The sequence below is a fragment of the Mirounga angustirostris genome, unplaced genomic scaffold (assembly GCF_029215605.1).
Source record: "Mirounga angustirostris isolate CCGP_5_RB_7025 unplaced genomic scaffold, mMirAng1.0.hap1 SCAF_11, whole genome shotgun sequence".
In the NCBI taxonomy this organism is placed as follows: Eukaryota; Metazoa; Chordata; class Mammalia; order Carnivora; family Phocidae; genus Mirounga; species Mirounga angustirostris.
This window is the reverse complement of record NW_026991719.1, coordinates 50,306,259-50,378,074: the sequence shown is the minus strand read 5'-3', so window position 1 is coordinate 50,378,074 and position 71,816 is coordinate 50,306,259. Positions and strand designations below refer to the sequence as shown.

At 43.3% G+C, this 71,816-nt stretch overlaps 2 protein-coding genes across 5 annotated transcripts; both read left to right on the top strand.

The window, feature by feature from the left end:
- The first annotated feature begins 930 nt into the window (after nucleotides 1-930).
- Nucleotides 931-7,497, top strand: ASB12 (ankyrin repeat and SOCS box containing 12). Of its 4 annotated transcripts, none has more exons than XM_045893678.1 (4): nucleotides 931-1,096; nucleotides 1,302-1,381; nucleotides 5,889-6,738; nucleotides 7,166-7,497. In XM_045893678.1, the coding sequence occupies exons 3-4, from the start codon at nucleotides 5,943-5,945 to the stop codon at nucleotides 7,297-7,299; spliced, it is 930 nt and encodes a 309-aa protein (XP_045749634.1). In that variant the 5' UTR covers nucleotides 931-1,096; nucleotides 1,302-1,381; nucleotides 5,889-5,942; the 3' UTR covers nucleotides 7,300-7,497. The 4 variants fall into 4 exon arrangements, with proteins under 4 accessions (XP_045749634.1, XP_045749548.1, XP_045749735.1 ...); XM_045893592.1 differs by adding an exon at nucleotides 2,161-2,479 and having other exon boundaries at nucleotides 931-1,381; XM_045893779.3 differs by lacking the exon at nucleotides 1,302-1,381.
- Nucleotides 7,498-20,036: 12,539 nt separating this feature from the next.
- Nucleotides 20,037-48,959, top strand: AMER1 (APC membrane recruitment protein 1). Its single transcript, XM_045878898.3, has 2 exons — nucleotides 20,037-20,227; nucleotides 32,584-48,959. Exon 2 carries the CDS (start codon nucleotides 32,683-32,685, stop codon nucleotides 36,076-36,078), a length of 3,396 nt encoding a protein of 1,131 aa, XP_045734854.1. The 5' UTR covers nucleotides 20,037-20,227; nucleotides 32,584-32,682; the 3' UTR covers nucleotides 36,079-48,959.
- Nucleotides 48,960-71,816: the final 22,857 nt, after the last annotated feature.

Genomic DNA, 71,816 nt, shown 5'->3' with positions numbered 1-71,816 from the left:
ATGGAGGATATTAGGAGAAGGAAGGGAAAAATGAAGGGGCAAAATCAGAGGGGGAGATGAACCATGAGAGACTATGGGCTCTGAGAAACAAACTGTGGGTTTTAGAGGGGAGGGGGATGAGGGGATGGGTTAGCCAGGTGATGGGTATTAAGGAGGGCATGTATTGCATGGAGCACTGGGTGTTATACGCAAACAATGAATCATGGAACACTACATCAAAAACTATTGATGTTCTGTATGGTGACTAACATAACATAAAAAAAAAAGAAAGAACTGAGCTTTTGACAAAGTTTCCAGTGCTGGATATATTTGGTTTGATGCCTTAGGTATGAGAAGATTGGCAGAGTTTGTGGGCATTTTCTTCAGGCAGACATGTGGTTATTGCATTGGGGAGGCCTTTATAAATGAACATGGCTTTCTCAAACTTTCTTTTAAAAACTTCTTAAACTTTACTGATACATGTTCCAGTATGGGATTCTCTGCTTCTCACTGTCCTCACTCTTGGGAGTGGAGGCAGGGTGGTGTGAGGGGAGAGCAATGTTTGGCTGGACCTTCAAGAATGGAAAAAGGAAATTCAGAGAGGCTAAGTTTGGGAGGGAAAGAAAAGAGTCCCTGGCCCAGAGGGAGATGTAGTAGAGGAGGCTGGGCCTTCTCAGGCCCCTTGGTGGATAGGTGAGAACACCCACAGTGCAGGAAGCCTGGCTCTTTTGCTTGTTTCAAAGGTGGGGATGGGTAAGCAGGGACACACTAGAAGCCTGAGGCCTTGCCTCACCAAGCACCTGTCTATCTGTCAGTCAGACCTTTCAGGACTTCCCTACAAATGCCCCTCCCCTCCTTTTGCTGGGATGGCTCCCAGAAAGGCACTAGTAAGATAAGACTGCCCTTGAAAGGGGGTGGAGGATAGCCTAAAATTAGCCCCTGGACCTGATGCCTAGCCTTTAGGCAGTGTTGTTAACAGTGGAAACCAAGGACCCTGCCTGCTTAGGCCTCAGGGCAAATAGGGGCTCCCTGTGGAAGGGAAATCAGGGCTCAGTGCTTTGCAGAGGGGCAGCAGCTGGCAGCAACTCCAGGCAGCCTGGCCTCAGGCCGAAGCCCAGTGAGTATCTGGAGCCTAGAACCCAATGATGCTGCCAGGGAGGAATGAACCCTTAGGGTTGCAGGCCTGTGGACCTGTAATCACCACCCTTCATAGGTTTTTCTTACTGGATCTAGTTTCTGGGGGTGCTTGGGAGATTGGTAGGAAATCTGCCCACACAGGGAAGGAGGGTTATGATAATGGCTTCCTGCTATATCTGTCCCAGGAGGGTGTGTGTGCCAAGGCTCTGGGGTCCAAATGGACCTTCAAGAATGAAGGAAATTGTGGTTATACAATATAGGGAAGGTAAGGATTTGTCTTTGTGTCCCTGTGTGTTATTTGTCTGTATTGTGAGGTGCATCTGGCTGGACTCAAAGGCAGAAGGGCAGAGCTCCTCAGGTTGTGGGGAGGAAGATAAAGCTTAAAAATAATCTACTAATGCCTAGAGGACTGTTTTAGGGCCCACTGAAACCAACCACTTCCCTGTAGTTCTTAACACATATTTATAGGCCCACAAGAGGGCCTTAGATAGAATTTAAAGGGTACAAAAACATGGTTGAAACAATTACTTTTTTTTACCTCTAATCTCTAACTGAAATTTACCATATCCTTTCAAGGATGAGCAGACAGCAAATGGCAGTAGTATTACCAGTTCCTATAACTTGGTCACCAGAAGAAATCATATTTCATATCATATTACACTTGTGGACGAGATCTGAAAATGTCATTTATTCTCATCATCACTTAGAAATTATTAATAGATCTTGGTATTTAATGTGTTAATAAAGAACATTTATTACTATATCATACAGTTTAAAAAATAGCTGTATTTAAACAAAATTGGTTTCCTTTAATCTTATATATTTTGTTTTATGTATTGAAAACCATTCTGAGAGGGGATAAGAGACTTAACCAAATTTCCATAGAGGTCAATGTCACACAAAAAGGCTTAAAACCCCTGCCCTTTGGGGATCAGGAAGGGGATCCTTGCATAGAATGGTCACATAATAACTCTTAGCTTAATAACCACAGCAAGGTGAAGTTAGACAATAGACTAATTAGATTTTCTTATCCTATCTAATAAGGCACAGTTCACTCAAGTTCCCAAGTCAGTGGGTCCATGACTTGATCACCCTATGGAGGCTTATTAGATGGGTCCTACTGTGGACTCCTGGTATGATCTTTGGGAGAGCTTCAGCATTTCCTTCCATACTCCCTGCCCTCTTCATCTCCCTGGAACCAGCCTCCCCTTCCACCAAATAGTAAGGGAATCCCTATTGGCTGTCAGAAGAAATGATCTGTAAAGAAATCTTCCATGACTGAAGTCCCTGGAATTCAGCATGATCCTCAAAACTGAGGATTCTGGGAACTGCTGTGTAACTCTACTTAAGGCAAGGGAAAGAGGTATGTGTTTGTTTTTCAAGTTGCAATAGAAAGAACAGGATGGACAGTAGGGAAACATGTATCTATTTCTGGCTCTGCTATTTCCTTGATGTAAGGTGCCTGGCAAATCCCTTCCCTCTCAGACTTTGGTTTTCTTCATCCACAAAATGGGGATGATATTACCTGTCCCACTATGTGAAATAGCTTTGAAAAGCACAAGATTATAGGTGTGTTCTGGGATCTCGCTTATGAGACAATTGACAATAATAGCCATGTGACCTTAGAAAAAAGTCCCTGCTCACCTCTGAGCCTTGGGTTTTCTATCTCTAAATTAAGGGAATTAAATGATTTGATGCATTCCAGCTCTGAGGTTATAGGACTTTAAGTAAGGGAGCAATAGTAGAAAAGGGAGGCCTAGGTAATAATAATCACTTGGTATTACAATTACTGAGTTACTGACTACTATATTCAGGTGATATTCTAACACTTAACTCATTTAATTATTAATTTAATTATTAACTTACTTAATCCTAACAATAACCCACTGAAGCAGGTACTACTATCATCTTCTCTTTACAGATGAAGAAGTAGGCACAGAGAGATTAAGTGATCTGCTCTAGGTTACACAGCTACTAAGTAGTGTAGCTGGGATTGAAGCAGAATTCCAGACAATGCCTTACCACTACTTTATATGGCCTCTCATTCTGCAGTGGGTGTAAAACAGACCCATATAAAGGAGTTACAATACAGTGTCATGACTGCTATAGTTATATAAGAGTACAGACTCTGGAAGAACTAACCCATCAGAAGGAACTGCATGTGACAGAAAGAAGCATGACGTATATGGAGAGCCATCATTTCTTTTCCCTTATTACTGGATCATGGGGTATAAGTAGAGGAGTAGCAAGAAGTGAGCCTGGAGATGTTGACCAAGATTTGCTCATGAAGGAACTGTGAGCCAGGTTAAAGTATCTGGGCTATACTCTGAAAGAAAGTGGAACCACTAAGGGATTTAAAACGGGATTGACACAGACAAGATTTGTATTTTTAAATGATCACTTTAGTTATAATGTGGAGAAAATATTGAGACGGAAAAACAGCTAAGAGACTACTACAACAGTTGACACAAAGAATGATAGGGGCTTAGGTAAAGCACTGGCAATGGGGATAAGTCTGAAGGGGGTGGTCTATAGAGGTCTCTAGGAAGTAAAATCCATAAGATTTGATGAGTAATTGGATGAAGTTCGGACAAAGAGATAAGAAGACTGAGATGAGTCTTGGGTTTCTGGTTTGGTTGACCAGATGGATAGTGAGAAACAGCTATGGATCAAGTTTGGTGATGATGGTGATGGTAGTGGTGGTGTGATACTACTGACTTTGAAGCACCTGAAGAAACTCAGTGAATACATACTTTTTGCTGAAAAGAGACCTGGGGGGCTTAGAGTGATAAATTTGAAATCATCAGAATTAACATGAGAGCTGCAGCTCTAGGACTGGAAAGAAGAGGATCAAGGAAAGAACAAAGGGGAGCATAATTATTTCAGGGTAGAACATAGGGGAGAAAAATCAGGAGAGTGTGCTGGTCAGGAAGCCAAGGGAGGAGTATGTAGGAGAAAGTGGTCAGTGGGAACAGATGTACCAGGAAGGTCACAGACAGAAAGATCTGAGAAGCAGCCAGAAGATTTAACCACAAGGATGACTTTTAAAGAACACTCTCAGTGTGTGATTGAGGAAGGGTGACTGCAGAGGGTGAAGAAATGAATGGGAGATAGGGAAGTAAATGGTAGACAACTTTTTGGATATGTCCAGTGAAAAGAGAGAGATGAAGAGAAAAGTAGCTAGAGTAAAGATGAAGAGTGAGATGATAAAAGTGTTTGTTTCCTAAGATGGTTGAGGGGAAGGAGCCACTGAGGAGGTTGAAGGGGCAGAGAGAGGAAACTCACCTTTAAAGACCTAATATATGGTAGCTTTTTCCCTCTGAACAGCCCCATGAAGCAGGGACTATCATTTCTGTCTTGTAGATGAGGAAACTGAGCCCCAAAGAAGGGAAGAGATTTGCCCAAGTCTTCTTAGCTAGGAACTAGGGGTGCTCAGTTGCAAACTTAAGTCTGTCTGATTTCTAAAACCCTTTATTTATTTGCATACCTCAAATGCATAAATAATAAGATCATATATGGAGTTGATGCTAGTGGGTGAGAAGGGGCCTAAAATTGAGGGAGACCCCACCCACCCACCTCACAGTTTTTTTCTATGAGGTATGTACCTGAGGTCCCAGGCTAACAAAGAGGGGTGGAGATAGACAGTGAATAAAAGGAGGTATGTGGCCCTGAGACCATGGCTGCAGGGTATGGGAGAGTAGGGAGACTTGAGCTCTGAAAAACCTACCAGCTTACCCTGATGACATTACAAACTGAGGTGGGTGACTGGCTTTGGAGCACTAGGAACAGGACAGGTAAGGTCAAGCGGTTAAGTCAGTTATTGGGCCATGGATAATTTTATAAAGCCTGGGGATAATGGTGAGAGAAGAGTTGAGGGTTGAGGCAAGGGTTCTAAACTGGGTGGGGCAGAGATGACGGGAAAAGGTTTAACCTAAAGGGATAGGGAATCCATGGGTTCCAAGGAGGTGCTGGGAATCAAAGGGACTTCTGTATTGAAGTGGTCCTGGGGAATAAACCAGTTGTCCACCAAAGAGGACTTGCCCTGGAAATGACTATTTCCTGCCATCTCTTTGATTTCATTTTACTTGAAATGTTCTTTGTAATGTCACCTCTTTATTTAATCAGTAGATGTCATTCAACATCCATTTCCTGTGTAACTCTGTTGCCTAAGCATAAGGCGTGAGTCTGAGGGGAGATCACGTATAAAGGACTGTGAGGAGGTTGAACTTCATCTAAAAGGCTGACAGGTAGAATTGAGGGCCTGCCCCATGAGACTAATGTCAGAATGCTTAGGGATGATAACTTGACACCACAAAACAACATTCTGCTGACCTAGCAACTGCCAGACCAGAGCCACCTCATTAGTCCACACATTCTGAACTAAGGAAGTTGCCTCTACCAAATTCCCAGTCGTGATATAGGTGGAGTTTATACATTGAAGCACAGATAAATGCAAATGTGGTGTGAAAGTTCATAACTAAAGTCTAGTTGTGATCCTTTGGAATCCCTGAGCAAGAGGAGGAGATTAGGGAAGGCTTCCCAGAAAGTAGAATTTTGAAGGTCAAGCAGAACAGCATATGCAAAGTCACCAAGCTGTGAAATGGCCTGATGTTTTGGAAACCATCTCTGAGCCCTAAAATGAGATGGAGTAGGAATTGGAAGAATGGGGCCCATCAGTAAAGAGCCTGATGGTAAGGGGTGGGGGGCAAGGGCTGGCATCCAGGCTTTTTGATGTGGGCCCTCAATCTTCCCCCAATATTTGTCACCCACAGACCTGGCATATCCTCCTGCTCATAATTAGAATAGTTCTGCTCCAATCAATCAAGATGAACCTCATGGACATCACCAAGATTTTCTCCCTCCTGCAGCCTGACAAGGAGGAGGAGGACACCGACATGGGGGAGAAGCAGGCTCTCAATCAAGCAGTGTATGACAACGACTCCTATACCTTGGGCCAGCTTTTGTGCCAGGAGCGTTATAAACGTTTCATCAACAGTAGAAGTGGCTGGGGTGTTCCTGGGACACCCTTGCGCTTGGCTGCTTCTTATGGCCACCTCAGGTGTTTGCAGGTCCTCCTGGCACATGGTGCTGATGTTGACAGTTTGGATGTCAAGGCACAGACGCCACTTTTCACTGCTGTCAGTCATGGCCATCTGGACTGTGTGCGTGTGCTTTTGGAAGCTGGTGCCTGTCCTGGTGGTAGCATCTACAACAACTGTTCTCCCGTACTCACAGCTGCCCGTGATGGTGCTGCTGCCATCCTTCAGGAACTCCTGGGCCATGGTGCAGAGGCCAATGTCAAAGCTAAACTACCAGTCTGGGCATCAAACATAGCTTCATGTTCTGGCCCCCTCTATTTGGCTGCAGTCTATGGGCACCTTGACTGTTTTCGCCTGCTTTTGCTCCATGGGGCAGACCCCAACTACAACTGTACTGACCAGCTCCTATTGGCTCGTGTCCCACGGCCCCGCACCCTCCTCGAAATCTGTCTCCACCATAATTGTGAACCAGAGTACATCCAGCTGTTAATTGATTTTGGTGCTAACATCTACCTTCCATCTCTCTCCCTGGACCTGAACTTGCAAGATGATAAAGGCACCGCATTGTTGCTACAGGCCCGAGGTGAGTTTCAAACAGCTCAGCTCTATGGACCTTCTGGCTTTGAGGTCCAAGGGCCACAAATCACCCCCCAAGCCAATCCTCCTAGGATGATTTGGAGAAACTACCATCTTCCTCCCTCTCCTAGGACCCCAGTGGAGAAAAGTTACAGATTCCTTATTAGGAAAGGGATCACTAAAATAAGGTGGGGGATAGCACTAGCAGAATTTCTGGTTCTGGCTCTGCCAATGACTGTTTTGTGGCCTTGAGCATGCCCTATTTAGGCCTCAGTGTGTTCCCATTGGCACCATGCATTGAGGACAGAGTGGGGGGAGGATTTCTTAGAAGGGAGAAAGCAATTAGGGCTGCAGGAGCCAGGGCAGGGTGGATGCAGGCTTGGATGGGAGAATTACACTGAGAATTGCTTCTTATGACCTGTTTCTCCTTGTAGCCACTCCACGGTCACTACTATCACAGGCCCGTTTAGTCATCCGCAGAGCTCTGCGCCAGGCCAGCCAACCACAAGCCATCAACCAGCTGGATATTCCCCCTGTGTTGATTAGCTACCTCAAACACCAACTGTAACCTTGCAGCCTTACCAGAAACCCACAATGCCTACAAAAACCACCTGGGGATCCAGGTAGCTGGAGGACACTACAGCTCCATCTATTCACCTGGAGCTGCTGTCCTGTATTATCTTCCACAATAAGATACTCATCAAAATAAATCCTGGTGGCTGCTCTCCTGTATTATCCTCCACAATAAAATCCTCATCAAAATAAATCCTGGTGGCTGCTATGACTGCTATGTGTGTGGGGGAGGGAGATTCACTGGGGAAAGGGGTCTGGTTGGCCAAGGGTAAAGATGGTAATTATCTGGCATTTGACAGGCATAGGAGTCCTGGCCACTGAAAGAGAAAAAAAAAAAAAAGTAACCCAATGGCTTATACTTCCTTCAAGATTCTCAAGGAAATTTAGAACTGTGTTGTCCTTAGAAACAAGGTCCTGAAGAATTCAAGTGGATGGAAGGGTAGCATCTGCTTGCTAAGCCTTGTACCTCCATTCACTTCTTTGGCTGCTACAAGGAACCCTTTCTGGGGCTGTCACCAAACCCCCTATTCCTCCGAGTCAAGTAACTAACAATCCTCCCATTCATTCACCTTTAATCATAGACTGCATTCCCACTAGTCCAGTTTATAGTCAAGATCTAACTGGGAAAACAAACTACCAAATATTTATAGCAGATAATTTAAAGCAGATAAAAAATATGTTACATAGTGGATAGGTTGAGAAGCCAAACAGGACAGGAATGTAACCCAGAGATTAGTTACAGCAGGATGCCAACACCATCCCTCCTCTGAAGGGGTGAAGGAGGAGGTACGGTCCGAGTTCAGGGACAGAGGTCACCTGATGGAAAGCAGAATCGTAGGCTTGTCCATGGGTGCTAGAACCATAGAAGAAATACACTGTTCAAATCAGAAGAAAGGAAGAAATACCCTCCCCTTTTCCTCATTGCTGCCCTTCAGTCTGTCTCCAATGTCACTCTCATTGGGGGAAACTAGAAGTCAACTAATATGAGAGCCTGGGAAATACAGCCTAGAGGGGTCAGTACCCTTGATGCATAAGGCAGAACAAGGAAGGTGAAGAATAGAGGGGCAGTGGGAAAGAGTGGTATGATCTGAGCCATGAGCTGGGATCACACAGAGGAATTGGAAGTATATTGACATTGGGAGCCACAGAAGAGCCACTGCAGAGACACCACAGAGGCACAAAAGATAGAGGCTAAATACCATGGTTTCTCCATTTTTTCTAATCTCTCACCCAGTGCCTCATTGAACCCAGCCAGATGATTGATGGAGGGGCCTGGGAAATGCATCCTATAATGGTCAGTCCCCCCATGATGTGGAGAAGAACAGGAGAAGGAGGCAGACATGCCCTGGACCAGCACAGATAACCACCAAAATTCAGATCTAGGCATCTACAGTACTGTTTCTCTTGCACAACTGTGGGTGGAGATGTGGACAAATAGTGCAAGAGACACAAGATGAAGGAGTGGAGGAGGAGAACCCAGATAATCTTTAGATGTTTAGAGCTCTTCCTAGGAGCTGCCTTGACAGTCCCTCTACATCATGATCTCCTATTATGAGGAAATGGAGGCAGGGAATAAGGTCTTAAGCTGATTTGCCTCTCCCCTCCTTACCTCCCCCACTCTCCCTAGTTCCTAGTGCCTGAGAGACTTTAGGAAGGAAGGTAAGAAAATTGAACATCTATCTCCACAATCCTGTTCCACTCAGATTCCAGACTTTCATTCTTGTTTTGGGGAGTAATGCAACTGTTTATCTATAAGGAGCAAAAGAACTGAAGGACTTAGCTGTAAGCACAGACAGAGGGCTTCAGGGAAGACAGCCCTAGCTCTTTTCTACCTTTCTTTCAATCTGGGCTCCTGAGGAATGAACTGTCCAGGACCCCATGCTTGGCTCTGTCCCCCACCCCCTTAGGGCCCTTGGGGATTAGGAGTCAACTTCAGCAGCTCCATCTTCTACAGGCCCCTGGGAAAGTACATCCTTCCAAATGGGGCCTGGCCAGGGTGGCCTCTCCTGTGGCATCTGGGACATGGATTCTCTGGCTGACCCATGAAAGCATGTAGATACTCTGGGCATTTCAAAAAGAATTGCATTTGAGAAGGATGTAAAAGCATACCAAATTCTAGGCAGAAAAGAAGGGCTGGAACTCAGATGAGCAGACTGAGAACCTGACAAAGTCAAGGTCCCATATTGTCCCAGCTCTCCAGACTGCCCCTAGCTGTTATTTTTCCAGTTGCCTGTGTTGCAGGTGAGCAGAGACAACTTCAAAGACAACCCATACCCTCCCCAGGCCTGACCATTCCCATTTGGACAACAGGCTAGGGGTTGGAATGGGTCATCTCAAATTCTGATGATAAATCTTCTGAGGTAACTTTCACTAGGAGGTATGAGGAGGAGGAGGCAGCAGAGATAATGTGTCTGTTCCTGGAGTGAAATCCCCCCTTGGCCTTTAGTTTCTTGTTGGAATTGGCCCCAGGTGATAACCTAGTCTCCTTACCGCCACCACACTCCCACTTCCCCTGACAACAACCACCAGCTTCCAAGAAGCCATATCTTAACCCTTTCAGGAGATTTAGGCCACTTCCCTCCCTTCTTCCCTCCCTCTTTACCTCTTTATCTTCTTTCCTTCCTGACATTGTCATGAATCTGGGGCTGGCTCAGCTCTGCACTTGCAGTTTGTGTTCTCTCCTGCAATGTGAAAATTCTTTTGCTTTATTCAGAAAGGTGGACCTCAAAGACTAGATCCAAAGTAGAAAATGGCCCACTGGACTTCAGACACCAGAGAGGTCCCCTTCAGTTGCTAACAGGGAAAGTCTGATGGAAGAGGTTGTACTTGATCTTGGCCTTGAATGGTGGAAAGAGTTTTAATCAGTAGAGAGGAAAGAAAGGTATGAGTGGAGGGAACTCTGTGAGCAAAGATATAGAAATAGGAAAAAGCAGGCCATTGTTTGGCTAACCAGTTTAGTTTGGTTTGAGTTCAATGTATTTGAACAAGGGTTAGGCTGGGAACTAGACTGGAGAGGGCCCTGAATACTCTGGTATTTTGGACTTAAAGATTTCAATTCTTAGAACAGGGTATGCACAGTCATAGGAATGACTTGTTGCATGAATGGAGAACATGTTCCCTGATTTCCCAGGGAAAATCTGGCATCATTATATTTTTAAATTGAGATATAATTGACACATAACATTTTATTAGTTTCAGATGTACAACATTGCTTCAATATTTGTATATATTATGAAATGATCACCACAACGTCTAGTTAACATCCATAACCATACATAGTTACAAAATCTTTTTTTATGATGAGAACTTCTAAGATCTACTCTCTTAGCAACTTCCAAACATGCAATACAGTATAATTAACTATAGTCACTATGGTGTACATTATATTTCCCCATGAATTATTTATTTTATAAATGGAAGTTTGTACTTTTGGATCTCTTCACCCTTTTCAACCAACTCCCACCTCCCACTTCTGGAAACAACCAATCTTTCCTCTGTACCCTATAAGTTCATTAAAAAAATTAGTTTCTACATATAAGGGAGATCATATGATATTTGTCTTTTTGTGTCTGACTTATTTTACTTAACATAATGCCTTCAAGGTTGCTTCAAATAGCAATATTTCATTCTTCTTTATAGCTGAATTCAGCTATATGTGTTTGTGTGTGTGTGTATAATCACATTTTCTTTATTCATCCATCAATGGACATTTAGGTTTCTTCCATGTTTTGACTATTGTAAATAATGCTGCAGTGAACATGGGGGTGCATATATCTTTTCAAGTTTGTGTTTTCTTTTTCTTTGGATGCTCAGAATTGCAATTTCTGGATCATATGTAGTTGTATTTTTAGTTTTTTGTGGAAACTCCATACCATTTTCCATAGTGGCCACAGCATTTACTCACCAACAGTGCATAAGAGTTCCCTTTTCTCTACATCTTTACCAACACTTGTTATTTCTTGCCTTTTTTATAATAGCCATTCTAACAAGGTGTGAGGTGATATCTCATTTTTTTAATTTAAATTCAATTAGTCAAGGTATAGTTTGGTTTTGATTTTCATTTCCCTGATGATTGATGTTGAGCACCTTTTCATGTACCTCTTGGCCATCTGTATGTTTTCTTTTTTTTAATTTAATTTAATTTTTTCCCCTGTGTATTTTTTTTTTATTATGTTCAATTAGCTGTCATTAGTTTTTGACGTAGTGTTCAATGATTCATTAGTTGCATATAACACCCAGTGCTCATCACATCACGTGTCCTCCTTAATGCCCATCACCAAGTTACCCCATCCCCCCACCCACCTCCCTTTCTGCAACTCTCAGTTTGTTTCCTGGAGTCGAGAGTCTCATATCGGAAGGGAAGGAAAACTGAAGGGGAAGAAATAAGAGAGGGAGACAAACCATATGAGACTCTGACCATTTTTTAATGATTTTTTTGTGTGGGGTTTTTGTTGTTGTTGTTGTTGTTGTTTCCTATTGAGTTGTATGAGTCCTTTATATATTTTGGCTATTAACCCTTTATCAGTTATACGACTTACAGGTATTTTCTCCCATCTACTAAGTTGACTTTTCATTTTGTTGATGGCTTCCTTTGCTGTGCAGAAGCTTTTTAGTTTGATGTAGTCCCACTTATTTATTTTTGTTTTTGTTGACTTTGCTTTTGGTGTCAAATCCAAAAGAGTCACTGCCAAGACTTATGTCAAGGAGCTTACTGCCCATGTTTTCTTCTAGGATTTTTATGGTTTTAGGTCTTATATTCAAGTCTTTAATCCATATTGTGCTAATTTTTGTGTATAGTGTAAGATAGTGGTCTAGTTTCACTCTTTTGTTAGTGGCTGTCCAGTTTTCCCAACACCATTTATTAAAGAAACTGTCCTTTCCCCATTTTATAACTTGGCTCTTTTGTCATAAATTAATTGACCATATATTCCTGGATTTATTCTGGCAGCATTAATTTAGCCATCCTCTTGTAAGCGCAGAGCATTTGACTGCTTACACATTATTTGTGTACTCATCACTTCATTTACTTCTAGAATACTTCCTGAGCTACCTGGGGAAATCCTGGTCTTCCATAGTCAAGCAATCATTCAAGAAGAATGACCATTGGCTTCATCCTGGCACCTTCTAAGCTCTATCCATCAGTAGTCACAGAAGACATTAGCTTCCAGACACTAGTCTATTTGATAGCTCCTACTTTGCCAGTTTCCTCCTAGCACAGACTGCCTTCTCCCAATAGAAAAGCAGAGACTGGGCTAATGGCAGGGTCTGGTCCAGTGGCCAGTTCATCTGCAGTTCCTTTACCTCCTTGACTCTTACAACACCATATAACCTCCATTTTACCCCTACTCCCCTGGCCTCACCTGGAAATGCAGGTCCTCCTTTCCAGTCAGAACTGTCTGCTTTTCCAGAAGTGACATTCCTGGAACCCTATGGTTTGACCCCACAAACTCTCCCATTCTTTCACTCAATAAAGATTTATTGAGATCTCATATGTGCCAGGCTCTGAGTTTCAGGTACCACATGATTTCCTACTTTCTCTCCATTTGCCCCTCTCCCTTGTCTTCATGTCCTTCCCTGTCCATCTTTGATTCTGTGTTCATTCAATCACTTCAATCTCTCACCCAGTACCAAACTAACTTTGGATCAAGCCATCATGCTGTTCTAAGCCTGGGCTGGTGAACGCCATAGAAGAAATAAAAGTTAAGTAATCATCATAGAAATCCAAAGAGTTAATATACATTTAACACTTACTATGTGCCAAGCAGTGTGCTCAGTAATTGCTAAGCATGGATTAACTTATTTAATTCAATGACCTTATTTTACTCATGTCCACTTTGTAGATGAAGAAACTGAGGCATAGTAAAGTAACTTGCTCAAGGTTACAGCAGGATCTCATGAAACTGAGTGAGATCACAGTACATTCCTGGATGACAAACCAGCTAGGCCTTTATCAACTTGCCCATTCTCTGTTGTCACTATTTCAAACCTTGTCCAATATTAACAAGCTTCCTTGAACCTACTGCTTTTCCTCTCACTTTGAGGACTATATCTCCCACTTCTCAGAGCACCTAGAGGCATGACATCTTCAACTTGTCATTACAATAGACTCTACTGCATCCACACATCCTTCCCTCTTATCTTGGTCCCTCTTCCTCATCAAGGCCAACTCATCTCTAGGGGCTCTGGATCCCATCCCCCACCTGTATCCAGGGCCTCCTACCTATCAATTATCCTGTCTTCCGTATCTCCAACTTGATTGGTTTTTCCCCTAATCATATAAGTAAACTCACATCCTTCCATCTTGTAAAAACAAATCTGGACTCCAGTGTCCCCTTTAGCCACCATCTCAATAGAAGCCAAACTTCTGGAACAAGAAGGCTACATACATTCTCCCTTTCCTTGCAGACCATTCTCTTGACACTCCACTATAGTCTGGTGTACACCCTCAACCCTGCTCCACAATGGCCTTGCCCACATCATCAGTGACTTCCCAGATAAACACACAAGGTCATCTTTTCTACCTTTGTCTTGCTGGACTTCTGTGCAGCATCTGACACATGCACTCTTAGTAATACCATTTTCCATAAAATCCCCATGTCTTCCTTGGCTTCCGAGAGACCCAGCTCTCCTGGCTCTGGTCTCATCTTGTCAATTCCTTCCTCTCAGGGCTTTGTGAGCTCCTGTTCCTTACTCCTCTCTTTCTCTTACACCCTTCATCTAAGGTGCCATCACCAAGTCTGGCCAGTTCTATCTTCCAAATGCATCCAAAGTTTAACTACTTATCATTTCACTGCCTCCACCCTGGTCTGGGCCACCATTGCCTCTCACCTACATCACTGTAAGAGTTTCTTCACCTCACTGCTTCCTTCCTTGCTATTACAGCTCCCTGGACATTTCACTAAGACCATGCCACTCCTCAGCTCAAAATCCTGCAAAGTCTAAAGTCTTTAAAATGACTCATAAATCCATAGCCATCTGTTTCCCATGTCCTTTCTGACCCCCTCTCCTACCAATTTCCCCCCACACTTACTCTGCTGTAGCTGCACTGGTTGCCTTGTTCCTCTAACATTACAGTATGTTCCCACTTCAGGGTCTTTTTAGTTGCTGTTCCTTTTGCCTAGAATTCTCTTTCTCTAGATATTCTCATAGTTTGCTCCCTCAGTTTCCTCAGATCTTTGCTTGAATGTCACCTTTTTGGTAAGGCCTATCCCAACTGCCTTTTTTAAAATAGCATCCTCCCACCAATGCTTCCTGTACTCCTTTCTTGCTCTATTTTTCTCCATAACATTTATTGCCATCTGATATACTACATATTTTACTTAAATATTTTGTTCGTTGTCAGCCTTCATAGAGATTTCATTATCATGATGGGAAACAGACAATTAAAAGTTGACAATAAATTTCATTCCTTTTATTCTTTTTTATAGTTAATTTTGTATTAAAGTATAATTAGCATGCAGCATTATATTAGTTTCAAGTGTACAATATAATGATTAAACAATTCTATATAATACTAAGTGCTCATCACAATAAGTGTACTCTTAAAACATGGATGGACCTACAGAGTATTATGCTAAGTAAAATAAGTCAGACAAAGACAAATACCATATGATTTCACTTATATATAAAATCTAAAAAAAACCCCCACATGAATAAACAAAATAAAACAGAAACAGACTCATAAATATAGAGAAAAAACTGGTAGTTGCCAGAGGGTGGAGGGTTAGGGGATAAGTGAAATAGGTGAAGGGGATTAAGAGGTACAAACTTCCATTTATAAAATAAATAAGTCATGGGGATGACTTACAGCATAAGGAATATAGTCAATAATATTGTAATAACTTTGATGACAGACAGTAACTAGATTTATCGTCATGATCATTTATTGTGATGATCATGTATATAAATTCAAAATACTATGTTGTGCACCTGAAATTAATATAACACTGTATGTCAACTATATTTCAATTAGAAAAAAGAAAAAAAATGAATTTCTTATTAATAAACTGCTTCAGAGCTTTGGGAAAAATAAAAAATAAAAACTGACAAAAATAAATAACAATAAAAACTCATATGCTAGGAGGTGATATATGTTATGGGTAAGAAAAAAAGGCCAATTAAGGGATTGGAGAGTGAAGGGGGTAGAAATGGAGATTGCTATTTTATATCTTAAGTGTCCAGGGAAAGTCTCATTAATAAGGTGTCATTTGAGCAGACATCTGAAGGAAATGAGAAACAAACCGGGTCAGTATTCAGAGGACAAACACTGTAGACAGAGGGAACAGCAAGTACAAAGCCCTGGAGGTAGGATTTCAGACAAGTCAAACTTAGACTGTCCTAAACAGAATCATTACATTTTCTGACTGACTTATTTCACTTAGCATAATACACTCTAGTCCCATCCATGTTGTTGCATTTTCCTTAATCCCATTCCTATATTTCTCAGTTCAGTGGATGGCAACACTAACCAGCGCCTTGCCTAAGTCAGAAACTGCAGGGCATTGGTCTGATGGGTTATGTGCCTCCTGCATTACACTGGCTGATCTAAGGCCAGAATCTGTGTCTAGTTCACCGTTATGGATGTGGCACCAAATACAGAACCTGACACAGCAGTGTTCAGAGAGTAGAAACATCACTCTGATGGATGCTGGCAATTAAGCTTAATATTAGACCTGAAGATGCCTCATTTGACTATGTTAAACAAATATATGGTGAACATTAAGTTTGTGCTAAATCCTCTGTTGGGTGCTAAGGATACAAAGATGGCCAGAGATCCTCTGCCCTGGGAAACTTGGTCTGGCTCTGTACAATCAAAAGAAACTTCTGGGGGTGCTTACATGGCTCAGTCAGGCGTCTGCTTTTGGCTCAGGTCATGATCTTGGGGTCCTGGGATTGGGCCCTGTGTTGGGCTCCCTGCTCAGCAGGGAGTCTGCTTCTCCCTCTCCTTCTGCCCCTCCCTCCCCTGCTCACAAGCTCACTCTCTCTCTCAAATAAATAAAATTTTTAAAAAAGAAACTTGTGTATAAGAAATCATAGACTCGGGGTGCCTGGGTGGCTCAGTCGTTAAGTGTCTGCCTTCGGCTCAGGTCATGATCCCAGGGTCCTGGGATCGAGCCCCACTTCAGGCTCCCTGCTCAGCGGGAAGCCTGCCTCTCCCTCTCCCACTTCCCCTGCTTGTGTTCCCTCTCTCGCTGTCTCTGTCTGTCAAATAAATAAATCAAATATTAAAAAAAAAAGAAATCATAGACTCATGTGTGTTTATATCAAAAAATGGTTTCAAAGTCATGTAAGTTCTATAACTCTGAAGATCTGTACATTGGATCAGGAGACTAACAATAATAATAACAGCAACAGTAGCTAACATTTATTGAAGGCTTTGGATGTATCGGGTTCTGTGCTAAATACTTAAATTAAATACTTAATTCTTACCCCAGTTCTGTGACATGGGTACTATTATTATTCCCATTTTGCAGAAGAGAAAACTGAGATGCAGAGAGATAGAATAACTTGCTCAGGTCACACCACTCCTAAGTGATGGGGCCAGCATCCCAGCTCAGGCAGTCTAGTAGCAAAGTCACTACACTATTCTGCTTGCTTCACTGAGAAGGACAAACTTAGCTAGCTGAGCCTCAGTCTTTTAGCCAGACAGTCATGGTCTTATACACTTTGGCCCCAGACCTATCTTTTTTAGCCCTAGTTTTCAGTTCTTTCTCTCCCCCTATATCAATATGCACCAGGCCCAGGTGTCCAGAATCCTAGCTCTTGCCCTCTCACATTGATGGGCTTTGAACTGGGCAGAAATCCTTTCCTCACTTTTCCGACTTGATACAATCATCAAGGTCATCCCTCCATAGAACTTTTCTCTGATGCCCCTCCCCACCCTGGGGGGAAGGAAGCTCTTCATTTACAATGCTCCAGATCACTTTTGCCAGACTTCTAGTCTAGCTTTCAGCTCCTCTCAGAACTCCATCCACTGAGTGCCCATTCTCCCAGAGTATTACCACTGTACCCCCTCTTCCCAATGCCTATCACCAGGCCTGGCATAGAGGAGGTAGCCATGGAACATTTAGTAAAGAAAGAAAGAAGCACTGTATTCATGTGGACCAGTCTGTCTACCTGAGTTTATGGAATTGCCTCCATACAGCCTGCACATCTGTTCTCATAAGCTTTTCACTGCAGCCACATGACACCAAGCAGCAGAGGTATTATCTCCATTATGTAGGTGAAGAAACTTAAGACAAGAAAATATTCTTGCTCTCCCATGACTAGGCCCTATAGTGACCAAACAAGTTGACCATGTGTCAGTCAGCATGTGGAAGTGGGGCCTGGAGGACTCCCTCTTTGAGAAGGCATTTTGAGGTAAAAGTTTATGACCACACTTATTCTTCCTATACATTGTCCCTGAAGAAGAGTGGACCATACAAATCAGGATCTGTGCCACCCCACCACCACCCTTTCCTCCTTAATGCACATGTGCATAATCTCATACTGAGACTTAGAAATATCAGGACCAAGAAGAAGGGCACACAGCTGGGAGACATCTTTAGCATGTCAAAGACTACTTTTGTTTTTCTAAAACCCTATATCTTTTGGACCCAGGCCAATGTTCAATATCTGTCCATCCCAAGGCTAACTCGGATGATGGAATGTTTGGCAGCTGGAAAGAGGACATGGAGGACTAGCTCCTGTGACAGGAGTAGCACAGCAGTACCTCCTTGCCTCACGATTATTTCAAGCCCACCACTTGACTGCTTTGCACAGTTCCTCTCTCCCTATTCCCACAGTGGAGACTGCCCTGGCCCTGTTTTTCCCTGGGCTCCAGATTTGGAAACTGTCTTCTTCAAATTGTAATATTTGGCCTACTTCAGAGAATCAGGGTTCTAGGTGAAACATGAACAAATGGCAGGCAACCAGAGGCACAAGGCAGTTGCAGAAGCATATGGAGGAGGTGCTAGAAAAAAGACACCTCCAAATCAGGTCCAACAAATGAGAATCAGGATTTTGCAAAGCAGGAAAGCACAGCTCCAAGGAAATATTATAGTTCAGACATCCAGATGGGGAAACTAAAGCTAGGGAGGAGAAGGTACTTGCCCAACAAAGTCACACAATGAGCCAGTGGCTCCCGACTACCTGCCATTTACCTAGACCCAGGACCAGAATAGGAGGTCTGATGTTCAAGTTGCTCATTTTGGTTGGAGATGTATAGAATGTCATGGAAGATCATAGAACATCATGGAATATTAGAGAAAGAATTGAGTTCAACTATCAGAGTTGGAAGAGATCAAGGAGCTTGATCAATCTTATACCCTGCTTGTGGAGATGAGGTGATAGACTGTCCCAGAGAGGAAAATGGACTAGTCAAGGTCATACGACAAATCTGAGGTAGAGCTGGAGCCAGATCCCAGCCCTAGCAAGCCATGTCATTTCCTGTGCTCCACACATGGCAGAGGCAACTGTCCTCCTCTTTCCACTCTAGCAGCTGGATCTTTTCAAGGCAGACAGGAATACTCCTTTTGCAATGCAAAAATAGCAGGCATTGTTCTCTAATCTCTTCCCTCTCCTCAACTTTAATCCCCCCACCCTTTTCAGACATTCACAGAGTTTTAGGGTAGGGCCTTCTGGATATTCTTGAGCTAGTGGTAGAACTGGATTCTTTATTGCCTCAGCTCACTAGTTAGTCCTTGGCAGCCACTTACTGCCCTCAGGCTAGTTAAGACCCAAGCTCAGGCTGGCAACCTGCCACATCCCAAACACAGAAGCCAGCAAGGCTGGTACAGGCCTCCTCATTCCACCTTGACCTCCAGTCTGGGCCCAGACAAGATTTTTCTCTCAATTTCTAGACTTTTCAGGGACAGGAAACTGCACAAAGCCTGGCTTACCATGAAAAGGTTGAGGGGCCCTCTAGAGGCCTTGGAGATCCCCTCTGGTTCCATGAAAGTGGGAAATTTGGGTGAGGGTCAAACTACAGGAACAGGTCTCTCCAGAGAAAAATAAAAGCAGCCTAGGACAGGAACCTGGGGTTCTGAATTCCAAATCTGCCCCTGTCGCTGGCAGGCTAGGTGACCTGAGGGAAGTGCCTTCCCTTCTCTGAGCAACAGCAGGCCCTTGGGTAACGGGTGCAAACTGACCTCGATGGTCCCGAAGGGCTCTGGTGTGCCTGAGAGGCCAAAGCTGGGGCATGGACGCTGCAGTTGGCTTTCCTGGCAGGTGAGTCCCCCCTCTGCTTGGCCTGGGGGCGCGCGCCGCGGGGCCCTATCTCTACACCTAAGGTTGGGCCCAGCGAGGCGCCAAGGGGCTTTGCAGTCCCCCAGGTTCCCCAGCCTCTCCGCCCCGCCTCTCCTCGCCCTCCTCTTGCTCTGGAATAAACTGCCGGGTGGCGGCCTGGGCGCCTCAGCACGATTGCATAGCGTCCACGGAAATGGGAGTGTATGCAAAACCGAAACCGAACTCCAGGGCTCCAGCGAGCCCCAGCCGGGCGGGACCGGCCCAGCGAGCTCACTGGGTCTCCCAGCCACGATCCGCCCAGTGTGGGGGCGGGAATGGGGAGTCCCAGCAAGGGGTTCTTCACGCTCTCCGCCTCCTGCAAACACCACGCCCGCGCTTATTTGCATTTAAAGGGCAATGCACCAAGGAAAACAGTGGGCGGGGCAGGACACGCCTTCCCACCGTGGCGATTGGGCCACACTTCTGCCAATCAGGGCGCGGACGCCCCACCCTGTGGCTGTGGAGTCCGTGGGGAGGGGGTATGGGGAAGCTGCCCCAAGCCTGGGGAAGGGGACGCAGTGCAGGAGGTGACTAGAGCCGTGGAGGCGGCGGCGGCGGGAGCAGCGGTGGCGGCGATCTCAGCCACAGCAGCCTAGGCTCGAGCCCCGGCCCGGGCGGCGCAGCAGACAATAACCGGGCTGGAAACCCGACCCGGCCGGGTAAGCGTTGCGCGCAGCCGGGAGCCTCCGCCTGCCCGCCGTCCGGTGCAGTCCCCTGTGCTCCGCTCCGGCCGCCTGAAGAGGGGCTCCAAGGGCTGGGCCAGTGGGCGTCCGGGCCGCTCTCCGTTCCCCCTGGGAACCCGCTTTGAGGACTTGGCTGGTGAGGGGCAAAGCAGAGTCCTCTGGGCGCCGGCGACCGCGGCTAGAGGGGGTTACAGAGGGCGGGCAGGCAAGCAGGCTAGCCTGGGCCATGCCTCCGGGCTCTCGGGAGAGGCGGGGATGAGGCCCCGCACGTGCTACCGCACGGATCCCGGAGGGGAGCCGCCAGCCAGCACCCCCAGCGGTGCATTTGTAGGCCGGGAGCTCTGCAGCTTTGTTGTAGCACATTATTAGCTGGAACAGCTGTGTTACGTGGGTATTGCTCACCCCAGCGGCCCAGCTGCCTCCCCTTCCCTCCCCTGCGCATCCCCTGCCTCCTTCTCCCCTCTGCGGATGGAGGCAGCGCGCTGGCCTGGGCCCAATGGATACTGGCTTTGGCGTGGATTGGGCTGTCCACACTGTCTGCCTCCTCTCCCAGGGAGCTGAGTTGGGCCTGTGTGCTGCCCACTTAGGAACCTCGGCCTTGCGGGCCCCAACCAGCCTCACCCCCTGCTCCTGGGCCTCCAAGCACATCTGGCGCCCGCCCCCGTGGGCAGGCGGGCTGGCAACGGAGTTCTTGCTGGACCTTAGGTTAGAGCTGCAGCTCAAGCTAGTCCTTGGGTTAGATCTGCAAGGCCGCTTTGTCCCCACTCGCCTCACCTCCTCCACTCGGAGAGCACTGGCCGCTTTTTTCTTTCCTGCCTCCCGTTTAAAAATAGCGATAAGCCTCCTGTTGGTGGGGGGGATTTCTGTGCCAGAGGCCAAGGGAGCAATTATTGTAGTAAAGAACTCACCCTTTGGGTCTGTGAGAGAGCTAGAGAGACAGCCAAACCCTCCAACTTCACAGTTACTTAAAATACACAGCCTGCTGAGCTGCTGTCATTGTCTACTGCAGACACCTCTGACACTGGTGACCACCTGACTGCAGGACTTTGCCCAGGTTCCCTGGTGAAGAGGGGCTGTGCCCTCCATGCGCTCCCCAGTCCAGGTGCCCAGGTAGCAGCTGGACTGGCCCTGCAGAGCTGGCCTCGGTTTGGTCAGACTCATCTTGTCATGGCCCACAGGGTCAAGGGGAGCCTCCTCCTACACACAAATATTTCCCTCTGTGGCTCTGTCGGCCTGCTGCATAGGCATGGATATGGGCTAGGTGGAGGGCACTGTGCTATTGGATTCCCTGCCCTACCCGAGGGCATTTTAGCAGAGCCCTCTACCCCCAGTGCAGCTCCCCTCATTCGGCCCCACCCACCGCTCAGTCACTGCACCATGGTTTGCGTCTGGCAATAAACTCTAGGCCTTTCCAAAGAACAGGAGAGAGGGAGTGACCAAGGGGCCTGGCAGGCTCTTCTTGGACCTTTGACAGCTTCTGAGGGTGGAGAACCCTGTGGGCTGCAAAACCTGGGTATTTGAGAGGAGTAAATCCCTCACTTGGGGGAAGGCTAGCTGGGGACCTTTGTGACACCAGCCAGGACTGCAGATAATACACTATAGTCACTTCTTGCCACTTTGACCAGGCACCAAAGGAAACCAACTTTTTGCAGCTGGGTATCTCCACCTCAGGGCTGGACCTGCTGTCTGCCCTGCCTCAGACCAACAGTCTCCTAATATATCTTCCCTATATAACTCCCCTTCTCACACACAAATCCATTCACCCTGCACTGTGCAAATTGTTTTCCCTCTCAGGCCCCAGCTCTGAGCCCACCTTCTCCTGGGTGTCTTTTCTGTCTGTCTCTTGCAACCCATAATGACCTCTTCTTGCTCAGAACTCCTACAAGCTTGCCTGCATCCCTTGGCCATTTGGGGGCTTAAATTTTAATAGGAGGCAAACTATAATTAAGTTTCCCTGCCTCTAATTTGTCTCCTTGATACCATGGATGTCTGGATTCTCTCAGAACCCCTCAGAGGGGTAAATGAAACCTTGAACTCAGCCACAACCCCCTTCAAAGCCTAGCAATGTATAGCAGTTCATGAATGGTCTAGAAAGACTTGCTGTCTTTGTGGAGCTTTCAAGAAGACCTTTACCTCTCCAAGTTGCACTTGTCCCGATCCATATGAAAGTGATTAGAGAAATGATACTCAAGGCTCAGATATTTATTGAGTATGCCTAATGAGAATGGAGAAGGGCGATGGGTTGCAACTACAAGAAAAAAAATTAATCATGATACCTCCCTTCAGCAACAAGCACAAGATCTGTACTGCCCATACCCCAGACTACACATATCTTTGGTTGCTAATTCATGAGCCTAGAGACAACTACTGTGGAGAGAGGAGAAATCTGTATTTGCAGGGTGATCACCCTGGAAGCTTCCAGAAAGTAGAGGGGTTTGGCTAGGCAAAGTAGTGGTATAAGCAAAATTAGGAATTGGAAGGGGTTGTTGGCAGCCAGGCTGAGAAATATGACTTAGTCTTTTCTGGTTGAGATTGTTGGATTTAAGGTAGAGAGGAGGTTAGTGCCCAGTGGTGGGCATTCCCAAATGCTAGGCTATGGAATGGGGGTCTGATCTTGGGAGAATGGGAGAAGGGGCCATTGAAGAATGGAAAATTGGGAGGTTTTGATACTTCTATGTGTGGGTGCAAATATGCGATAATAATATGGAATTTTAGAAAGGGGTCTTAGAGATTGGAAGCATGCTGTAAGTTGGAACTGTAAGAGGTCACCTTTGGATCTGGACATAGAACTGAGGGACAGCTATTTCTGGAGGGAAGTTGTACCATGTTGGCTTCCTTTAAGCCTTGCAGGGGGTGAAGTTGAAGGAGGGTGCCTAGAGTCTACATACCAATGTGGTGGAGGCTAAGCATCCCCCAGGCCTCTGTTGATCCCCATCCTTCCAACTGGACAGGGCTTCAGGGAGCATCAGTTTGGACTCCTGTGCTTACAAGGTGGAAAAACTGAGTCCTGGAAAGCAACAAGGATTTCCTTAAGATCACACAGCATTTAGGGATAGGCTGCTGCCTCCTGTGCAAGGGCTCTTACACTGTGTCCCACTGTCTCCAGTGGCCTCTGTTCAATACAAATCTTATTAACCAACCTCTAACCTTCCTCACCTCTTCCATTCCTCAGGAGTGAGAAGGTGCTGGGTTTAGCTTGGGGGCCCCATCTGGAGAACTCTACCTCCCCTTTCATGTCTATTTTGCTTTTTGGCCTTGGTCTGCAGCCTGTTGGGGGTGAAAGTTTCAGAAGGAGGGGAGGTATCTGGAAGAAGTTGAAAGTCCAATGATTCTCTCTTAGTATAGTGGAAGTGTTAAAAATTCCTCAAGAACTGTTACATTTACACTCTCTGAAAGTGTGTGTATGAGGCATGGGGGCAGCCCTGCTCCCCTGGTCCAGGGGAATAAGGAAATAAATAACAGTAAGCCTGGCAGGTCACTGACTTGCTTGTAGAACCAAAGAGGGAAAAAGGGCTTCCAGTCCCCTCACTTACAGATAGGCTACTTGAGGCTAGAAGAGGGCATGCCCAGTGTTATTCCATCACTTGAATCAGTTATCCAACTTGAATCAATCCAGGCAGATAAACTAGGTGATAAAGGTAAAGCCTCCAGATGAGACATTTCCTCCCTGTGTCACTCATTCCTTGGTCACACATCTCACACTGCCAGGAAGTTCTTTCTCAGGGCTAATCTGAGCCTCTCATGCTATACATAAACCTGTGTGCATGCACATGTGCGTGCATGCATGAGTGCATGTGTGTGTGTGTGTGTGTGTGTGTGTGTAAGTGTTGGGGGGGGGTGAGGTTGAGGGCAGCTGGCTATCATTGCTCCCGCTTAACAAACCACTGGAGATTTCATGGGCATTAAATCGTCTCTCCCCACTCCCAACTTCTGTTCTCTGAATTAAATAATCTCAGAGCTTGTCATCTCCTCTCCTTGGTCATATTTTTCAAACCTGTGCATGTGTAAGTGTATCTCCAGGAAGAAAGTTAGGGAAACCAAAACCACTGAGGAGGTGCAGGTGCCATCTGAGTGAGGGTGCATTGCTTCTCCACACCTCCCCTTTTGGGATTAGGGGATAATTATGGACAATGAAAATAATATGAGGGGGCTTGGTGGCAGCAGAGGCAGGCATACTGGTGCTGCAGGGGCATCTGGGACCTTTTGATCTGCAGTTCTTGTTGCAGAGCCTTCAGTGCTTTCATCTCCTACAGTTTTTTTTTTTTTTTTTCCCCTGCTGTGCTTCCAAACAGATACTAACCCAACCCAGCACTCCTCAGCCCTCCCTGCTGGGGGCTACTCAGGGGAGAGAGGGCTGGACCAGACCAGTTCTGGTCCCCCTCCCCTCTGGACATATAGGAAATATTTACTGGCCAGGCCTAGTGCATTTTGAAAAAGTAAAGTGTTGGGCAGGATTCTGTGGAGGGAGGCATGAGAAGTGAGGCTGGGCTGTAGTGCAGTGGTGGACTGAGCCCAACCAGTTAGGCATGCAGGCCTCCCACTGAAGCCTAGGACCCCCAAAATCACATGCCTCCTCTTTCTTTTTTTTTTTTTTTTAGATTTTTTTTTTTTTTTTTTTGACAGAGAGACAGCGAGAGAGGGAACACAAGCGGGGGGAATGGGAGAGGGAGAAGCAGACTGCCCGCTGAGCAGGGAGCCCGATGTGGGGCTCTATCCCAGGGCCCTGGGATCATGACCTGAGCCGAAGGCAGACGCTTAACAACTGAGCCACCCAGGCGCCCCACATGCCTCCTCTTTCTGCAGCCACTAGAAAACTGGGCACAGGACTACCCTTCTCCCAGCTTCTCACACAGCCTGGGGCAAGCAGACCCCCTAGTACAATTTCCCATTTCTAGATAGGGAAACTGAGGCCCTGAACAGGGAGGGGATTTGCTCAAGGTTACACAGGAGCATAAAGTTCTTGCCCCTCAGTTCAAGGTTTCTTCCTCTAAGTACACTGATACACTGATTCTGATCCCCTCCCAAGCTTCAGTTTCCTTACCTGGCCTCTCACATAGGGTATGGTATATATAGGGAAGTGGATACATGGTAAAGTTCAGGATCTCCATTGTTCATTTGGTCCAGCTGTTCCTCTTCAGGCTTTCCTTAGCTGCCTTGTCACATCTGTTTCCCTGAAGTTAGCTCCTCTTATTCATCTGAACTGGGTGGGGGAGGTGGTGCCTGTCTTTGATGTCACCCTTGCTGGGTTAGTATTGACATAGTAGAAGCCTTACTAGGCAGGCATGGCACCCACCTCAGATATATTCTTCTCTAAGGAAGTTTGGGAGCCTGAGAGGGGTGTAGCAAATAGATGGCTTGGCTCCCAGAGCCCCCATCATTCCAGGCAAGCTGGGCAGGGAACTTCAGCAGCCTCAGGAGAAAGTGGGGCATCAAAAAGGCTTACCAGGAAAGCCAATTTCTAGGAAGAAGTGATGTCTGAGTGACCATACCTCCTAGACTGGAGAAGTCCCTATGTATTGGGGGCTAAAGGGTAGAGAAGTGAGGCTAGGAAACCTGCAAGGGGCATGCAGGGAGAGTGAGTCTTGAAGGTCAGGGAAAGGGGTTAGACTCTGACCCTGTAGGTGGTGTGGAGTAATTTGGTAAGTAGAGGAGTGATGCACTGAAATCAGGGTTATAAAAATGAATCTGGCAAGGGTATGGAGGAGATGGAAGAAGGAGAGGGAAGGAGTGGGATTTCAGTGTTGTAGCAGGGAAGGACCAGAGGGAGCTCAGCTAAGAGGCTTGTGTCATCTTCAGAGGACATGGGCGGGCAGCTGAGGAGCTAGAGTAGAGAAGGTGGCTGCAAGAGGCCCCATCACAAGGGTCTTTTATTGAACATCTGCTCAGTAACTAGAGAGCAATTTACCCTTTCCATTTATCATCTCTAATTCTTACAGTGATCCTGCATGATAACATTTTTTTCATTTTCTAGATAAGGTGTTTGAGTCTCAGGGAGATTAGGCCGATTTCTCAAACCCCACCATTTGTAAGGGATGAAGCTGGCATTTTAGTTCTGGGCTGACAAACTCCAGCTGAATTAGATTTCAATTGAACCAATGTTGTTTGAGCTCCTGCTCTGTGCTATATGTAGTGACTATAACATGAAGGAGGGTCCATTTGAGAGAGATGAACAGAAAGACCGAGGCCTGCCAGAATGAATTACCCTAGGATGAGTATGTTAACTCATTTGAGAGGCTGGTGGTGGGCAAATGGGAGCCAAGGCAAGAAGGCCCAATTTAGAGTCTGTGCTGCATCTAGAGGTTATGGGATACCCCCTTGAGAGGAGGTGTTCCTTAATGGTAAGGCTGCAAGTTAGGGGAGATGTGGTTGTAGGAGTAGCTTGGGTAAAGCTCTGCCAGCAGTCTGTATAGCCTCACAAAAGGATGCCAAGCCAGGCGGCCCTTCCTTCAGGCCCTGAACAAATGGTTTTGGGAGTGGACCTTGGCTGTGGGCTTTAGAAATGGGTGATTCCAGTTCCAGATAATCTCATAGGTCATTTCCTTTATTTATTTTTTTAAAGATTTTATTTATTTATTTATTTATTTATTTATTTATTTATTTATCAGAGAGAGAGAGAGCACAAGCAGGGAGAGTGGCAGGCAGAAGGAGAAGCAGGCTCCCCGCTGAGCAAGAAGCCCAATGCAGGACTTGATCCCAGGACACTGGGTTCATGACCTGAACCAAAGGCAGACACTTAACTGACTGAGCCACCCAGGTGTCCCATAGGTCATTTCCTTTAAATAATAGCTCAAATTCTGCATCTTTGTCCCCAATGGCAAGTTTCTGTTTGAACCTTTTTTGGCCTCTCAAAATTATCTCCCAAGGAAAGGGAGAGTAAAGGAGTGTGTTCCACAATTTGGGAGTGGTGGTGGTGGAGTTGCTGATGAGGAGAGCAGCCACATTCTGGGTTGGCAGCCCTTGTATTCTGAAGTCAGCATGCTTTCTGGAATGTGCTAGATGGGACCAAAACAGTGGCAGCCAAGTGAGGACTGGAAGTGCTTCAGAGAAAGCTCAGCTGGGCTGGGACAGGGGTGCAAGGGGAGGGGGAGATGATGGCTTTCAGGTGTGAGGGGAACCTGTACAGTCCTTGCTCTCAGTCTTCCTCCTTCAATTGGGAGCTATCCCTGTGCAACAAAATGGCATTGGAATGGGGACTCCAGCGGCCTGGGGGCTGGTGTAGCTCTGTCACCATCCCACTGTGTGAACTTAGGTAAAGCCTTTTCCCAAGTCTAGATGGTTTCCTTTTCTGTGACAAGGTGACAAGGAGTTAGCATCTCCCACCAGGACTGATTAATGGATTGCTGGGAATGGCAAATGGGAGGTGAGGGAGTGGGGAGTGTTTTGTAAACTGGTAAGTGCCCCATTGGGTGAAGGGTGTCTATTGACTTGCATTTCCTTTGATGTTGGTACATTTAGGTAAATTTGAATTGTTGACCTTTCTGGCCTAGACTACAGAACATGGCTAGTTGAAATTACCCAGTTAATCCAGAGCTGCTAGCCACTAGCTGACTGGAGGCAACATTTTAGGTCCCTGAATATGAAAGGTGGCTAAAAGAGCAGCTAAAGCCTCCTGTGAGATACCAACATAGTCACCGTCATTTACCATTTGGGGCAACTGAGGCCCAAGGAGTTTTGGTGACTTACACAAACCAAGGAGTTTTGTTGCTGGAAATTGTCCAACTATAGTTTGAAGAAAATATTTTTAAAAATTAGTTGCTATGTTTTTGAGCCTCTGCTATATACTGAATTTTATTTGGTATACATATATACATTGGTTTTGTTCCTTACAATAGTTTTAAGAGGTAGGTACTCTCAATACGCTTATTTTCCAGTTGAGGAAACTGAAAGAACTTGCTAGATTTCCCCCAGGTAGGCAGAACTGATTATAGTGCAGAACTGAGTGCCTCTTGTTGGGGGGAGGGCTCTCTGTCCTCACTGGTGCTTCCTTAGTTACCATGCCCTCATACACAAGGGCAAGATGGGCCCAGAGTAGGCTTGTCCCCAGGAAGACTGCTTGGTGGAGGTCTAGGGAACTATGCCTGGTTGAGGTGATGCCTCTGGAGCTACTGCATAAATCCGCACACTTCTTCCCTGAACTCTAAGTTGGCTGAACTGGCCCCAGGAAGCTGAGCTGGGAGCAAAATATGTAAGGCTCAGGCTGCAGCTGTTTCCTCCTCACTAAGAAGGGTTCCTGGGGCAAGTTTGTGGCTCGTCTCCTGCTTGTGTTTTGAGAGGAAGGGAGGAAAACAAAAGCTCTGCCCTAGTAGCCAGCCTTCCACTGGTCCCAGCATGGCCTGAGGCTGGTCCTGGGAGCAGAGATGGCCACATCCCACTCCCTGCCATGATAGCAGCAGCTGCAACAAACTGCCCCTGCCAGGGACCCCAGAGTAGCTTTAGAGTGTTCCCTTACCCACCAGGCCACCAGAAACTTAGCCACACGTTAAGAAACCCAAGCGTTGAGGGGCCCTGCATTTGGCAGGACCACTTTCTTGGCAGGAACCATGAGGGGACTCAGCTCCAACCTGAAAATGTTGCAGAGTCTGTCCCTTGCAGTCCCCTTTGCCTTCTGCCCCACTTCACTCTCCTGGCCAGTCAATTCTGTGTTCCCAAATGAAGGCACATAGCCCATTGGGGAAGGATAGCACTGGGACCAGGTAGGGTAGCAAGGAGCATGGAGAAGGGATCTGGGCCAGAGGTAGCTAGGTAGGGCTGGGCTAGAGGGATACCAGCTGTGGGTGACCCTGCCACCTCCTGTTCTACTGTCTTGGGAGACATAATAGACATTATGGGTGGCTGTGGGGAGGTACATGGCCCTGGGAAGGACAAGGTAGGGAAATGGGAGACAGCACAGTTTAAAGGCTGGTCTTTGCCAGCAAAGGTGACCCTGGTCCTAGTTAGGAGGAGGGCCTGAAGTTGTGGGAAGAGAATGCCAGTCCCAGAGATACCCCTGCCTAGTTCACCCACTCTCACCACACACACACTTTTAAAACTGCCCTTAAGCAGAAGACTTTGTATAAATTCACACTCTTGCTTTTTTTTTTTTTTTAAATATTTTATTTATTTATTTGAGAGAGAGAGAATGAGAGAGAGCACATGAGAGGGGGGAGAGTCAGAGGGAGAAGCAGACTCCCTGCCAAGCAGGGAGCCCGATGCGGGACTCAATCCAGGGACTCCAGGATCATGACCTGAGCTGAAGGCAGTCGCTTAACCAACTGAGCCACCCAGGCGCCCCACACTCTTGCTTTTAAAATCCCCTCACACCTGGCTTTTCCTCAGCATGGCCAAGGCAGCTGGTCCCTTGGGCTCCCCACAGTGAATGCCTTTCCCAAATAAGTGGCCTTTTACACATGGTCTGCTACTGCCTAAGAAACTGGGATTTGACTTGGAAGGTGCTAAGAATAACAGTAATGTTAATCTTTCTCATTTGCACTGCACTTTACAGTTTACAAAGTGTGTTTGGTGTCCATTATCTCATCTAATTCTCACACCACTCTAGTGATCTCCATTTCATAAGTGCTCAAGCCTAAGAAGGGTGCCTTGGCTTGTTCAGGGTCCCCTAGCATGGCCTAGAACCCAACCCTGCAGCTCACGGCTCCTTCCACAACACACTTCAGATTCCTGTGGCAGGGAGGGGGACAATGTAGAAAGTAGTGGGCTGGCTTTTACCCCAGTGGAGCACAGGAGCAAGGGAAAGAGAAGGCCCATAGGAACTGCCTTCCAGCCAGGGTATCAAGGTTCTGGAAAGCAACCCTAAGATTCAATTTGCCTAATCCCTCTGTTCATAGGAACTCCATCCCCAAACCCAGCAGGGGAATTCAGCCTTCTATCCACAAGGATGTTTAGGCCCATGAGGTTTTTCACTTGGCCCTTGGTCTTCCTGATGCCCAGCCATACTTACTAGTCTCACTCATCCCTTCCCCTAAATCATTGCCATTTCTACTAACTCCTGTCTGACAAGGCCCAGATTGAATGCCTTCTCCTCAAGGCAGCTTTTCTGAACCTAGGGGGTGTCTTTCTGCTTTTCAGATTTATCCTGGGATATGATAACAAGGTATGAAGAATGATACTCCACCATGCATCTTAAGATGGGGGCTCCTCTTTAAGACTTGTATTATGATGTGTCCTATATATAGGATCCTCTCCCTATTAGGCTAGGCACTCCCCCAAAAGCACTAGCTGGGGTTCCCCCTTCTTGGCCTACCTTGTAGAACTGAGTTTAATGTCCATCACTTACCAAATGTTCAGGAGAGGTTTGTTTCATAAATTCCACAGAGGGGAATATAATTTCATAAACAACTCCACTACTGCTATCCCATCTCTCCCATGTCTAGCACCATAAATGACAACACTGTCAATATTTTCAGGGTTGAAATGAAAACATCTCTGTTTTGAAAAGTGGGGAATTCAGATAGATGATAGGGCCCCTATTCCCATCTGATCCCGAGGAGAGGACTCTGAGTGGTTATGTGTGTGTGCATGATTGTGTATTTCAGGGTGGTGGTGGCACTGTTTACTGTAGGGATAACTCTTGTGGGGGAGGGGGAGCTGAGTTGGAAAAATATCATGTAAAAATATGTCATCCAGAAAAAAAAGAAAAACCTAGCCTGAGCAAATGACATTACATATCTCTGCAGAGAAGGGATCAGATGATATCTTTTCTCTTTTATTTTCTGGATAACCAGCCATTATCTTGCTCCAAGTTTAATATTCAGTTATGCAGAGTGCTCCTGATGGAAGCCTGGTCACACTGATGATTCAAGTGTCAAGCCAAGCAAGGCACAAGGCACAAAATTAATGTTTGCAGAGCAGGATCAGGGGCTCCAGGAAGGTTCCTCCAATTAGGTCAGGGGCTAGTTAGCTGCCAGTCTCTCTCCACCCCCAGTACTGGTCCATAATCTTCCACTGCGAGTGAATATGTGTCTTATTACTATTGTAACCAATTATAGGGTTGATGTGCTGGCAAACTACTCCAGGGACACCAGCAGGGTTTGTCTGTCTCTTTCTGGCTCCCAGCAGTTGTTTTTCCTCCTTTCTGTACCCTAGCTCCCTGTCTGCTGGTGGCTACCCTACAGAGAGGGGCCACAGTGGTGAGGAACTTTCCAGGGATAGGTCATCAGGTTTTAGCAGGCTGGTCACTGATCCATCTGTCAACCAACTGGAGTCACTAGAATGAATATATCAGACTTGGGGTGGAGGACATGTGTTGGGGTGGGTGATGGATAGTCATTTTTATTCCATCTCTGTAGCATTTGGATGTTTGGAGGATTGGAAGCCTAAACCAGAAGGGTGTGCTTTGTACCAGGTTTATAATTTAATAGCTGTTGAGAGCCTAACTTCTAGGCCAGGAACATGAATCATGTGGAGTTATGCCTTCAGGGAGCTCTCTTTCTAGATAGGGAGCTAGATGGGGGCCAAAATAATGAGAAGAAATAGTTTGCCTCACAGTTCTAAAGTGGAACATGGGGGTTCCAGTTGCCAAGAGCCACATTAAAAAATTTTCCCAGCAAAACAGTCAAGAGTCTGACCTAGACCTACCCCTCACATAACCACTAGAGGGGGAAGTATTGCTAGGCCTCTTGGACCAAGGATACTGAAGTCTAGAGAGTGCCTTGCCCCAAGGCCACCATGTGCTTTTAGCAGATCCTGGATTGCAGCTTTGCAATGTGGATCTGTGAGGCTCCTATTCTGGGCTTCTGAAGGTCTGAGCATGTGCAGATAGGCAATCTAGGGAGCCTGTGGGGAAGAGATGAAACTTCGGATCTACTTTTCTTTCTAGCCCCAGGAAAAATGTCAGTGAGAACCCAGACTAATTTGAAATTGAGGCTTGGATCTTGCAGAGCCCAGTGAGGACTCAGTGGGCTGTTTTGCCAGATGATTTTCAGAAATTCTGTGTCATCGGAGCTGACCTCCCTGCTGCCTTTCTTGCCTCCCCCTACCTTAACCACTTTGATAATTCCTCCTGTAGTCAGTAGCACAACTGGGCATTTCCCACATCTGCAGTTCCCCCTGCCCAGTGTTCTGACCTAGGGTGTGCTACTGAAGGGAGTGAACCCAATGAGGGGCTGGGGTGATGGCTGTCTATTGTTCAATGTAGGGTTTTGTTGCCTTGGGGCCCAGAGGAGACTGGCCCAGCAAGCCAACCATATGGAATGCATTAAGGTTTTCCCTACATTTTCTTTTACTTTCTTTCTGGTTCCACTCAAGCCTGAAATAACAGACACCTGTGAAAACAAACCCAGCCTGGCTTCTTGCTTATCAGTATGCTCTATCTTTGTTTCTCTCATCTCCTCTAGACCCAACTGGGATGCTTCCTGACTGATGATGTTATAACAGTGCTTGGAAGCCAGAAGGCTGCTTTTTCAGCTGAACATACCTGAGTTGTCCCCATCACTATGGAGAGTGGAAAGGATGAAGCTTCTCAGGCCAAGGGAGCAGTAGCCTCTATGGACACCCAGGACCAAGGGGCAGAGAAAGGAGCCAAGAACAAGGCAGCTGAGATAACAGAAGGGCCAGTGTCAGAGCCACCCTCATCTGGCCCAGGTAGGCTGAGGAAAACTGCCATGAAACTTTTTGGTGGCAAGAAGGGCATCTGTACCCTGCCTAGTTTCTTTGGAGGGGGCCGAAGCAAAAGTTCTGGGAAAAGCATCTCCAAGAAGGGTCTTAGCAAGAGCAAGACCCACGATGGCCTGACTGAAGCAGCCTGTGGCCCTGAAGACATTGTCAGTGAAGGAACCAGCTTTGCCTTACTCTTGCCTGAATCACCCTGCCAACTTCCCAGTTCCCAGAGTGCCCATGGGGTTTTGGAGACCGGCTCCAGATGCAAGACATCTGCGTCTGGAGCCACAGAGAAAGCTGGGGCTGAGAAGGCTCCCTCTGTGCCCAAGCCAAAGAAAGGCCTGAAAGGTTTTTTCAGCAGTATCCGCCGTCACCGGAAAAGCAAGGTCTCTGGGGTTGAACAAAGTGAGCTAGGGCCCAAGGGACCTGAAGGGACCAGAGCCAGGCCTCATGAATATGTGAGCTCAGCCATTCTGCCCCATACTGAGGATATCCTCCAAGCCCCCAGAAAAGAAAATGCCAAACCCCAAGATGCTCCTAGGCCAAAAGTTTCTTTAGTACCAGAGCCTTCTCCAGTAGTCACTGAGAAGACAGCCTGTAAAGATCCAGAAAAACCCAAGGAGGCCTATGCCTCAGCAATTCTGCAGCCCAAGCCTGCCTCTGAAGCCAGTGGCCCAGAGGACCCCCACAGTCCAGAAACAGGGGAGAAGGTGGTGGCAGAAGAGGTAAATCCACCAAATGGCCCTGTTGGGGACCAGCTAAGCCTCTTGTTTGGGGATGTCACATCCCTGAAAAGTTTTGACTCACTGACAGGTTGTGGTGACATTATAGCAGAGCAGGACATGGACAGTATGACAGACAGCATGGCCTCTGGAGGCCAGAGGGCCAATCGAGATGGGACCAAGCGAAGTTCCTGCCTGGTGACCTACCAAGGAGGTGGGGAGGAGATGGCTTTGCCAGATGATGATGATGAGGAAGAGGAGGAGGAGGAGGTGGAATTAGAGGAGGAAGAAGAGGATGTCAAGGAGGAAGAAGAATATGACTTAGAATATCTGTGGGCAAGTGCCCAGATGTACCCAAGGTCCAATCTGAATTTGGGCTACCATCCCATCACATCTCCAGGCCACCATGGCTACATGCTTCTTGACTCAGTTCGATCTTATCCTGGCTTAGCCCCTGGGGACCTTTTGACTCCTCAGAGTGACCAGCAAGAGTCTGCCCCCAATAGTGATGAGGGTTATTATGATTCTACAACACCTGGATTTGAGGATGATTCAGGTGAAGCCTTGGGGCTTGTCCGCAGGGAGTGCCTGCCCCGAGACAGCTACAGTGGAGATGCCCTGTATGAGTTCTATGAGCCAGATGATAGTCTTGAGACCTCCCCACCTGTAGATGACTGTCTTTATGACCTCCATGGTCACAACTCTGAGATATTTGATCCCTTCTTGAACTTTGACCCCTTTTCTTCCTCTCGGCCACCTGGGGCAATGGAGACAGAGGAAGAACGGCTAGTGACCATCCAGAAACAGTTGTTGTATTGGGAACTTCGGCGAGAGCAGCTTGAGGCCCGAGAGGCGCAGGAGGCACGTGCCCGAGAAACTCACACCAGGGAGGCCTATACCCAAGAAACTCATGCCAGGGAGACCCATGCCCGAGAAGTTCATGTCAGAGAGGCCCAAGTCCGAGAGGCCTATGCCAGGGAAGCCCAGGCCCGAGAGGACCATGCTCAAGAGGCTCAAGTCCGAGAGGTTCAGACCTGGCAAGAGAAGCCCATCATGGAATATCAGATGAGGCCCTTAGGCCCATCAGTGATGGGCCTGGTAGCAGGGGTATCAGGGGCCTCTCAGACTTCCCACCGGGGAACCACCTCAGCTTTCCCTGCCACTGCAAGCAGTGAGCCAGACTGGAGGGACTTCCGTCCTCTGGAGAAGCGTTTTGAGGGAATCTGCTCCAAGAAGGATCAAAGTACCTGTCTGATGCAGCTCTTCCAAAGTGATGCTATGTTTGAGCCAGACATGCAAGAAGCAAACTTTGGAGGATCTCCCAGGAGGGCCTACCCTACTTATTCACCACCTGAGGAGCCAGAGGAAGAGGAGGTTGAGAAGGAAGGGAATGCCACTGTGAGTTTCTCACAGGCCCTTGTGGAGTTCACCAGCAGTGGGAACCTCTTCTCCAGCATGTCCTGCAGCTCTGACTCTGACTCATCCTTCACTCAAAACCTCCCTGAACTGCCCCCTATGGTGACTTTTGATATCGCTGATGTGGAACGGGATGGGGAAGGCAAGTGTGAAGAGAATCCTGAGTTCCACAATGATGAAGACCTTGCAGCCTCCTTGGAAGCTTTTGAGCTGGGCTACTACCAGAAACACACATTCAACAACTACCACAGTCGATTCTACCAAGGTCTGCCCTGGGGTGTGAGCAGTCTCCCTCGCTACTTGGGACTGCCTGGCATGCACCCTCGGCCTCCACCTGCTGCTATGGCCCTCAACAGGAGGAGTCGCTCCCTGGACACTGCGGAAACCTTGGAACTGGAGCTCTCCAATTCCCACCTTGCCCAGGAATACACAGTGTCTGATGAGCTTCAGGCTCAGCAGGAAGATTCAAATGAAGAAGAGGAGGAGGAAGAATGGGGCCGAGACAGTCCTTTGTCCCTTTATACTGAACCACCAGGGGCCTATGACTGGCCTGCCTGGGCTCCCTGTCCTCTTTCAGTGGGGCCAGGCCCTGCCTGGATAAGTCCCAGCCAGTTGGATTGGTCTTCTGGCCAGTCTCCATATGGGCAGACAGCCTGTTGCATACCTCCTGTGGCCATGTCAATGTTGCTGTCAGTACCAGGTCCAGAGCCAAGGGTACCTGGGATATCCAGGCCTCAGTTATCTCGGCCTTCACACCTACCCCTGCCCATGGTCCCTTGTTATAACTTGCAGCCACAGGCTTCTCAGAGTGTGAGGGCCAGGCCTCAAGATATGCTGCTGCCTGTTGATGAGCCCAGTTGCTCCTCCAGTTCTGGAGGCTTCAGCCCCAGTCCTCTGTCCCAGGCCAAGCCTGTGGGCATCACTCATGGCATCCCTCAGCTGCCCAGGGTCCAGCCTGATCCCCAGCAGCCTCAACCCATTCACTACAGGGCTTCCAGCCTTGACCTGTCAAAGGAGATGGCTGAGCAAGGTGCCTCTCTCCCCCTCCCCACCAGCTACTCCTCCACTGCTGTGAATGGAAAGCTAGCTGAGTAGTCATCTATGCTGGAGTAGGGGCATGGGGCCTGAGCATGTGAATGGGGATCAGGGGTTGGGCAGAGGGGTGGGGGGATGGGGGTTGCTATTTAACTTGAAAATCCTTTTGGCCAAGGAAAGATCCTATGAGTTTTTGCCTTTGTTTTCCCACTTCCCTCTTCTGCTAATCTGTGGTCACATTCGGCTTGAGTACATCTGCCCCAGGAGGCTGCTGCTGCTCTGTTGCTCCAGCTTTTACTTTTGGGTTTTCTTGTTACCCACACAGGGTTTGGGATGCTGTACTTTTGTGCCTATTCCAGTTCCCCAGTTAGTGATTATATATATAGCATGCCTCCTTGACACAGGCTGAACCCTTAGTACCCCTGCCACACCCCTACACACAGTGAATAATGAACCACTGATGAACAGCCAGGTCTGCACTGCTTCCCACTTGAGGACAGGGGGCTTGTTTGCTGTTAACAATGTGAAATAATGGTACAGATCCTCCCCATCCCCACTCCCTTCAGTCTTGGCATAGCTGTCACCATTACATCAGATGATTATAATCCATTCACCCCAGCTAACTGTCCTTAGGATCAAGTAGCTTGTGTCTCACTGCCTATTGCTGTGGACTTTGGCATTGTAACCAGATGGGGGCCCTTTAACCTGGTCTGCCATAGCTTGGGTTAAAGACAAAAATGCTGTCCCCTTAATGGCATGATCAAATTCATTCAGTTGCAAACAGAAGACAAAATAGAGTTCTATTGTAGATACTGCCATAAGGCTTGAGTTGTGGAATGATAGAGTTTTTTCCTTCTTCCTCTCTTAAGCTTGTGACGTCTGAGTTACAGACACTTTTGAATTTTTCTTTTACTCCAAAGGAAACTTTCACAATCTCATCACAAGGAACATATTCTTTTAATTGAGATACAGGAAGAGAAGCAGCCTAAATTAGGCTTGGCTATAGGGGATCAGGGTTTTTGCGGGTTGCAGGGGAAGGATAGGAGAGAGTTCCATTTGTCCCTGATGGCAGGAGAGAATTTTAGACATTGCATAGCTCAAAGTAACCCAGCTTCTTAGAAGAGAAAATTGTTTCTTCCCCAAAAGCAAAAAGTTCCTAATCCTTGCCCACCCCTCCATTTGGATGCTGTAAAGAGCCTCCAGAGACACCAGGCTAGCACTCCCAAGAGACAGGATACCAAAGGCATCTAGGCTGCTGTTCTGGTTCTCTAAAGAGCTTTCATCTTCTCATTAGCCAAGTCCTTAGCATCCTCAAAGGACCAGCCTTCTTGAGAGGACAGTCTGTGACCTGCCCTCACTCTGCCAAGCTGCAGGATTCTGATTGCATGGCAGTTGCAGCCCTTTATGGAGTGAATGGTACACTCACTTCTCCAACCACAGTTTTCATGTTAAACTAGCTTGGAAATACTGGTGAAGAACAGTTGCTGTCAGGAAGACATTGCAACAGGCTAATCTAACCTGGCTCAACCTCTCATGAATCACCAATAAGAGAGGGTTCCTTTTAATTTCTTTATTGGAAATAGAATATGGAACATTTTTTGCCTGGGTGTGTTGACCCAAATTATAAACTTTGCCTTCCTGCCCCTGTCCCTTACCCCACTTATCTCCATGCCTGTCAAGAGAAGAGGTCAACAGGGCTCTTGGGAACAGAGGCTGTTGGCTCTCTGAGTCAAGGGGGCAAACTTTATGGCAAACTTCCTCTTGGCCAGAGTATGTATCTGTGCTGGTTTTTATCACCATTTCTCAGATTGGGGTTGGCAGTGATCCTTCCCACAAAGAGCAAACCTGTCTGATAAAAGCTTCACCCCTGGAAGTACCACATGAGTTTGTGTGACACTAACACCACTGTTCAAGGGACCCAGACCAACTCTCCAGGCTAATTCTGTCTGCATTGTGAAGAAATACATAAGTCATGGAGTTGGAGAAAGAAAGAGCATGAGGAAGGCCCTCCTCACCCCAAGCACAGCATTCCAGGAGAGAAGTGCCCAAATTCCGACCATCTGGCCTCTTACCAAAGCTGCCCTGGGAGGGTGGGACTGAAATAGGCCTGGCTGTTTGGCAGGAAGTAAACACCAAATGCCTTTACAACAGGGGAAACCCCACTACTTGCCTCCTCTCTCTCTGCTTGTCCTTCAGGGCAGTTCAAGCTCCTATCTGTATATGGACTGTGCCAGCCACAGCAGGTAGTAGAGCCATCACCAGCCTCCAGAGCCTGCTGGGCCTCCAGCCTATCTGAGAAGAGAAAAACTAGATGGTCAGCCTTTGGCCAAGGGCAGAGGGCTGCTCTCAGTGAAAAGAAGGCAATAAGAGAGGTGCTGCCCCTGAGGGGAAGTCATCAATCATCCTAATACACTTTGCTGGGCTTTGGAAGGTCAAATACAGAGTAAGGCCTAGAACTGAGCAACATCTCATGGTTTGGGCAACATTGCTGCCTGCAAGTTCTTTCAATGTCCTTGCCAGCCCAAGGACAGGATCTTCACCACCAGAAGTGGGACAGTCAGGGTGAATGGCTACAGAAGCCGGGCTCCTTTGAGTCTCACTCTATATCCAAGCAGTTGATGGCCGAATCCCACCAGCAGCCTGGAAGAGGAAGGAAGATCTAGCTGGGGACATGTGTTGATGGCAGCACAGGCTGACACTGGAGAGCCAACTAATCTCCAGGCCTCTCCCCAAAGATAGCCAGTGCTTGCTTGGCTGGCACCAGATATGCCCCGGACTACTAAAGGTATTGATGTCAAGCCCACATATCTTAGGCTGTGACCAGATGAGCACCATGTCTGCATTGCAGGGTGTTGGAATAATGCTTGTGGATGTGATTTCAAGGGAAGATATGACTTGAAAGGGGGTGTCTGCTGTCATCTTGCTACCCAGCAGGCTTATTCAGTGCCAGACAGCTCTGATCCTGAGAATTCTCAGATGAGACCGGTCTGTGGGGAACCAGTGACTGGATAGAGAAGGCCAACTAGCGGGCTTCTTTCAGGGCTACCAGTTTCTCAGTGCTTTAGCACCTTCAAGGAAGCCCTGCCTTGGGGCACTCAGCTTGGGCACCTGTTCATAAGCCTCCTGGGCCAAAGGCTTTGGTCAACACTATTCTCTCTTCCACCTCAATGCTGTACCAAGCAGGGAATTAGCTTCCTACACCCAGGGTGTATTCCTCTCATCCTGTTGCCAGCAACTTTCCCACCCTTGCCAGTGCCACCGCCCCACCCACCCTCGGCCCCTGGGCCCAGTTGCTAGAGGGAGGCATGGGGGATTTAGCAGGGAGACTTCAAGTTTACCCATGTGTATGTTACATCCAAGTTGTTTTTAATATATATATATATATATATATCAAAAGTCAATTATCTATTTTTGTATTGTTTGCATTTTATATTCATGGAAAACAATGTTTATCAATTGTTCTTTTCTGATATATTTTATTTTTAAGTGGTGCTGTTTATAGTTTTAAACAAAACAAAGATGACACAAAAATTGCTGCTGCTTGTGCAGAGGGCTGGCATCTCAACCACCTAGGGTCCTCACTCTTTCCCCTCTCCTCACCCCAATGTATCTTACTGTCCATCCCCTCCCTCCATGATAGGGACAGCAAAAGATGCCCAGGTACTATGACAAATGCCAGGTGACTCAGGCATGGAGAACCTGGTAGATAGCATGTTGTTTATGGCTTTATTTTTTCTTTTGGACCCTGCCCCTTCCCCATGTGTAGACCTTCTGGAAGTACCCATCTCTCCTCTCTCCCTCCCCCCCTCCTTTTCATGTTTTGTGCTTTCATTTTGAAATGAGTCCCCATGTTGTGCTATTTGTCATTCTGAGTTTCTCCAAAGGAGCATTTTGGGGACATTCTCCACCCAGTGGGGAGGACATGGAGTTTCTATCATGCCCCTTTTCCCTAAGAAGCTGAAGAGACAGATAGTGATGCTTCAGCCACCATGAATTGGCCATCTCATTGGGGAAACCCTTGCATGGGACTTTCCAAGAACTCAGTTGACATTTGCCCAGAAGAGATGTTGGAGAACTCCTTGACCCCTCTTGCTGCTTTGGGGGTATCTCTCCCCCTACCGCCCTTTCCCCTGCCTTGTCCTGCTCCCGTTCACATACGAATGGTATTATGGGGGAACAGTGACTATCAGGGTAATGTCTTGCTGGTCTGATTCCCACTTTTCTATCCTGCAGTCACTCCTAAGAAGAAAATCCACATGGCATGTATATGTGTGAGGGTTGGGCCTACTGAGAGGCGGGGCTTTAATTATTATTCTTGTTACTATTGGTGCTTGTTTTCCCTGCTGTATATGGGGGCGGGGTGGAGAAGAAACGAAGAATGTATATTTAGCTCATTAAATAAAATGGCTGGAGGACAGAGGGAAGAAATCGGTAACTGCAGTACATACCCACCCCAGGTGTAAGAGTTTTCTCTCTCCCAGTGTAAAATGGGGAGCGTGGTCCCTGGATGTGCCCTAGCTTCCCCTTCCTTATCCCTGAGACATCACATAATTGTCCAATCCTAGCTCTCACCGGATATCTTGATGCATTGCCTATTTGTTACAACATATATTTCTTTTGCTGAATGCTAATAAACTGGGTTCAAGAAGGACCCCTCCCCCCGTCACAAAAGTGTACTCTTGTGGTTTGTTCCACAGCAGCATGCCTGTGACCCATGGTTGTTGGGTTTGCCCTTGAAGGAAAATGGAGAAAGCAAGGAGGTTGGCAGGGGCTGGGGATCACCCGCTGGGGAAACAGAAGCCAGAGCTGAAAGTAAAGTAGAGGAAACTTCAGTTCTTCATCCAAGTCATGCCCTGCATCTGTCTGATGCAGTGTTGGTAAACTCTCCATCACACTTTTCACATTTTGAGAACTGCCAGGGGCTGGTTAGCACTTCTAAACTTAGCCTCAGTTCATTCAAGTGTGCTGACATCCCCACCAGCCAGGAGGCAGAGGTGTGGACCTCCTACTGATGGCTCCATCTAAAGGATAGTACTGATAGTGGGACTCTCCAGCCAAGCTGCAGGAATGGCATTCTTCACCCAGGTTTATGGGCAGAGATGCTTCCTGGGCAGCTTACTGCTCCACCTATTCAGCTGTGGGGTTGAGTGGGAAACATGTGTTTTACCCTTGGCTCCTGATAAGCAAGGGCTTCTAACACCTGCTAGTGGGCTCCCTTGAGTTCTTCCCAATTGCCATGCCCAAGCCAGAAGGCCTGAAATAGTAGCTGCTTGAAACTGCTATAGACTGTAGACAGTACTGCCACAGACACATAGGTAAACTCCCTGGGGTTCCTTCCCAGATTAGCAAAGAAGTTTGGTGGCCCCCAACACCGCATGAATCAAGCAAAGCCAAAATAAAAGCAATTTAATGAGAGAGAAAAGAGAGAAGCTCCTGGGAGGGGAGTTAATTCATAGATGTTGAATTGTCTGCCAGGGACTGCTCATGGAAGGAAGAGGGTCATGGTTACTCAGAGAGCTTTTGGAGCAAGACCTTCTAGGAAGGTCTTATTACATCCATTGGGAATTCAAGGGGTTGTATAGTATGGGAGGCCTAGATTTCTACCCTAATTTTCATCCCTCATTAATCAGTTGGGCTTGGGAAAATCCCTTCTTCTGAGTTTCAGTTTCTGCATCAATAATATATGGGTGGCATGGGCATAGATTTGACTAGACTAGTTTCCATATGCAAGTCAGAAGACTGGGCTACCACAGAGTAACCCTTGGAACTTTTTCAGCTGCCTAAATCCAGCACTCCCCACCCCTTTCTGACTCAGTTGGCCTGGGGTGGAGTTCTTTTCTGTGGTGTGGATCCCACATGACTGGTGCATTGTACCTGCTGGATAAGATGAGTGGTAAGAGCTCTTCCTATTCTGCTGTGACTGATGGCTGCCTTCACTGTGACCCTCTGGGGAGTCCTTTGCAATACTGGAAGGGGATGTTAGTAGAGGGAACCTCCTAAGACTTTCCTTAGATCACCAAGGAAACCACTTTGGTTAGCTCCAGTCCTGTTCTCTGGTCTGCTTAAGGACTGGGGTTGTGCCTGGTGAACAGGCTGCCTTTGTTCCCAGTGTCTGTTTAGAGCAGAAGTAAACACGACAGATAAGATACCTTTGTACAGATCTTTTGGAGGATGCTGTGGGTAAGCTGCTAGCTCCCCACTGCCCCCACCCTCACTGGGCTCTGGGCCTTACCAACCATGTTCTTTCTCTGGATAATTCCTACACTTTAGCTGGGCTGCATGGCTTCTGGGATCCCTACCTGGCCAATAAAAGCAAGTGACGTGAGGGTAGCACTCTCTAGTCTGCAACCTCCTTCCATCTCCACTATCTTTTAAAAGGCCTCTGAAGCAGGTGGGTAGAGCAGATGATCTTATCCCCACTTTACAGAGGTGGGAAAGGAGCCATGGAAAAGTGAAACGACTTGCTCATGGTAATACAGAACATTGACTGTAAGTCAAAGTGAGAAAGAGAGTGGGCAGGTAGGGGTGGAAGATGTGGTGGAAGAGAAAGAGTACTGCTAATAATTCCTCAAGCCCTGAATGAAAAATATCATTGATATGTGCAGGCACTAGACACTTTAACCACATTATCTTGTGTAATCCTTACCTTAACTCTACGAGGTTAACGTTGTTATGCACATTTTAAGATGAGAAAACCGAGCCTCAGAAAGGTTAAGACCCTTGCCAAAGTTCACACAGACAGATAAGTGGACTCCAAATCTCCTGCATTTTTCTATCATACTAGTAGTGAAGCTTCTGGTTAGTTGCACATTAGGGATGCTAACAGTAAATCCCAGCAATGACCCCAGCAGCAGGCCCAAAATGAGAGCATCCTAAAACTAAAAAGGAACTGTGGCCGCCTCCTTATTCCACTGGGCCCAGCCCACTCTCCCAGCCCCAAGCCCAGATCAGAGGCCCTTGTCAGCCCAGGGAAGGACTTCCTTCCCCCACTTCCACCCCCAGCCTTGGATCTCTGGGAATTGTTCCCAGCCAGGTAGGCCCACTTAATCCTGCTAATAAGTGGCCTGGGAAACATGATGAATAGCAGAGTGAGTCAATAAACATGAGCACTTATATGCCTGGAGAACAGGCCTCCCACCACTCAGACCATCAACTGGAGCACCGCCTCATGAAGAGGTACTTAATTGTAAATCACTTAATAGCCACAGTGGGAAACAGTCTCATTCTCTGGGAGAATAACTGCTGTCTGATGGGCTCTTGAAGGCTGCTTTCCTCTGCTCCTTCAGTTTCTTTCCTGCTTTTCCACTTTCTCTGGATGCCTGAGCATATTTTCCACATTGTTCTCCCAGGACATAGAGCATCTGATGAGGTTTTCCCAGAGCTCCTGTGCAGCACCCATTGCTAACAGGAAGTGGATGCTCTGCCTGGCCACAAATGCTATGATTAAAATTAATGTTATGTTCTTCAAGAAAACAAAAATGGAATGGGCATCTATCTCTGTCCACAAATTCAGATGTGGGTATGTAATAAATAGTCCTTTTTTGTTTTGTTTTGTAACTAAATTCTGACTTCAAGCCCCCCATCCTAACACAGAAGCAAAAATTCCATGTCAGTCATGACTGGGGGCCCCCTTCAAGGGGGGCACTGGAATTCAGGGGACACTATGGTACACAGAAATTAGGGCAAGGGCAACTAATCTCTAACCTATTCCAGTCACCACTAACACCCTCATTTTCCATGCCAGCAGTGGGAGAGGGAAAGCTGAGAGCCTAGGGACTTAAATTCTACCTCCCTCTAGGTATCTTAGAGCCGTCTCCTCCCCATCCTTAAGGATCTGCCCTCAAGCAGTGCTTGAGTTCCTACTGCCCCAGACTCAGGAACTCTTCCTTTCTAGGTGGGGCTGGGAGAGATAAGGATCTCTCTTATTTTTTTTCTCTTTGGGCTTTCCAGTGCCTCTTCCTTTTCCTTTATGACAGTATGTAATAAATGGGATTTTCAGGCTTTTATAAGAGAATGATAGATTTGGTCACTTCAGGCTGCTTCTGCTTTCTGCACTGTGAAATCCCTCTTGCAAGAGGTCTGTCAAGGGCTTGGTTACCTCCAAGAAGCAGGGGAATGGGGAAGGACCTAGAAGGACAACAAACACAAACAAATGTGAATATTTCTAGAAATCACCCTGCCACAAAAATACAGCCTTATTGAAAAAAAAATCACTGTCCTAAAATGCAGGACACCATGATATTAGTCCCTGCTCTGCCTGCAACTGATGGAAATTTGGGTGATTTCTCAGAGCCTCAGTTTATTCATCTGTAAATGAGGAGGCTGGAGAACAGAATCTCAAGCTGCAGTCCTTTTCTTAACCTTCCGCTTTTGATGCTTTAATTCTTCCTACACCATCTGTCCTTTTCCTACTCACCTCCACGGGCATAGATTCCTGGTAGTTTTAATGCCCAAGATGTGCCTTCTTTTTTGAATTAATTTTTCTTTATTTGATTATAGTTGACCCACAATGTTAGTTTCAGGTATAAACATAGCAATTCAACATCTTTATATGTTATGCTATGCTCGCCACAAGTGTAACTACCATTTGTTGCCATACAACACTATCACAATATCATTGACTATATTCCCTATGCTATAACTTTTATTCCCATGCCTCATTTATTCCAAACTGGAAGCCTTATCTCCCACTCCTCTTCACCCATTTTACCCATTCTCCTACCCATTTTCCCTCTTGCAGCCATCAGTTTGTTCTGTATATTTACTGGTCTGATTCTGTTTTTTGTTTTTTAACTAATTTGTTTTTGTTTTTTTTAGATTCCACATATAAGTAAAATTGTATGGTATTTGTCTTAGTCTGACTTATTTCACTTAACATAATACCCTCGAGGTCCATCCACGTTGTCACAAATGGCAAGAACTCATCCTTTTTTTGTGGTTGCATAATATCCCATTGTATATATATACAATGCATCTTTATCCATTTATCTATCAGTGACATATAAGTTACTTCCTTATCTTGGCTATTGTAAATAATACTGCAATAAACATGGAGGTGCATAAAACTTCTCAAATTAGAGTTTTCATTTTCTTTTGCTAAATATCTAGTACTACAATTACTGGATCATATGATTTCTCTTTTTTTAATTTTTGAGGAACCTCTATACTGTTTCCACAGTGGCTGTACCAATTTATATTCCCACCAACAGTGCACAAGAGCTCCTTTTTCTCTATATCCTCTCCAACACTTGTTATTTCTTGTGTTGTTGATTTAAGCCATTATGACAGGTGTGAGGTGATATCTCATTGTGGTTTTGTTTGCAATTCCCTGATGATGAGTGATGTCGAACATCTTTTCATGTGTCTGTTAGCCATCTGTATGTCTTCTTTGGGGAAAAAAAAAGTCTATTCATTCTTCTGCCCATTTTTTAATTGGATTGCTTGTTTTCTGGTGTTGAGTTGTGAAAGTTCTTTATATTTTGGGGATATTAACCCCTTATTGGATATATCATTTGTAAATATCCTCTCCCATTCAGTATACTGATTGCCTTTTGTTTTGTTGATGGTTTCTTTCTCTGTGCAAAAGTTTTTTTCTTTATTATTTTGACACAGTCCCAATAGTTTAGTTTTGCTTTTGTTTCCCTTGCCTTAAGAGATATATCTAGAGAAAGGTTGCTATGGCCAGTGTTAGAAATTACTGCCTATGCTCTCTTCTAGGATTTTTGTGGTTTCAGGTCTCACATTTAGGTATTTAATCCATTTTGAGTTTATTTTTATGTATGGTGTTAAAAAGTGGTCCAGTTTCATTCTTTTTTATGTAATCATCCACTAAGATGTTCTTTAAGCTGCTATTGACCTATCTTAGTTCCTTGAAACCACATGGATCATTTCTGCTCTCTACTCTCTGTCCTATAACAACCCTTCCAGATCTGAAGGCAAAGATGGTGTTCTTTGGTTCAGCAAACACTGAGTATCTACTATATTCCAGGTTCTGTTCTAGGTGCTGAGTGTGCATCAGTGAGCAAGAAAGTGAGGCATAGCCATTTTGCAGGAGGGTGGGCAGACAAAAAACCAAATAAATAAACAAAACATATAGTATGTCAGATGGTGATAGGTACACTAGAGAGAAATAGAGGGGGAGAGACAGGAGGTTGCAATTTAAAATAAAGTGGTCAAGAGAGGACTCACTGAACGGGTCACATTTGAGAGAGGAGATAATAAAGTCCTGAGGCAAGAGCAGATAACGTATACCAGGAGCAGCCAGGAGTCCAGTGTGGATAAAATGGAATTAGTCAGGAGAATATCATGGGAGATGAGGTCACAGAGGTAATGTTGGGGTTGGGGAGATGGGAAAGGGCCTTGTAGACTATCATAAAGACTTTGGCTCTTATCCTGAGTTAGATGGGAGCGGAGAATGACATGACCTGTCTTATGTCACCCGAAGTCCACTCATTCCAGGCTAAACAGTTCCAGGTCCTTCCAACTTTCCTCTGTGTTCTGGGTCTCAGCCCCCTCCCCAGCCTTCTCACTCCCTCCTGGTCACACTCCAGTGTTTGTGGCCCTCTTCAAGTGTGGGTCCCAGAACAAGACACAATCACTCAAGGGTGGCCTAACCTGGGCAGAGGGGTGTGGAGCCATTGCCTTCCTTGATGTCCTCTAATATTCTCTTAACACTGACAATATTTTAGGAATAAAATCTTTAACAGAGATTAAAAAGTTATCACCATAGATCAGGTAATTCCATTCATTTTAACTTGCCAAGTATGAACACTTTGGACAAATTAACAGGCCCTTTGTCATTACTCTTGGAAATCTGTTAGAGGCTGAGTGGTATTATGAGTTTTGAAGTCAAACAGATCTGGGTCCTATTCTTAGCTCCAGACCTACCAGCTATGTGACCTTGGATAAGTGAGATGTTCTAAGCTTCAGTATCTTCATCTGTAAAATGGGAAAAAGTAATTTGTACCTTGTGGGAATTAGCAATGATATGTATAAAGCCTCTCTGTCCAGTGTCTGGCCCATGCAGATGATGGACAATCTTAGCTGTCATTGTGCCTTGATAGTATCCCTGGCACATAGGCAGCCTCACTTTGGATTCTTAGTAGGTGTGGACCCTGTAGTGGGAGAAAATCCAGTCAACCTGGTATCCCTGTGTAGAGGACCTCAGCAACTGGGGAAGCCCCGTCATGATTTTCTCACTGAGCTATGTGATTGCCTGTTAGTGGCTGCACACAAGAATTCCAGGAGAGCCAAAGCTGTCAGCATCCAGGCTTGCGGTCCAATGTTTCACCCCAGGAAGAAGTGGGAATGGAGACTTCAAAGAGAATGGGTGGCAAGTGTTTCTTTTATCAGAAATTGGAAACATCTGGAAACAGGATACCTGTATCAGTCTGTACCTGGACAAGCAGGTTAAGGTCTAAGATGCATAATCAGGAGTAAAACCATCATCTAAGTAAGGAGCCTAAAGTGCTATGAGAAGCCCAGGTGCAAAGTGACGAGGAAAGTGAGGAACAGTGGGATCAAACAAATGAGTGGAAAAGAGATAACAGTGGCTCATCCTTGGTGTCTGGCTGGGCTTTTATGAGTTTTCAGCAACTTTTTGTGTTGGTAAGTGAGATTTATCTGCCTACAAGTTGCAAAAAGAGGACTCATCAAATTCTTTCCTCAGGGTCCCCACCTTGAGGGATGCTTTCAGGGTAGCCCAGCCTTAAAGCCAAGCATTTTTAGGGTATTTATAATGTCATTTCTGGGGCAAGGCTTAGTGGTAGGCTAGGCTGAAAAGGAACTCTACTCACCTGGAAGTTGAAAAAATGGCTTGGGGCAGGCCTGTGCTGGGAGCAGCCAATGTGTAACAGGCAAGTTTTTATAACCTGGATTGGTCTGTCCCCAGCCCTGAGCATATTTGCTCACCCGCTAATTGGGACCAGTAATACCTACTCAGCCTCCCTCCCACCAATCCTGTGCTCCAATGGAGACCATCTTCATTTTTCCTACTAGAAAATTCAGTAAATACTAGATGTGAGAGTACTTTTTAAAAATCATAAAAGGCTATAGAAATGCAAGGTGGTAGTATTACTCAAATGCTTTAGCACTGGTTGTCTGCCAAGTCCCTGTCAAAAGCCATTTTTATTTGCCAACAGCAAGACTCTACACTGTGACAACCCAGCTATTAGACACAGTGACTTTAGAGTTTTATTTTTGATGTGTGTATGTGTTTTAGGATTTTTAAAAATTGCCATACTTAAAGGAATTCACTCTTTTAATCCTCCCAGCTCATCAATCTCAGTTTCTCTCTCTCAATCTCTCAATCTTTTGATCTCTTTCTCTCTGTTGGCCTTTCTCTCTCTTTCTCTTTCTCTCTCTCTCTCTTTCTTTCTTAATACCAAGGCTGAGCATGTTCCTGGCCTTGGCAGAGGACCATACAGAGTACAGATGGCTTCATGTGGCTTCCTCCTTATCTGGTTATGGTCATGGCAGCAACAATAATTCAGAGTAATTGTGGCCGGCTGATAGAAATGGTCTGTAGTCTTCCATCCCCTGGCTCAAGAATCAGGGAGTATTTTCTCTATAGCTCAAAGTGGACCTGAGCTTCAGCGAGTAGAGTCCAGCAGTAGTCCAGTCCAGGGTGTCTGCCTGCCCTCCTGGGAGTTATATCAGAGACCTGCCTTTCTGGTTTTTGGCCTGCTGATGACTGTGTGACCTTGGGCATTCCCCTCAATTCTCAGCCTTAGCTTCTTCATCCATCAGGTAAGAATATGAATTTCTGCCCTGTATCACTTCTGTGAAATGGATATAAAAATATTTGGAAAACTGTAAAGGTAGGTGGCAAAATGGTTGCCATTATTACTGCCATTCTCTGTGCAGCTTGGACTCTTTAGAAGTAGGTTGTACCTTCAAATTGACAAAGAATTACCGCCCTCATGCTAGTCTGAGATTCTGCATTTAGTGCTGTAGGGGAAGTAGAGATAAGCAGTGGTTTGCTAGAGCCAGCGTTTGCTAGAGCCAGCTTGTACCAGCTTTCAAGAGCCAGTTGTGCACATCTCTTTTCAACTCCACATTCAGTGACATCACATTGGTAGACAAAACTGGCAATGGTGAGAGTAATTCCCACCATGGAAAATCAGCAAACACTGCAAATCTGCCTTTTCTTTCTCAGATATTCAGAACTGTTTCAGCCGTAAAGGAGCTGCCAATCTACCAGCGGGGTGTGTATGTGTGTGTGTGTGTGCATGTGTGTGTGTGCATGCACATGCATACATGCTATGGAAACGTGTTAAGTAAGCAAACACATGATTATAATAGATAAAAGTACTAAGTTGAACCATGTGATATTGCTATTTGTGCCAGTCAAAATAGCCAAGTATTAACAATTTCATAAGGTTGAACCTAATGGAATGTTATCTGTAGCAGGAAAGAGTACCTGGAATGGAAAAGGATTTCCCAAATCCCCTTAGATGATATAAGACTGAGATAGAGTTAGGCCCCAAAACTACTAGGTCCTTGTCTTAACCCTAAAGGCTCCAAAACCACTTTATTGCCTCTGATTCCTTATCAAAACAGAGAAAACTCTGACATGAGAACCATAGTATAGATGGGGTAAGATAGCCACAGGTCTTTCATCTTATTGTCTTCTCTCAGTTAAAGGTTAAAGTTCAGGCCATATCCTTATGCTGTGGCCTCACTGTCTGAGCATACTTTCTCTTTCCTTCACTCTGGCTCTCTTTCTCTCCAATCCTGTGGGAATTCATAATGCCTGGCTAGATAAGATTTAATAAATATATGCCTCCCTGGGTGAGACTAATTGAAAAGCAAAGAAGACATGTCTGGAAAACTGGGCCTCCTTTGCAGTTTCTGGGTTGAAAACAGCTGGATCCTTGTTGCAGCTCAGTGCACTCATCTGGGGAGTAGATGCTTAGGAGAAACATTTATCTTTGGTGGTCACGTACTCCCTGCCTGCACTTGAGTCACAAGCATAGCTTGTTCTAATCACAGTATACCCTCTATGTTACTGTCCTGATTATTAAAACTTCACACTCCTTTTTGTTTTTCTCATTCCTTTGATGAATTGATAATGTTCACAATAAAAGTGGAGGCAGAGCTTGGCTCTGGACCTTTCTCCACTAGAGCATCTGGTCCCCACACCCTCTCCTTTCTCCTACTAAGGTGTCTGGAGTAATCTTTTCATTCACCACCTTGGGGTTTGCTGACCAAACCCAACAACTCCGCCCTCACCACTCTGTATCTTGCATTCTGAAAGTGACAGAAATTAGAACATGTCCAGAAGAGAGCAAAAGAAAATGATTGTAACAGTTGGAAATAAAATCAATGAGGAAAGGTGGAAGGAATTTTGCCGTGAGAAAATAAATTTGCCTGTCAAAAGAATAATAGTATTCATGTCTCAAGAGATTGATATGCAGAGGATGCTATACTGCCTTTTTCCATTTCCTGAAGCCAGAAGAATTCAACCTTTTAGTTAATGGCATTACCAGCCAGCCAGGCTCCTAAATGGAGTTGTCATTGACTCTTTACTCTTGCTCAGAATCTACATCTAATCAGTTGCCGAATTCTATTGATTCTATCTCTTTAATATCTCTTGAATCCATCCCCTCCTACCCATCTCAGCTGCCATGGTCCCAGATCAGGCCTTCATCCCTAGCCTCCACTGAACTCCATGCCTCCTCTCTCAGCTGAAGCCACCAGAATGTTCTTTAGAAATCACCCAACTGCTCAGGCTATGCCTCTCGTGAAGTCACTATTGTCTACGAAATCAAGGCTAATTTTCTCAACCTGGCATTCAAAGCCTTATATCTTATGGCTCCAACCTTTTCTTAGTCCCAGTTCTCACCACTCTATGTACTAGATGTTTTAACTGTTTCCTTGGCAGGCCATTGAGTATGATGTTAGCTGGGTTTTTGCTAGACACCCTTTATATCATGTTGAGAAAGTCTCTTTCTATTCCTAATTCATTGAATATTTTTTTCATGAAAGAGTATTGGATTTTGTCAATTTTTTTTTCTGTGTCTATTGAGATGATCATTTGATAGCTTTTGTCCTTTATTATATAGTATATTGCATTGACTGATTTTTGTATGTTAAACTAACCCCTTGTTTCTAGAATAAATTCCACTTTTGTCATGATGTCTAAACCTTTTTATAAGCTGCTAGATTTTGCTTGCTAGTATTTTTTTTAAAGATTTTATTTATTTATTTGACAGAGAGAGAGATAGCTAGAGCTAGAGCAGGAACACAAGCAGGGGGAGTGGGAGAGGGAGAGGCAGGCTTCCTGCCGAGCAGGGAGCCCGATGTGGGACTCGATCCCAGGACCCCAGGATCATGACCTGAGCCAAAGGCAGACGCTTAACGACTGAGCCACCCAGGCACCCTGCTTGCTAGTATTTTGATGAGAATTTTTGTGTTTATTTTCATAAGAGAAATTCATCTGTATTTGTATTTTCTTGTGATGTCTTTATCTAGGTTTTGTGTCATAGTAGTATTGGCCTCATAAAATGAGTTGAGGGGGGTCCCCTTCCATTTTTTGGAAGAGTTTTTGAAGGACTGAGGTTAATTTTTCTTTAAACTTTTGGTAGAATTCACTAAGGAAGTCATATCATTCCAGGCTTTTCTTTGTAATAAGACTTTAGATTATTAATTCAATCTCTTTACATGTCTATTAGGATTTTCTATTTTTTTTGAGCCATTTTCAGTACTTTGTGTCTTCATGGAAATTTGTCCATTTCATCTAGGTCATCTAATTTTTTGGCATACATTTTTTCATAGTATTCCCTTATAATTCTTTTTATTTCTGTAAAATTGGTATTAATGTCCCCTCTTTTATTCCTAATTTTAGTAATTTGAGTTTTCTCTTTTTCTTAGTCACTTGAGGTAAAGGTTTGCCAATTTTCTTGAACTTTTCAAGGAACAACCTTTTGGTTTTGTTGATTTCCACTATTGATTTTGTTTATGTTTCATTTATTTATGCTGTATTCTTTATTTGAGCAGAAAGACATTAAAATGCCTTAATCTCTCACTTTGGCTGACTTTGAGGCTTTTCACAAGCTGAACATGAAAACTAAGGCAGAACTGAAAACTGCCTGCCTAAGTGTTGATGGCTCCCTCCAACATATACACTGAGATCCTTGGCAACAGCTGGAAAACAAATTAGTTCCAGGCATTTAAGGAAATCTCTATCCAATAATTAGCTGACCATTAAGTTAGCCATGCAGAGACTTCAATGGCCATGTATATCAAAGAAGTTAGTTGAGGAAAGCCAGTTAAAACAACAACAACAAAAAAACACAACAACTATAACAACAAACCCTAGAGAAGAGAGAAAATCTGATTTCCAGAGTTGCCACATTGTATTAGTTAAAAGGCCATTTTTTTGACAAAAAAATTATGACTCATGCAGAAAAAAAAGAAAAAGCAAAAAACAAAAATACCAAAAAGACCAAGTATGATCTATACAAAGAAAAAAGTGTTTAATAGAAATTGTCCCTGAGGAAGAACTTTGGACTCATTAGGCAAATAATTAAAATAAGCTATTTTAAATATGTTCAAATAACTCAAAAAAAATGTATTAGAACAATGTCTCACTAAATAGAGACTATTGATAAAGAGAATGAAAGTCTAATAAGGAACCAAATAAAAATTCTGGAGTTGAAAAGTTATATAACTGAAATGAAAAATGTATTAGTGGTGCTCAGAGGAAGATCTGAACTGACAGAAGAGACAATAAACTTGAAGATAGATCAATTGGGATTGTCCAGTCTGAGAAACAGGAAGAAAAAAGAATGAAGAATAAAGAGGCCTGTGGGACACCATCAAGGGTACACATAATTGGAGTCCCAGAAGACAAAGAGAAAGAGAAAGAAAAAGGAAAAGAAAGAATATTTGAAAAAAATAATAGCTGAAATTGTCCCAATTTTGATAAAAACATTAATCTGTACATCCAAGATGATCAATGAACTTCATGTATAATAAGTTTTTAAGAAGTCTAAACATACTGTAATAAAACTTCCAAAAATAAAGACTCTTGAAAAGAACAAAAGAAAAATGACTCATCACAAACAAGCAAATCACAAGGTTAACAGCTGACTTATCCTGAGAAACAATAGGGGCAGTGGGATGACATAGTCAAAATGCAGAAAGAAAATAATGTATAGTGGTGAATCAATATGTCATACACCTGAAACTAATATAACATTGTATGCTAATTAGACTTCAATAAACAAAGAAAATTAACTGTCAAACAAGATTGTATATATGATAAAGTTATCCTTCAAAAATGTAGGAGAAATTAAGACATTCCCAGATAAACAAAAACGGAGATAATTTATTGCTTGAAGACATCCCTTACAAAAAATACAAAGGGAAGTTCTTCAGGCTGAAAAAAAGAGTGACACCAGATACTAATTAGAATCCACACGAAAAAATTAACAGCTCCAGTAAATGTAATTATGTTGGTAATGATAATAGAGACCATAATTACATATTTGTTTATTTTTTCTTCTCTTAACCAATTTAAAGGGTAATTGCATAGGATGATGTCAGTTAAAAGGGTGGGCAGTAAGGACCTGCAAAAATTTGTCCCCCCATGAAGACAATGTAAAGCCTGGTAAAATTTGTCAGAATCAATTTTTTCAGAACATAAGAAGTTAATCAAAGGTTTTCAGCAACCCAGATTATGTTTATTCAAGCAATACAACTGAATCTCATTAAGAATAGTGAGCTTTGTGGTGCTTTAATTTTTCCTAGTTTCCTAGTTCTACTCTCATTACTCAGTAACCTTAAAAAATAACAACCTACACACTGCTTGTTATATGCAACTGATGAGTCACTAAATTCTACCCCTGAAACTATAATACACTATATGTTAACTAAATTGAATTTAAATTAAAAAAAATTAAAATATTGGAAAAAAATAATAGCCCACATTGCCAAACACTTTGGCAGCCCTTGGAGGGAGCAGAATGGAGCTACAACTATCTCAAAAGGTCTTATTATCAAATAATTGTTATTATCTTGTCTGATGGTTTCCTAAAAGATCCCCCTTACAAGATTGATTCAGATATCAGTGAATAAAAAACAAAACAAAACAAAACAAAAACCTTCTCTCTGGAAGGGGGCAGGTGTTTGTTGAAAACAATCACAGACAAGTGTTTTAAATTTGCAGTTGGCTAAGATAGTGGGTAATGTCTATGGCAAACAGTAGAATAACCAAAAGATTAATGGAATAGCTGAGGAATGAGATGTACATAGGAACTTTTAAAAGCTCCAACATATTTCTAAGAACCTAGAAGGCCGTACATGTGCCTAGGGCTCTGTGAATGCTCAGGTAAGACCCAGGAATGTCCTAGGCTCTCAACTCTGGCTGAACTTGAAGCTCTGTACAAGTAGGAACTGAAAGCTAAGTAGAGTTGTAAACTGCTTGGCTGAGTGTTGAAGGCATGCTCCAATATACATACAGTGCCTCTCAGCACAGATGAAGGGTATTTATTGGTTCCAGGCATTTAAGGAAATTGCTGTCTAATCATTAGTCACCACTAATCAAATTGAGCAGAGACTTCAATGGCTACACACAAAGGATACAGACTTTATAAAAAGAGCTCATAAAATTTACACACACACAAAACCAAACCCAACAACAATCGATAAGAAGCAACCATAGCAGGGAGAATCCAATTTGCTGAATTGCCACATTATATCATTTAAAATATCAAGTTTTACAGATGAACATATAAGAAAGAAAAAAAAGAGGGAAGCAAACCATAAGAGACTCAACTATAGAGAACAAACAGGGTTGAAGGATGGGTGATGGATGGGTGATGATGGGTGGGGGATGGGCTAAATGGGTGATGGGTATTAAGGAGGGCACTTGTTATGATGAGCACTGGGTGTTACGTGTAAGAGATGAATCACTAAATTCTACTCCTGAAACCAATATTACACTATATGTTAACTAATTAGAATTTAAATAAAAACTTGAAACAAACAAACAAACAAAAAATTCAATCCTTAAAATTTTTCAGACTTGCTTTAAATCTTAGTGTATACAATTTTTATGTGTTTCTTATGTGTTCTTGGAAATAATGTATACTCTGCAAATATCAGTCCCAGTATTTTACAAAAACACTGTTTTCATAACTTCAGTTTGCTTCTGAGAACTGTTCAGGTGGAAACACAGACCTACTCAGGTGATAAATTGTGTAGAACTTAATACATAAACACAAATGAATGTAAATAAAACTGGGGTACTCTGAATAATATCGATGGATTGTATAAATGTCAATATCCTGTTCATGATACTATACTATGGTTTTCCAAAATGTTACCACGGGGGAAAACTGGACAAAGTATACAAAGGAATGCTCCATATTATTTCTTAAAACTGCATGTAAATGTATAATTATCTCAATAAAATTATAATTAAAAATAAAATTGGTCAATATTTGATATCTTTTTTACAAAAAATAATTATAACTCAGTAATGAACATATTAAACATTAACTTTCTGGGACTTCAAAGTAACTTTAATTTCTGGTAGATGCTTTATTTGAACAAAATCCTGGGAAGAGTTAAATTACCATTCGAATCCTAGAATAAGAGGACTGTAAGGATTATGAACATTCACAATTTTTTAAATGCAGTTAGGTGTATTTAGTCACAGAGAAGGGAAAAGTTGTTTTGAACCATCACCATTGAGATGGGAAAATGAAAGCCCAAACTAAGTGTGGGATGGGACTCAAATGCTGAAAAAAAGTGAGCAGACTGCTAGAGCCAAGAAAAGTGAAAATGTATGGGACATAAGGGGATCAGAAGTCTGCAGGACTAAGCCAAAAGAAAAGGCAATGGAGATGGTGTTGTTCCCCATCTATTACCCTTCTTGATCTCCAGAACAGCTTTTAGTGGTTTATTGATAGGAAAATGAATCCTTTCTGTACCACAGATGCTGTTTGACACTGTAAATGTGAAGTCTTTTAATACAATTTTTACATTTGTTTCATCAACACTTGAGGAAATATTTTAAGGTAAAACAATGGGGGGAGAAGTAAGAACTAATAGTAATTCTTAAAGATAAATCTCAATTAGAACATTATAAAGACAATAAGGAATAACAAGCCAAAGAAAATAAATGGTGTGTAAGATCATTAGTATGCTTCACCTACATGTGTAAAGTACTTTCTTTATGACAAAAATAGAGGACTAAAATGAAAGAAAAATAAAATAAAATACCAAGTTTTAATTAAAACTTAGGAGACATGTAAAGACAAAAGAAAATATGGCCTGTACACAGGGAAAAAAACAGTTAATAGAAACTGTCCCTGAGGAAACATAGATATGAGATTTGCTAGACAAATACTTTATTATTATTATTATTTTATTTAAATTCAATTATCCAATGTATAGTACACCATTATTTTTATATAATGTTCAAAGATTCATTAGTTGCATATAACACCCAATGCTCATCAAATACTTTAAATCCATTATTTTAAATATGTTCAAAGAGCTAAAGAAAACTATCTGAAGAACTAAATTACAGAAATACAGATAAGAATTATAAAAATAAACCAATAGAAATTCTGGAGTTTTATATTTACATTGGTAAATATAAGACATTATAAATGTATTTTTGTTTATAACACGTTTTTATTCCTATTGCATTTAAAATATGACTGCATAAAACAATAAGTATAAATCTATGTTGATGGTTACATAATGTATAAAGATGTAATTTTTGACAATAGCATAATGGAGGGAAGATGAAGATATAGAAGCAAAACTCTTATATACTATTAAAATACAATTGGTATTAATAAAATTTTGATCATTACATATTAAGATGATATTTCTAATCATTGGGGAAAGCTCTAAGAAAATAAAACAAAAACTTGTAATAATAGAAATTACAAGGGAATTAAAATGGTACACAAGAAAGTATCATTTAACTAAAAAAACAGAGCAATGGAAGAACAAAGACATGAGCATATGAAACAAAATAGAAAAAAGGCAGATATTCTACCTTTTCCATAATTACATTAAAAGTAAATGGATTAAACTCTGCAATTAAAAGTAATACTGACAGACTTGATAAACAATGTGATGCATATGCTGTGTGTAAGAGACACAATTTAGATTCAAATACATAACTTGGTTAAATAAAAGGATGGAGAAAGATATATCATGCAAATAATAATCAAAAGGGAGATGAAGTGAGTATACTAATATAAGGAAAAACAGACTTCTTCAAAGGACTTACAAATTGAATACAGTCTATTAAAATCCCAGCTGGATTCTTTAAGAAATTGACAAGGTAATCTTAAAATTCATTTTAAAAAATGTAAGGGACCCAGAATAGCCAAGATAATATTGAAAGATAATGACAAATTTGGAGAAATTGTATTCCCAATTTCAAATCTTACTACAAAGTTACACTAATCAAGACTGTGTGGCACTGGCTTAAGAATACACATATAAATGAATGGAATACAATTTAGAGTCCAGAAACATCATTACATTATTTGTCAATTAGTTGGGTTTTTTAAAGTTTTATTTAAATTCCTGTTAGTTAATAAAAATAAATTCCAGTTAGTTAAAATACAGTGTAATATTAGTCTCAGGTATAGAATTTAGTGATTTATCACTTACATACAACACCCAATGCTAATCATAAAACCTGCTCTCCTTAATCGCATCACCTATTTAACCCATTCCCTCTTTCACCTCCCATCCAGTAACTCTCAGTTGGTTCTCTATAGTTAAGAGTCTGTTTGATGGTTTACCTCTCTCTTTTCCACCCCCGTGTTCATCTGCTTTGTTTCTTAAATTCCACAGATGATGAAATAATATGGTATTTGGCTGGCTCTGATGGACTTATTTCACTTAGCATAATACACTCCAGCTCCATGCACATTGTTGCGAATGGCAAGATTTTAATTTTGATAGCTGAATAATATTCCATTGTATATATACACCACCTTTTTCGTTTTCATTCTTTTCTTTAAATTCAATTAGCCAACATATAATACATTATTAGTGTTTGATGTAATGTTCTATGATTTATTAGTTGCTTATAACACCCACTGATCATCACATCATGTACCGTCATTAATGCCCATCACACACTTACCCCATCCACCCACCCACCTCCCTTTCTGCAACCCTCAGTTTGTTTCCCAGAGTAGAGTCTTTCATGGATTCTCTCCCTCTGATTTCTTCCCAGTTTTCCCTCACTATTCCCTATGATCCTCTGCACTATTCCTGATATTGCACATATGAGTGAAATTGTATGATAATTGTCTTCCTCTGCTCAACTTATTTACTTAGCATAATACTCTCTAGTTCCATCCATGTTGATGCAAATGGCAGGTATTCATCCTTTTCTGATGGCTGAGTAATATTCCATTGTATATATGTACCACATCTTCTTTATCCATTCATCTGTTGAGGTACATCTTGGCTCCTTCCACAGTTTGTCTACTGTGGACATTGCTGCTATGAACATTGGGGTGCAGGTGCCCCTTCGTTTCACTACATCCGAATCTTTGGGGTAAATACTTAGTAGTACAATTGCTGGGTCAGAGGGTAGCTCTATTTTTAATTTTTTGAGGAAACTCCATATTGTTTTCCAGAGTGGCTGTACCAGTTTGCATTCCCACCAAAAGTGTAAGAGCGTTCCCCTTTCTCCACATCCTCACCAACATTCGCTGTTACCCGTTTTGTTAATTTTAGCCATTCTAAGTGGTGAAAGGTGGTATCTCATTGTGGTTTTGATTTGTATTTCCCTGATGGCAAGTGATGTGGAACATTTTTTTCATGTGTCTGTTAGCCATTTGTATGTATTCTTTGGAGAAGAGTCTGTTCACATCTTCTGCACATTTCTTGACTGGATTATGTGTTTTTTCACTGTTGAGTTTCAGAAGTTCTTTATAGAACTTGGAAACCAGCCCTTTAACTGTAATGTTTTGAAAATACCTTCTCCCATTCCATAGCTTGCCTTTTAGTTTTGTTGACTGTTTCTTTTGCTGTGCAGAAGCATTTTATCTCAATGAAGTCCCAATAGTTCATTTTTGCTTTTGTTTCCCTTGCCTTTAGAGATGTGCCTTGCAAGAAGTTGCTGTGGCTGAGGTAGAAGAGGTTGCAGCCTGTGTTCTCCTCTAGGATTTTGATGGATTCCTGTCTCACATTTAGGTCTTTTATCCATTTTGAGTTTATCTTTGTGCATGGTGTAAGAGAATGGTCTAGTTTCATTCTTCTGCATGTGGCTGTCCAATTTTCCCAGCAACATTAATTGAAGAGACTGTCTTTTTTCCATTGGATGTTCTTTCCTGCTTTGTTAAAGATTAGTTTACCATAGAGTTGAGGGTTCATTTCTGGGTTCTCTATTCTGTTCCATTGATCTATATGTCTGTTTTTGTGCCAGTACCATGCTGTCTTGATGATCACACCTATGTAATATAGCTTGAAGTCAAGCATTGTGATGCCCCCAGCTTTGGTTTTCTTTATCAACATTCCCCTGGATATTTGAGGTCTTTTCTGGTTCCATACAAATTTTAGGATTGTTTGTTCCAGCTCTGTGAAAAATGTCAATGGTATTTTGATAGGGATTCCACTGAATGTGTAGATTGCTCTGGGCAGCATAGACATTTTCACAATGTTTATTCTTCCAATCCATGAGCATGGAATGTTTTTCTATCTCTTTGTGTCTTCCTCAATTTCTTTCATAAGTGTTGTGTAGGTTTCTTTATTTTGGTTATTAGTTGGTTTATGTAATTGACTTCTCCCTTGTTGGGGACATAGATATTTACCATTGTTAGATTTTCTTGTTGGATGAACACTTTAAGGATGATGTAGTGTCCCTCTGCATCTCTTACTACTGTATTTGGTTTAGAATCTAATTTGTCTGATATGAAGATTGCTACCCCAGCTTTCTTTTGAGGTCCACTGGGGTGGTAAATTTTTCTCCATCCCCTCACTTTCAATCTGGAAGTGTCCTTAGGTTTAAAATGGGTCTCTTGTAGACAGTGTATGGATGGGTCTTGCTTTTTTATCCAATCTGATACCCTGTGTCTTTTGGGTGGTGCAGTTAGCCCATTTACATTCAGAATAACTATTGAAAGATACGAATTTAGTTCCATTTTATTGCCTGTAATGTCCCTGTTTCTGTTGATTGTCTCTGTTTCTTTCTGGTATGTTACTTCTTTTCTCTTTGCTTACAGTATCCCCCTTATTATTTCTTCCAGAGCTGGCTTGGTGGTCACATATTCTTTCAGTTTCAGTCTGTCCTGTAAGCTCTTTATCTCTCCTTCCATTCTGAATGACAGCCTTGCTGGATAAAGTATTCTTGGCTGCATGTTCTTCTCATTTAATACCCTGAATATGTCTTGCCAGCCCTTTCTGGCTTGCCAGGTTTCTGTGGATGGGTCTGATGTTATTCTGATGTTCCTCCCTCCGTATGTAAGGAATCTCCTCTCTCTAGCTGCTCTCAGGATAACTTCTTTGGCTCTTAAGTTTGCAAGCTTCACTATTATATGTTGGGGTGTTGATCTATTTTTATTTATTTTGGGAGGGGTCCTCCCTGCCTCTTGGATGTGAGTGTTTGTTTCCTTCCCCAGATTAGGGAAGTTCTCAGCTATGATTTTCTCAAATATGCCTTCTGGCACTCTCTCTCTCTCCACCCCCTCAGGCACCCTAATAATTCTGACATTGGTTCGTTTCATGGCATCATTAATTGCTGGAATCTTTTCTTCGTGGGCTATTGTCTTTCTCTCTTTTCCTCAACTTCCTTCCTTTCCACCAGCCTGTCCTCTAGATCACTTTTTCTCTCTTCTGCCTCATTACCATATCTGTTAGAGCATTCAATTTAGACTGCAGCTCATTCATAGTATTTTTAAGTTCGGCCTGATTAAATCTCATTTCTTGCCTTAGAAATTCTGTATTGTCATTTATGCTTATTTCAAGCCTATTTCAAGCAATTTATAATTGCTATCCTGAATTCCATTTCTGACATCTTACTTATGTCCATATTGATTAGCTCTGTGGCAGAAAATATTGCCTCTGGTTCTTTCTTTTGCTGTGAATTCCTCCTTCTAATCATTTTACCCAGATAAGGATGGGTGAGTGAATGAGCAGAGTCCACAATATCAATCACGACCCAAGCAAAATACACCCTAGTTAATCCGAGATGGTCAGAAGCCACCATAGAAAAGCAAACAAAACCAAAATGAAACAAAACAATGAAAAAAGAGGGGGACAGAGGGACTATAATCTTGCAGGGGGGACAAAGGAGGGTGATCCACTTGTTCCTGATTTAATTTTGGTCTCTGTGTTAGAAGACACTACATCCTAAAATTGCAAAGAAAGCAATATATATATATATATATATACTATATATATATATATAGTAGAGTGACAAAAGGACTAAAATGAAGCATATATCAATAAAATGTAGACATAAAAAATAAAAGTTAAAAAGTGACTTAAAAACATAAGTTGGTAAAATAAAAATCTAGTTGAAATGGGAAAAAGGTAACGATAAATAAATGGAAAATTTTAGACTGAAAGATATGTCATGAGAAAACACCTGGAGCTCAATATAGTATTTTCCCTTGGTGCTGGAGTTTTACAGTCTTGTGGGATCCATAAGCCTGTGGTCCACTTGTTCTTCCAGTTTCTCTTCTGTGGGAGGGGCCTGCTGTGCTGCTTCTCAGGTGTCTTTTCCTGTGTGGGGTTGCCCCACCTCTTGTCAGGGGATAGGCTCAGTGGAAGCTGGTCCTCTATGTGACTTTTGCTCCCTGGAGGCCTTCCATGCCTCCTCAGAGGATCAGAGCAAAAATCACTGAGCCTAGATCTCTGGCCCAGAGGTGGGAGTTCGAGGTCCCCCCTCTTCAATAAACCCTCTGGGACAAACCGTTTTCAATTTTGTGTGTTCCAAACTCTGCTGACTCTTGGGGTTCAAGCCCACTGCAACCCTCCCGGGGTGAGTCCCAGGGACCTGCAAGTGTCACTGTCCTTTGTGTCTTAGCAACTGCGAGTGGTTGTGGGGTTGTGCATGCACCCTGCTGCACTGCTCCCGGTTCATGGCTGGGTGCCACCCTACTGTCTTTTCCTGAGAGTTGTTGCCTGGTCATGGGCACAGTCATTTCGCCCCTCCAAGGGGATGGTAAATGGCCCACACGTTCCAGTCCTTTTCAGGGTGCTCAGGCAGGGTGGTCACCCAACTGGCATGGTTCACCCTTTATGGTGACCCAAGCTGAGAGTCCCTCGTGGGCTGGCTGACCATCACCAGTTTTGCAACTCCACTGCTTGGGTACTCTATCAGTTCAGTCAACCCCATTCTTTCTGTGTCTCCTGGGATTATGAGACCCACCTAGAATTCTGCCCTTTTCATCCCCTGAGCCCCTTTCTGAAAGGGATGTCTCTCACTCGAGCAGTTTTCTAAGGGTTCCAATTTTGTGCTCCCATGTTACATCACTTTCCAGTAACCAGCTTATGGAAGTTCCCTACCCCCTCCATTTATCTTCTGATATCTCCCTGCAGATTCATGACTCCACACCTCCTACCTTGCAAAAAGTGGTCACTTTTCTTCTTGTAGAGTTCAGATATATTTTCTTACATCTCAGGCTGTATTCGTGTGTATTCATCATGGTTTGATGGATATCCAGCTAAATTCAAGGGACTGGATGAAATGAGGTCCCCTATTCTTCCTGTCTTGCCTTACCTCTCTATACCAGCTCTTCTTTATCCATTCATCAATCAATGGACATTTGGGCTCTCTCCATGGTTTGGCTATTGTTGATAATGCTGCTATAAACATGGGGTGCATTTATCATTTCAAATCAGTATTTTTGTATCCTTTGGGTAAACGCCTAGTAGTGCAATTGCTGGATTGTAGGGTAGTTCTGTTTTTAACTTGTTGAGGAACCTCCAAACTGTTCTCCAGAGTGACTGCACCAGTTTGCATTCCCACCAACACTGAAAAAATTTCCCCTTTCTCCATATCTTAACCAACACCTGCTGTTTATTGTAGAGTTAATTTTAGCCATTTGACAGGTGTGAGGTGGTATCTCATCATGGTTTTGATTTATATTTCCCTAATGATGAGTGATGTTGAGCACCTTTCCATGTATCTGTTAGCTATCTGATGTCTTCTTTGGAAAAATGTCTATTCATGTATTCTGCCCATTTATTAACTGGATTATTATTATTTTTTTGAGTTGAGTTGGATAAGTTCATTATAGATTTTGGATACTAACCAACCCCTTATCATATGTCATTTACAAATATCTTCTCCCATTCTATAGTTTGCCTTTTGGTTTTGTTTGTTTCCTTCACTGTGCAGAAGCTTTTCATCTTGAAGTCTTAATAGTTTATATTTGCTTTTGTTTCCCTTGCCTCCAACAACGTTTCTAATAAGTAGTTGCTATGGCAGAGGTCAAGGAAGATTCTCCCCGTGTTCTCCTCTAGGATTTTGATGGTTTCCTATCTCACATTTAGGTCTTTCATCCATTTTGAGTGTGTGTGTGTGTGTGTGTGGTGTAAGAACGTGGTCCAGTTTCATGTTTCTGCATGTGGCTGTCCAATTTTCCCAACATCATTTGTTGAAGACACTGTCTTTTTTCCACTGGATATTCTTTCCTGCTGTGTCGAAGATTAGTTGACCATATAGTTGTGGGTCCATTTCTGGGTTCTCTATTCTGTTCCATTGATCTATGTGTCTGTTTTTGTGCCCATACCATACTGTCTCTATGATTACAGTTTTGTAATATAGCTTGAAATCTGGAATTGTGATGTCTCCAGTTTTGTTTTTCTTTTTCAAGATTGCTTTGGCTATTTGGGGTCTTTTCTGGTTCCATACTAGTTTTAGGATTGTTTGTTCTAGTTCTGTGAAAAATGCTGGTGGTATTTTAGTAAGGATTGTATTAAATGTGTAGATTGCTTTGGGTAGTATAGACATTTTACACAATGTTTGTTCTTCCAATTCATGAGCATGGAATGTTTTCCATTTCATTGTATCCTCTTCAATTTCTTTCATAAGTATTCTATATTTTTCAGGATACAGATCTTTTACCTCTTTATTTAAGTTTATTCCTAGGTATCTTATGGTTTTCAGTTCACTTGTAAATGGGATAGAGTCCTTAATGTCTTTTTTTTTTTTTGCTGTTTCGTTATTGTTGTATAGAAATGCAACAGATTTCTGAACATTGATTTTATATCCTGCAATATTGCTAAATGCATGTATTACCTCTAGCAATTATTTGGTGGAGTCTCTTGGGTTTTATACATAAAGTACCATGTCATCTGAGAAGAGTGAAAGTTTGACTTCTTCCTTGCCAATTTGAAAGCCTCTTATTTCTTTTTGTTGTCTGCTGAGGCTAAATCTTCAAGTATTATGTAAAATAGTAATGGTGAGAGTGGACATCCTTGTATTCCTCCTGACCATAGGGGAAAGGCTCTCAGTTTTTCCCCATTGAGGATGTTATTAGCTGTGAGTCTTTTGTATATGGCCTTTATGATGTTGAAATATATTCCATCTATCCCTACATTTTAGAGGGATATCACCAGGAAAGGATGCTGTATTTTGTCAGTGAGGGGATTGAGGGGAACATATCAGTGATTGAGGAGAACATACGGTTCTTAACATTTCTTTTATTAATCTGGTGTATCACGTTGATATATTTGCAAATGTTGAACCAACCCTGCAGCCCAGGAATAACTCCCATTTAATCATGTTGAATAATTCTTTTAATGTACTGTTGAGTTGGATTTTCTAGTATTTTATTGATAATTTTTGCATTCATGTTCATCAGAGTTATTGGCCTGTCATTCCCCTTTTTAGTGGGGTTTTTGTCTGGTTTTAGAATCATGGTAATGCTGCCTTTGCAAAATGAATTTGGAATATTTCCTTCCATTTCTATTTTTTGGAACATTTTGAGGATAATAGGCATTAACTCTTCTTTAAATGTCTGGTAGTATTCCCCTGGGTATCTGACAGTGGACTTTTGTTTATTGGGAGAGTTTTGATTACTGACTCAATTTCTTTGCTGGTAATAGTGTGTTCAAATTTTTTATTTCCACCTGTTTCAGTTTTGGTAGTCTGTAGGTTTCTAGGAAATTACCCATTTCTTCCAGTTTGCCCAGTTTGTTGGTATATAATTGTTCATAGTATTCTCTTATAATTGCTTTTCTGTGCTGTTGGTTGTGAACGCTCCACTTTCATTCCTGATCTAACTATTTTGGTTCCTTCTTTTTTCTCTTTCATAACTCTGGTTAGGGGTTTATTGATTTTACTAATTCTTTCAAAGAACCAGTTCTTAGTTTCATTAATTCATTCTACTGTTTGTTTTGTTTTTATATCATTTTTTTCTGCTCTAATCTTTACTGTTTCCATTCTTCTGCTGGCTTTAGGCTTTATTTGCTGTTCCTTTCCTAGTTCCTTTACATGTAAGGTTAACTTGTGTATTTGAGAATTTTCTTTTGTTGAGGTAGGCCTGTATTACAATATACTTATGACTGCCCCTGTTGCATCCCAAAGGTATTGGGCTGTAATGTTTTCATTTTCATTTACTTCAATATACTTTTTAAATTTCTTCTTTAGGGCACCTGGGTGGCTCAGTCGTTAAACATCTGCCTTTGGCTCAGGTCATGGTCCCAGGGTCCTGTGATCGAGCCCTGCATCAGGCTCCCTGCTTGGCAGGAAGCCTGCTTCTCCCTCTCCCACTACCCTGCTTGTGTTCCCTCTCTCACTGTGTCTTTCTCTGTCAAAAAAATAAATAAAATCTTATTTTTTTTTTAATTTCCTGGTTCATTACTTAGTAGGAGGTTCTTTAACATCCATGTATTTGTGGTATTTCTAAATTTTATTCTTTTTTAATTTTTTTAATTTTTTTTATTCTTATGGTAATCCCCATACATTACATCATTAGTTTTAGATGTAGTATTCCATGATTCATTGTTTGTGCATAACACCCAGTGCTCCATACAGAATGTCTAAATTTAATTCTTATGGTGGTTTTCATGCTTCATAGTGTTTTGGCTTGAGAATATACATGGCATAATGTCAATCTTTCTGTACTTTTGAGGGCTGATTTGTGACCCAGTATGTGATCTACTCTGGAGCATGTTTCATGTGCATTTGAAAAGAATGTGTATTCTGCTGCTTCAGGATAAAATGTTTTGAATATATCTGTTAAGTCCATCTGGTCCAGGGTGTCATTCAAAGCCTTTGTTTCCTTGTTGTTTTCAGCTGAGATGAGACCATGAGATAATGAGATCTTCTATTGCTAAAACTGGGGTGTTAAAATCCCCTACTATTATTGTATTATTGTTGATGAGTTTCCTTAAGTTTGTTATTTGTTGATTTATATATTTGGGTGCTCTTAAGTTGGGGGCATAAATATTTACAATTGTTAGGTCCTCTTGGTGGACAGATATCTTAATTATGATATAATGTCCTTCTTCATTTCTTGTTACAGTCTTTGCTTTAAAATATAGTTTGTCTGATATAAGTATTGCTACTCAGGTTTTTTTCCGAGGCCCATTAGCATGAGAGATGATTCTCTATTCCTTCACTTTCAATCTGCAGGTGTCTTTAGGTCTAAAGTAAGTCTCCTGTAAGGTAAAGGATCTGTACTCTGAAAACTATAGGACATTTATGAAAGAAATTGAGGAAGACACAAAGAAATCGGGAAAAAATTCCATGCTCATGGATTGGAGAAACAAATACTGTGAAAATGTCTATGCTACCCAAAACAATCTACACATTTAATGCAATCCCTATCAAAAGACGATTGACATTTTTCAATGAGCTGGAACAAATAATCCTAAAATTTTTATGGAACCAGAAAAGACCCAGATTAGCCAAAGGAACATTGAAAAAGAAAATCAAAGCTGACATCTTCACAATTCCGGACTTCAAGTTGTATTACAAAGCTGTGATCATCAAAGCAGCGTGGTACTGGCACAAAAACAGACACATAGATCAAGGGAACAGAATAGAGAACCCAGAAATGGACTCTCAACTGTATGGTCAACTAATCCTTCACAAGAAGGAAAGAATATCCAATAGAAAAAAGACTGTCTCTTCAACAAATGGTGTTAGGAAAATTGGACAGCTACATGCAGAAGAATGAAACTGGGCCATTTTCTTACACCATACACAAAATAAATTCACAATAAATGGAAGACCTAAATGTGAGCCAGGAATCCATCAGAATCCTAGAAGAGAATACAGGCAACATCTTCAACCTTGGCCATGGCAACTTCTTGCTAGATACTTTTCCAAAGACAATGGAAACCAAAGCAAAAATGAACCATTGGGAATTCATCAAGATAAAAACCTTTTGCACAGGAGAGGAAACAGTCAACAAAAATAAAAGGCAACCTGTGGAATGGGAGAAGATGCTTGCAAATGTCTTATCAGATACAGTGCTAGTATCCAAAATCTTCAAAGTACTTATCAAACTCAACACCTAAAAAATTAAATAATCCAGTTAGGAAATGGGCAGCAGATCATTTCTCCAAAGAAGACATTCAGATGGCTAAAAGACACATGAAAAAATGTTCAACATCATTTGACATTAGGGAAATACAAATCAAAACCACAATGAAATATCACCTCACACCGGTAAGAATGGCTAAAATTAGTAAGTCAGGAAACAACAAATGTTGGCAAGGATGCAGAGAAGGGGAGCCCTCTTCCTGCTGGTGGAAATGCAAGCTGGTACAGCCACTCTGGAAAACAGTATGGAGGTTCCTCAAAACATTAAAAATAGAGCTACTTTATGGCCCAGCAATTTCATTACTGGGTATTTATCCCAAAGGTGCTGATGTAGTGAAAAGAAGGAGCACCTGCACTTCGGTGTCTATAGCAGCAGTGTCCACAATAGCCAAACCATGGAAAAAGCCGAGATGTCCATCAAAAGATGAATGGATAAAGAAGGTGTGGTATATAGGGAGGCAAGATGACAGAGGAGTAGGGGACCCTGTTTCAACTGGTCCCCTGAATGTAACTGGATATCTATAAAACCATTTAGAACACCCACAAAATCAGCCTGAGATTTAAGAATACATATCTAGATCTCTACAAGCAGAAAAGCGACTGCTTTTTGCAAGGTAGGACATGCAGAGTCATGAGTCTGTGAGGAGATATGGAAAGATAAACAGAAGTGGGAGGGAGCCTTCATAAACTGGCTCCCAGAAAGTGATAGAACACCAAAGCACAAAATTGGAAACCTTAGAAATCTGCTCTAGTAAAAGACATCCCTCTCTGAAAAGGTATCTGGAAATGAAAAGGCTGAATTCTAGGTAGGGCATTGTGGTCTCCACATCTGAGGAGTCACAGATTGAATGGGGATGCCTGAACCAGTACAGTGCCCAATCAGTGGAGCCAGGAAATGGGCTATGGTCAGAGAGCCCAGGAAGGGACTCTCAATTTAAGTCACCATAAACCATGAGCAGGGCCAGTTGGTAATTGCTCTTGTCCTGAGCAGCATGAAAAAGACTGGAACCTGCCCCTGTGACGGGGCAAAAGCTCCCAGAGCAGTAGCAGCCCAGAAAGGACATTAAGGCAGCACCCAGACATGATCCAGGAGCTTCAGGTAAGACTACAAGCCTATGACCCCTTGTAGTTCTAGAGTCACAAAGGGCAGTGGCACTCCCAGGCCCCTGGGACTACCTCTGAGAGAGTTGCAGTGGGAGTGCACTTTGGGAGCCTGCAGTTTTTGGCACATACAGAAGAGGAGCCTGTTTTTCCCAGAGGGTTTATTAAAGAGGACCATCTTTCTGCTCTGGGCCAGAGGCTTGGGCACAGCCAGTTTTGCTCTGATCCTCTGAAGAGGCATGTAAAGCTTCTAGGGAACAAAAGCTACACAGGGGACCAGTTTGCAGAGCCCATCCCCCTGAAAGGGGGTGGGACAACTCTGCCCAGGCAGGGATACTGGAGAAACACTGTGGCAGACCCCTCCCCCAGAAGACATTCTGGAAGAACAGATGGAAAACAAACCTATGGATCCCACAAGACTGTAAAATTCCAATGCCAAGGGAAAATTGTATATTGAGCTCCAGGTATACCCTCAGGATTCATTTATTTTTCAGATAAAATTCTTCTTTTCTTTTTTTCCTTTTTCTTATGCTTTTTATCCTTTTACCCTTTTCTCATTTCAACTAGATGACTATTATACCAACTTATGTTTCCTAGTCACTTTTTAACTTGTATTTTTTCACATCTATACTTTTTTTTTATAGATATATGCTTGATTTTAGTCCTTTTTTCATTCTTTTCAATTTTATCTTTATATGTGTGTGTGTGTGTGTGTGTGTGTTTTACTTTCCTTGCAATTTTGGGATGTAGTGTCTTCTAAGACAGAGACCAAAATTCACTCAGGAACAAGTGGAACACCCTGCTTTGTCCAAATAGCGAGATTATAGTCCCTGTCCCCTTCCCCCCTTTTTAAAATTTTTTATTCTTGTGTTTCATTTTGGCTTTGTTTTTCTGTGGTAGTTTCCAACCACTCAAGATTTTGCTAGGGTCCATCTTGTTTGGGTCATGGTTGATATTTTGGACTCTGTTCATTCGCCCACCCATTGTTCTCTGGACAGAATGACAAGAGGAAGAAACTCAAACAAAAAAGAAGCAAAGGCAGTGTTCTCTGCCACAGAGTTAATTGATATGGATGTAAATATGATGTCAGAGATAGAATTCAGGATAGAAATCATAAAGTTAATAGCTAGGGTTTAAAAAGCATAAGTGACAATATACAATCTCTAAGGGCAGAAATGAGATCTAATCAGGCTGAACTTAAAAATGCTATGAATGAGATCCAATCTAAACTGGATAATCTAACAGCTAGGGTCAATGAGGCAGAAGAGCAAAAAAGTGATCTAGAAGATAAGCTGATGTAAAGGAAATAAGTTGAGGAAAACAGAAATAGACAGCCAATAGCCCATGAAAAAAGGCTTGGAGAGATTAATGATTCCATGAAAAGTTCTAATGTCAGAATTATTGGGATCCCTGAAGGGGTGGAGGAAGAGAGGAGGCTAGAAGGTATTTTTGAGCAAATCATAGCTGAGAACTTCCCTAATTTGGGGAAGGAAATAAGCATTCATGTCCAAGAGTTAGAGAGGATCCCTCCCAAATCAATAAAAATACATCAACACCCTGACATATAATAGTGAAGCTTGCAAATCTTACAGCCAAAGAGGAGGTTCCTTATGTATGGAGGGAGGAACATCAAAATAACATGAGGCCTATCCACAGAAACCTGGCAAGTCAGAAAGGGCTGGCAAGACATATTCAGGATATTAAATGAGAAAAACATGCATCCAAGAATACTTTATCCAGCAAGGCTGTCATTCAGAAAGGATGGAGAGATAAAAAGCTTCCAGGAAAGGCAGAAACTGAAAGAAGTCATGACCACCAAGCCAGCCCTGCAATAAATATTAAGGGAGATTCTGTATGCAAAGAGAGACCCCAAGAATAATATAAAACAGAAAGTAATGGAGACAAGCTACAGAAACAAGGTCTTTACAGGCAATACAAAGGCATTAAGTTCATGTCTTTCAATAGTTACTCCAAATGAAAATGGGCTGAATGCTCCCATGAAAAGACACAGGGTTTCAGATTAGATAAAAAAGCAGCACCCATCTATATTATGTCTACAAGAGACTCATTTTGAACCTAAAAGCCCCTCCAGATTGAAAGTGAGGTTGATGGAGAACCATTTACAATGACAATGGACTTCAAAAGAAAGCTGGGATAACAATCCTCATATCAGACAAATTAGATATTAAACCAAAAACTGTAGTAAGAGAAGTAGAAGGACACTATATCATACTGAAAGGGTCTACCCAACAAGAAGATCTAACAATGGTAAATATCTATGACCTCAACATGGGAGCAGCCAATTACATAAACCAACTAATAACCAAAATAAAGAAACCTATAGATAATAAGACATTAATAGTAGGAGACTTCAACACTTCACTCACAGCAGTAGATCATCTAAGCAGAAGATCAACAAAGAGACAAGAGCTTTGAATGACAAATTGGACCTGATGGACTTTGTCGTTATATACAGAACATTGCATCCTAAAAAAACCAGAATACTCATTCTTCTTGAGTGCACATGGAACTTTCTCCAGAATAGATCACATACTGGGACACAAATCAGGTCTCAAAAGAGAGCAAAAGATCGAGATTATTCCCTGCATATTTTCAGACCACAATGCTTTGAAACAGGAACTCAGTGACAAGAAGAAATTTGGAAGGAAGTCAAACACTTGGAGTTTGAGAGCATCCTGCTAAAGAATGAATGGGTCAACCAGGAAATTAAAGAAAAACGTAAACAGTTCATTGAAACCAATGAAAATGAAAACAAATCAGTCCAAAACCTCTGGGAAACTGCAAAGGTGATCCTAAGAAGGAAGTACATAGTCATCCAAGTATCTCTCAAAAAATCAGAAAAATGCCAAATGCACAAGTTAAACTTACACCTAAAGGACCTGAAGAAAGAACAGGAAATAAAGCCTAAACCAAGCAGGAGAAGAGAAATAATAAAGATTAGAGCAGAAATCAATGAAATAGAGACTAGAAGAACAGTAAAACTAGAAATTCGTTCTTTGAAAGAACTAATAAGATCTAATAAACCTCTGGCCAGACTTACCCAAAAGAACAGAGAAAGGACGCAAATTAATAAAATTATGAATGAAAGTGGAGAGGTCACGACTAATACCAAGGAAATAGAGACAATTGTTAGAACTTATTACCAGCAGGTATATGTCAAAAAATTAGGCAATCAGGA

Coding starts and splice junctions, on each gene's coding strand:
- ASB12 (XM_045893779.3), top strand. CDS start 5,943: ATGAACCTCATGGACATCACCAAGATTTTCTCCCTCCTGCAGCCTGAC. Junction 6,739..7,165: donor ATTGTTGCTACAGGCCCGAG/GTGAGTTTCAAA, acceptor TTCTCCTTGTAG/CCACTCCACGGTCACTACTA.
- AMER1 (XM_045878898.3), top strand. CDS start 32,683: ATGGAGAGTGGAAAGGATGAAGCTTCTCAGGCCAAGGGAGCAGTAGCC.